This window comes from Azolla caroliniana, unplaced genomic scaffold (genome assembly GCF_043228905.1).
Source record: "Azolla caroliniana isolate FFs.n. ecotype wild unplaced genomic scaffold, voAzoCaro1.0.p SCAF_3, whole genome shotgun sequence".
NCBI lineage: Eukaryota > Viridiplantae > Streptophyta > Polypodiopsida > Salviniales > Salviniaceae > Azolla > Azolla caroliniana.
This window is the reverse complement of record NW_028230438.1, coordinates 10,874,507-10,946,595: the sequence shown is the minus strand read 5'-3', so window position 1 is coordinate 10,946,595 and position 72,089 is coordinate 10,874,507. Positions and strand designations below refer to the sequence as shown.

General features: G+C 42.4%; 3 protein-coding genes and 2 non-coding genes across 8 annotated transcripts; 2 read left to right on the top strand and 3 right to left on the bottom strand.

Moving 5' to 3' along the window:
• Positions 1 to 23,805: 23,805 nt before the first annotated feature.
• On the top strand, positions 23,806 to 26,222 carry LOC147866238 (uncharacterized). Of its 3 annotated transcripts, none has more exons than XM_087316606.1 (4): positions 23,806 to 23,910; positions 24,662 to 24,964; positions 25,716 to 25,766; positions 25,871 to 26,222. In XM_087316606.1, exons 1-4 carry the CDS (start codon positions 23,875 to 23,877, stop codon positions 25,910 to 25,912), a joined length of 432 nt encoding a protein of 143 aa, XP_087172732.1. In that variant the 5' UTR covers positions 23,806 to 23,874; the 3' UTR covers positions 25,913 to 26,222. The 3 variants fall into 3 exon arrangements, with proteins under 3 accessions (XP_087172732.1, XP_087172731.1, XP_087172733.1); XM_087316605.1 differs by lacking the exon at positions 23,806 to 23,910 and adding an exon at positions 24,339 to 24,540; XM_087316607.1 differs by lacking the exon at positions 23,806 to 23,910 and adding an exon at positions 24,339 to 24,562.
• Positions 26,223 to 27,533: 1,311 nt separating this feature from the next.
• LOC147866237 (pentatricopeptide repeat-containing protein At1g11290, chloroplastic-like) lies at positions 27,534 to 32,557 on the bottom strand. Of its 2 annotated transcripts, none has more exons than XM_087316608.1 (2): positions 32,442 to 32,557; positions 27,534 to 30,670 (listed from the first exon to the last, which is right to left on the bottom strand). In XM_087316608.1, exons 1-2 carry the CDS (start codon positions 32,519 to 32,521, stop codon positions 27,904 to 27,906), a joined length of 2,847 nt encoding a protein of 948 aa, XP_087172734.1. In that variant the 5' UTR covers positions 32,522 to 32,557; the 3' UTR covers positions 27,534 to 27,903. The 2 variants fall into 2 exon arrangements, with proteins under 2 accessions (XP_087172734.1, XP_087172735.1); XM_087316609.1 differs by having other exon boundaries at positions 27,534 to 30,891; positions 32,442 to 32,537.
• Positions 32,558 to 35,427: 2,870 nt separating this feature from the next.
• On the top strand, positions 35,428 to 35,498 carry TRNAG-CCC (transfer RNA glycine (anticodon CCC)). Its single transcript has one exon. It is a non-coding gene; the product is annotated as a tRNA-Gly (tRNA).
• A 108-nt stretch (positions 35,499 to 35,606) lies between these two features.
• Positions 35,607 to 35,679, bottom strand: TRNAF-GAA (transfer RNA phenylalanine (anticodon GAA)). The gene has a single exon. It is a non-coding gene; the product is annotated as a tRNA-Phe (tRNA).
• A 2,634-nt stretch (positions 35,680 to 38,313) lies between these two features.
• LOC147866234 (uncharacterized) lies at positions 38,314 to 40,215 on the bottom strand. The gene is made up of 2 exons (XM_087316604.1): positions 39,255 to 40,215; positions 38,314 to 38,671 (listed from the first exon to the last, which is right to left on the bottom strand). The coding sequence occupies exons 1-2, from the start codon at positions 40,170 to 40,172 to the stop codon at positions 38,663 to 38,665; spliced, it is 927 nt and encodes a 308-aa protein (XP_087172730.1). The 5' UTR covers positions 40,173 to 40,215; the 3' UTR covers positions 38,314 to 38,662.
• Positions 40,216 to 72,089: the final 31,874 nt, after the last annotated feature.

Below are 72,089 nucleotides of genomic sequence, written 5' to 3'. Positions count from 1 at the left end.
ATTGAGAAGGTAGTTGAAGAGGATCTAGGCGAAGACCGGATGATTCCAGTCAGTTCAATTATGTTAAGAATTAGGTAATTAACTACAGGTTAATTAGTACCTAATTATGTCATTAAGAAACGGAAGATTATGTGATGTGTGTGTAAGTATATGAGAGTGAGATAGGAAGAGAGAAAGAACACTTATGAAGAACGAGACAAGATGGGGGATGATTAACTATTTTAAAAAGCATCATCAAATACAAAAATACCCACAAAGAGGTATATATACATCTCAATTGCAAAGGTGCACATGTGTGAGTAGAATATAGGTACCACGGTCTAAGTCCTATATTAAATGAACAGGGGAGTGGAGGATCTACAATGTATCCCACTCAAGTACAAAATCCTATTTAAGGCTTTAAGGTCAACTCACTAACTAGATTCTATCTAGGTAACTACTAAGTTACGTGTGTTGACTAGCTACCTAAATCAAGTTGAGCTTGATATCTCAACACGCCCCCTCAAGCTCAAGTGTGAGGCATCCGACGTCCGCTTTGGCTTTCGTCGCCTTCCGTCCGGCCTTTGGCCTTTCTAAGGCAGTCTTAGTTCCTCCCCCTCAAGCCGGTGATAAAGGATTGTAGTGTGAAATGCGCAAAGGCCGACTGCTTCCACCCATCGTGGGTCACGAGCCGCTTCAGTAGAGCTCTCAGGCTCTTGTTCGGCCGCTATCTTCATCGGGAAGGCATAATGATGGGCCATGTACTCATTGTAGCTGAGCCAAGCAACGAGATTCTTCTATCTAGATAAGCGTCAAAGTTTTTTGCTTGCCGATGTGAGTGCCTTCTTTACTCCGGGTGTCCGCATGATGTTTTCACCAAACTCAATGTCTAGTGAGCGAGCTGACAATCCGAATCATTGTCGTAAGGGTGATTGACTTCATATTCAGGAATCTTACTCTTGCTTTTGTCCAAGTTCGGACTTGGCCACGACATGCTTTGGTCGCGTGAAGGCTCATGTTGGCCACTTAGCTCGGTAGAGCTTGGATTGTCCTTTGGTAAAGGACTTGGTTAAATATCGTCCACCAAGTTGACGTTCGGTAGGAGTGTCTGATAGTACTAATAGTACTAATAGCCCAAGTCTATCAAACAAATTTGATGTCCTTAGTTAGTTAGAAAAAGAGTTAAACGATTAAATTCAGCCAAAATAGGAGTCGTTTGGTTGGACAGCCCTAGATCTGTGTAGCCCATTAGTGGTCCCATTCCCTCTAAACAAGTTAGCAATGTGTTCTTAGCTCTAGTAATAGTTAGTAATAAAAGTACCCCTCTAGAACATGTCTTAGCACTCCTAGATTCCGGGGCTAATTCTTGCTTCATGGATAGGAATTTTTCCCAAGCTCATCAGATATCCCTAAGAAAACTCCTTGTCCAGCCTCTGTAGTAGTCATTGACGGTCGTCCCATTGCTTCCGGAAATATCATAGAAGAGTCAGAGCCAATTAATATTGTCTTAGATAATTTAGCGTGTGAAGTATCATTCAATATAATTAGTAGCCGAGAACGTCCCATTGTTTTGGGATTACCATGGTTCAAACTACACAACCCAGACATAAATTGGAGAACAAGAGAAATCCGGTATCGACAGACTCGAGGATCTACTCATAAGATTGCAACCATTTCACTACATCAATTGCATGAGGAATGACGCAAGGAAGCAATGTTTATCTTTGTAGTATCAATAAAACCTTCCAACACCACTAAAGAGGAGTCCATAGTTCAACTTCCAGACAACTATCGTCATTATGCCGATGTGTTCGATAAGGTACAAAGCACATCCAACGGAGGTATCATTGGCTCCGGGAGAGGGTAGAAGAAAGGGAGTTCACTCTAGTGAAGGTCCACACTGCCGAAAATGGATCAAATATATTGACTAAAGTGTTACCAACCGAAAAGCTGAGCACGTGCCAACGGAAGATCGGATTAGTGCAGTACCCCATGCCGGAGTGAAGGGGGAGTTTGTTAGGAAACAGGTCCCTCCGGATGGGAAGCGAAGAGCCGAGTTGATGAGGAACTTGGCCTCGGCCGAAACCGAAATTGTGTAGACAGCCAACTCGGAAGACTATACTTGTAAATAGTCTAAATATGCCCTTATGGGCTACACTTGTAAATAACCCAAAAGGTGTACTAGTATAAGTACTTAGGGCAATCATAATGTGAGGATGATGAGTTATTGTTAAAAAGGTTACTTAGAAGTTCATTGCCTTTGTAATTGTGTAACAGTAAGTGAGTGAGAGTGAGAGCGTGTGTAACTCTGTAGCCGACTATTGACGAAGTAGAAGCTCGAGGTGGTTGCCTCGGAAATTCTAGTTGTACTCCTCCTTCTAGGATAGTGATTCTGTTTCTTGGGGTTTGTGGACCCTTGTGGTTTTTCCCATTTCAGGTTTTCACGTTAAAATCGAGTGTTTCTATCTCTTGTGTTATTTCTGTTTTCGTACTCTGTCTGAGTGCATTCTACTTTACATTCCCTACACTCGAACACCCGAATGAGAAGCCGATTGTGGCCAGTCACGATTCTCGACAGGGAGATACCAATTCGGTGGCACACATGGTGAATGCAATGAACAAGGTGTTGAGGGATTGCATCCCGGACATCACCATGTTGTTTCTGGACGACATCCCAATCAAGGGATGTCCAAAGGACGCGAAGGACGAAACGGTTGGAACGGATGGATGATGGAAATTCATTGCGGACCACATCTCTGATTGCGAGAAGATAATGCAAAGGTTGGAGGGTGCTCAGCTTACCTTCTCTAGGGAGAAGTCGGCATTCGGACAATCAGAAATCATGGTGGTCGGACACCTATCTGGACCATACGGCTGGAAACCATCTCCGGCAAAGGTAGAGGCCATCTTGGCGATGAAGGAACAGTGCAGGTCGGTCACGGAAGTCCAACGGCTCCTGGGAGCATGTGCCTACTACCACATTTGGATTCCCTGTTATGCACATATCGCAGAGGCCCTCTACGGCTTGCTGAAGAGCACTTGGAGGCGATTCGGAGACTAAAGGGGATGTTGACGGCGGCACTGACCCTTTGGGAAGTAGTGTATAAGGACTCTCCAATTTTCGATACAGTTGACACAAGTCCGATCGGAATCGGGTGGATAATTAACGAGGAGGACGAGGCCGGAACGCGGTTCGCCATCTGATACGGTACGAAGGTGTTAAGTGAGCGGCAACGAGGATACGCCCAAGTTAAGCGCGAACTTTGGGGTAACACCGGGTCATTTGAAACAGGTAATATGTCGTATTCTCTTTTGCCATAGTTGGTGAGATGCAGAAAAGTACCCTAATTTAGCATGATTTCGAAAATGTACAATGCATGCATACAATTGAATACTAGGTTGAATATTAAACATCTTTATTTGGTATCCATATTCAAATTGTAGAGTAAAACTACATAAACCCTAAATGTTAATATGTGGTTTAGGGTTGAGGAAAAAAGTAGTCCCCCACTTGTTGGACGGGTATATCGATAGTTTCGTTGTATAATGTCATATAATCCATCACAATTTAATTGGTAAGAGTAACAATTATGTACCACGTTCATTTATACTATTTGAAACCAACAAACTTGGAACGTAGCTAACTGAAAACTTTTTATTATCACGAACATTCACAAGTTCATGTATATAATCATGCTAGGAGAAATGAGAAAGTATAATATCATGTTAATACCCCAAACTGAAGAAGAGCATGGTGACCAATCATATGTATATACAAATTACAGTTCAAAAAATGATTAAAAAGTGAAATTATAAACTCTTATATTTAAGTTCAGATGTTTTCTCTTCCTGGGCCCCACCCTTGTTATTTTTGGTTGTTGCAACAGAAGACTTAGATGCTCCATCCCTCATCGAGTCAAATAGAGTTCTTCTAGAGACATCTTTGTTGGAGTTTGAATCTTTAGTTTAAATGAAGGAACTTTTTGACGAGAGTCACTGAAATTAAGACAACATCCTATTTAGGTTAATTATGAACAAGACCATACTATTTGAACAAAAACGATGGAGAAAGCAGTAAAATAAAGAACAATTAAACGCAAAACACTAAAAATAGTATCAAAATGATGAGAAAACTGTGATGAGGGACATAAATTTTCTATCTGCAAAACCCTATTTTTTCAACGAAAATCCAATGCAGTGCATCAGATTTTCGTTGAAAGGATGACCTTTCAATGAAAATCCATTGCACTGCATCGGATTTTCTTTGAAAGGAGGGATTGTGGTTGAATCAAGGAGGGAGAAGTCATGTCACAATCCTTACCAGTGCATGGGATTGTGGTTGAATCAAGGCCTTCAACCACAATCCGATGCAGTGCATCGGATTTTGGTTGAAAGGAGGGCTATCTTCCACCAAAATCCGATGCACTACATCGGATTTTGGTTGAATGCCTTCATTCAACCACAATCCCATGCACTGCTAAGGATTGTGACATGACTTCTCCTTAACCATCTAGTGAAGTTTAAGTGCATTATAATTTGATGATGTGTTTCCTTAACAAAATATTTGGAGATTATTGCTTATTGTGAAAAGGAATCTTTAAGGGATCTTTTAGAATCTTAAAAAATGTAAAGAATATTGCTAACCTGGCGATCTTCTTTCCCTTGTTCATGATGCCTAGCGGAGGTAGTGCTTCGGAGTGCTTGAAATTAGTCTAAGCTCGATGGATTCTTTGTCGCGATAATGAAAATGAAATTTGAAACTTCATTATATATAAATGTTTTTTTTTTAAATAAAAATTAATTTTTAATTTTAATTTTTTGAAATTTCTCTTCCTAAATAGTGTTATAGTGTAACCAATAAGTCATGGCTAGTTCTAATAGTTATATAGTAAAGATTCAACATTCCTAAATCTTTTCTATAGAGGAGTTCGGTATATAGCCTTTTGATGGTAGTGCCACAGGGTTTGTCTTGATAGTTTTGAGAATGTCTTCTTCTACAAGTAGAACGTCTTTTTTTTCTATTGCCCCCTTTTCTTTGTCCAACAACTCATATTTCTCAATAGAAGAGTACGATTACAAGAGACATTCGAAAGGCTCACGTCAAAAATAGAAAATTGAGGCTCCTAGTAGCTCGAATTCTCTTTTTCCAATTGATCCTGTTGATGGCCCTCTTCATGTAAGCTTAGAAGCGGACAATACTTCTATAGATAACAGTAGTATTAGTAAACCACTTGCATTTAAAAGAATTCCTCGACAAGTTTTTTTTTTCCAAAACAATATTCTTCATTAGTATAAATTCTACATACATGAGAAAATGATTAGTCCGACAACATCATAAAAGATGTGGCCATGATAGTCCAATAAAAACTCAAAGACTCAAAGTAGAAGACTACAAATAACGGTGGACACACATACATGACTCTTTTTCCCATCTCATGTGATAATTGGCTAAGACCCAATGTTCATCCATCTTCTTCCATTCTCACATGTTGATCAACATATAAATAAACGCCCATCACCATGGCTTCACAATATATTTGACCTTTATCTACCATGGTTGTATGACTACAAGCATTTCCAACCGCATTTGCTAAAACTCCATTTCTTCTCATCTGGTCAAATATAGAGACAACATTTTCAATTCCTCCAACTTGGCCATATCCTGCAAATGTGACAGAATTAGAAGAGAGATTCTCTTCTTTTGCATCAGCTCAAAAGCATTAAGAGTCTGCCCTTGAAGCTCCTAGTGCACATAACCTGTAAACAATGTGTTCCATGTCAGTGTATCACCTATAGGAATTTTGTCAAACATTGCCTTTTGGTCATGCCACATTTCCAACACTTTTCACATGATATCTACTAGTGCATTTCCAACAAGTTGGCTTTTTCAGAAAAGCTCTTTCCTCTCAGCATTGAAATGTATCTCCTTGCCCTTGTTTGTGGATGTAATGCACCCACAAGCTTTCAAAATGCATGCAGAAAACTCTGATATTCACATCCATGGACAAATCGTCTCTTTTGATTATTATAAGGGACGAAAAGTGGTGTTTGTGATGTCTCGGTAGTTCTCTAATGTATCGCAATGCATTCTCACTTTGTATATAGCCAAGTTCAGCATCTGTTGGAGTACCCATCAACTCTGTGATTGAGTTGAACTTATGTACACAATCTTTGCCAGGAAAAAGGGGTGCCAACCAAATGTCCACAGTTGCACCGTAAGCTCTCGCATTCAGAAGCAATTCTGGTTATCTGTACCATCTTATTACCACATATTCGAATTATGCCGAAATCAGCAATCTTTAAATCACAGTCTTCATTCACTAATAGATTGTCTGGCTTCAAATGTCGGTGAAGTACATTTGCCGAATGAATGTATTTTAATCCTCTAAGCAATTGGTATAAATTCTCTCACTGCAAGAACATTCTCATGATTCATGTGAGCAAGAATCTTAATTTCCTCAAGCATATGAAAATACTAGTTCTCTACTAAAATCCACTCTCCTCAGACCCTCACTAAAATTTGCTTTTGCCTCCGCCACTATCTTTGCTCATCGTTGTATAAACTAAAAACCAAAAACGTGCTTCAAATATTTCCACATCAGCCATCTCTCCATTTTCCTTGAAATTCTTGCATAGACAACCAAGAAAAAATTAGTTGTCCTCGTCCACTCATGACCTTTTGCTTCAATCCTTGACAACATCCTCGCTCATCCTTTCAAAAATAAACAGCTTCCTTTTCCACAACATCCATCTTGCTAGTCACTGCCCGAGTCGTGTATCTCTCTATTTTCAACAATTTCCTGTACCTACACAAAACAGAATTAATCCACTCTCCTCACCCTCATAAAACCTTGCTTCTACCTCTGACACCATCTTCACTCATCATTCTGAAAACTGAAAATAACTAAAAATGCTTCGAAAACATCCACATCAACTCTCTCTCCATTTTGCATCAAAATCCTCTTGCCATTCATCACCCGAGTCCTATACCTCCACCCTCATGAAATCTTGCTTCTACCTCCACCACCATCTTCACTCATCCTTCCAAAATTAAATTAGCTTCGCTTTCCACTACAAGCATCCTGCTATTCAGCGCCCGAGTCCTTTACGCACAAAAACCTAAATGAATCCACTCTCCTCAACCTCTCATGAAACCTTGCTTCTACCTCCACCACCACCTTCACTCATCCTTTCAAAATAGATCAGCTTCATTTTCCACTACAACCATCTTGCCATTCATCACTCGAGTTCTGTATATATATATTCCTCAGACCATGATGAAAATTTGTATTTGCCTCCGTCGTCGTCTTCATTCATCGTTCTAGAAATTATAATACCTAAATCTGCTTCCACAACCACCCTCTTGCCATTTTCACCAATTCATGTATCGACAACAAACAAAATGAATGAACTGCCCTCATGAATTTTTGCTTTGACCGTCAACAACATCGTCACTCATCCTTGCCATGTTGTATGCACTAAGAACGGCGTTGGTGGCGGAAACAACCAACGAGGTGGAACGTAATTCCACTTTACATCGTCACCTACATCCAACAAAATAGGGATAGTTGCCCAAATTCTACGAATTCTTCTTCTTTTCTGGTTAGCTTTATTTCCATAACCCTTATAACTATCACACTCACCTTTTACTATATGTATCAATAACTCCCAAAAGGTCTTAACTTGATCCACAACATGAATTTGTTCATCGTTGTATAGTTTGGAACATCTCGCTTTCCACAAAACCCATAGGGCCAAAGAGGAAACAATCTACCAAACATAACACCGCGAGAAGAACTTAATTCCCGGTACGGAGGTTGAAATAGAATACACCTGAAAACTTTTTACCTGTAAAGTCAATGAAGAATTATGATAATGATAAAAAGATTTTTGCTGATCCAACGTTCCCCAAAATACTACAGCCCACATGAAAATGGTTGACCTATACTTATGACCTAATAACCTAAGAATTCGAAACCAAAAACTTTTGGCCACAACACATTACCAAAAAACATGATGCAATGTCTCAGCTGCAAACCCACACATAACACATGATCGATCAGCCATTGTTCCCCTCAATAAACCTCCTACTACCAAGGCGTAATGAATCATCAACCAACGAAAATGGAATACCTTATTCATACACTTAAGTGACCAAAATTGTTTCCAGAATTGAGGATGACAAATTACCTTCCTCCAAAAAAAAATTCCCCGCAGGTACCGATTCAATCTGATTCAAAAGAAAATTCCTTCCAAATGCCACAGAATATGTGAAGAATGGGAGGATCTTTGTTTGCGAAGTGTCGGATCTAGACAGCTTCCAACCATAATTAGATGGATCCCAATGTAGATCAACAATTGGCCTAGCTTGTAAAACCCAAATATTAGATGAATATTTAGCAATTAAAGGATTAGGATCTATAAAGATCTTTTTATCTAATCGAGCAATTACTTGCACTGGTAACTGATTTGCAGAAGACATAATTGGAGTCTCCTCCTCCACTAAAAACAGTCTACCTTTATCCAAAAATTCCTCGACAAGTTAGTGAAAAGAGATTTAATTTTTTATGTTCTGATCGTCAACTTCTTTGCAACTTGAACAAAACATGTTGTGCGAATCTCTGCCTTTCAACTTATGGAAAGTTGAGGTTACGTGAAACACGACAAAAATATTTGTCGCTTAATGGGGAAGAGCAGGACACATTTCTTCTTTCGCATATGTAGCTTAAAATGGATCACAACGCAGGGTCTAATTCTATGCAGGTTGAATATTTCCTTGGACTATATACTAAATGTTGTTGAGCCACTTTTTAAATCGCTCATAGCATTGGAAATATGCAGCTGCAACGCGTTCAAGAGCATCTTCTGAAGGGATCGTGGGTACCGTTCGATCGAAATGGTTCTGGATGTAAAGGTCAAATTGGGCAACATGCAATTAGGTGAATGGAAGTATATTTTTCAAAATAGTGCGACATTATGCCTACGACAAGAAGACTTCATTTGTCAGATAACTTTACTCAAAGGGAAGTTTACCAATCATACAAGGACAACATGTCAGTAGATGATGCACCTTACATACAGTATAGACATTTTAATCGATTGTGGAGGTTACAATTTAACAATGTGGTTATCCCACGAAAGGTACGAATGGGAGTCTGCTCAATATGTGCAAGTTTAAAAAGTATGGCCAAGGGTGGAAAATCAGATGTAGAGATAAGGAATTACAAGAACCTATTAAAAGAACATCGTGAAAGTCAAGCATTAGAACGGTCTAAGGCTATGCATCACCGACAAAAAACGCTTCAATCTCCCGAAAAGTATATGTGCATGATTATTGATGGCATGGATCAAAAGAAGACTTGATTGCCGCATTTCCAATGACTCCCAAAAGATATTGCAGATAAGTGCCTCGTGCAAATGCATCTAGTAGGGTGTTTGACATATTGTCAAACAATAAGGCCACAAGTATTCTTAACCTATCCTAATATCCGCAATGACCCTAATCTCACTGTCACCATCATGCACAGAGTATTGCAATCATGGTCAGGCATAGTACCGCCAGTTCTATACGTGCAACTAGACAACACAACAAGAGAGAATAAAAACTCAATTGTCTTCGGTTATCTAAGCATGCTAGTAGAGAGGGGCATATTTAAAAAGATAAAGGTCAACTTCTTATTAGTTGGTCATACCCATGATCACATAGATCAAATGTTTAGTAGGTTCTCAAAGAAACTAGCTCGTTGTAATGCTTTCACGCTTACCACGCTATCAAAATTGATAAGTGAAGCATATACACCAAAGCCTGAAGTACATCACTTGAATGAAGTGTACGACTTTAAACGTTTCTGCATGGATGGTGATGGGACTAAATGTAGGGTGCTTGCACATCTTAATAATATAAGTTTCAACCATATCTTCCTCATAAAACAAACCTCGACCCACCTCAAGATGACGGTGTTGTTTGCAAAACAATACTCATCTAGTACACAATGGGAGCCCCAAGAAGGTTGTAGGCTCCTACTTCATATCCCAGATGCACCACTGCATGGTGCACAACAAATGTCATATGATGATCATAAAAATGTGGCACCCAATAGTTCTATTGATGAACAAAGGGCATATTGGTTGTGATGTCTTGAAGAGAAACAAAAGAATATTGATCGCACCAAGAAGTACGCCGGTGATGAGGATGTTGAATGGTGGGAGATCGTCTTCATCCATCAACGCACCATTTTAGATCATTACATCGCCGGATTTTGGCCAATCCATAACCCATTCACATGGAATATTGGGGTGGCATCAATGATATCGCTGACTCATCATCAACCATCGAATAATATAGAGCTTCATAATTTAGTTTGACCACAACAAAGAGATATTTACTTGGAACCAAGAAAGTCATGTATTATTGAGGCAAGATGGCAAGGTAATTTGCAAGAACTACAAGTTGGAATGTTGGTCACAACATTAGCTGGGGATGATAACTTGGGCCATCCATTTTGGATTGCGAAAATTATTGAATTAATGAAGGATGAAGAAGGCAATCAGACAAAGTCAATTGTGGTCCACTGGTATCAGACAACTTCACCTGATGCATTTACGGGAAAGTATTCTTTAGAGATGGTTAAGGATGTCGGATGTTCAAGCAGAAAGAGAAGAAGAAAGAATATACCAAGCACAACTACTCTCGCACTAGACCGTGTTGACATACTAGTATACGACTTCTCATTGACAAAATCAGGCCATCTAAGACAAGCCACCATCAAGATAATAAAGGAGAAAATCCCAAATATGGTATCAAACAATATACAGAGACTAACCAGAAGCAATTCTCATAACCACAAAGATGTTGGCTTGGAATTGGATGAAGATAATGCATTGATTGCCACTAATGATGAGGATGAGACGTCAGAATGCTCTTCTAGTCCATCAGACATGTCTTAAAATGTTGACTTGGTTCAAGCTCGGGATCGTTTTACTACATGATCTGAAACTTTGTAAATTACTTTCAGATGTTAAATCACGAATATGTATAATTATAGCTGGTAGTCATGTTGTACATTCTTTTGTAATTTTGGCAATGTATATTGTTAGGCATTTTACTTATGTCTCAAAGTGGTAGTCATGTTGAAATTCAATATATTTTGCCACATTTTTTGAAAAGCTTTATGCATGTGTCACGTCTTTTTGTAAACTTCGTGGTTTTGTGCCCTTTTTCGACGTAGTGTTCTTAAAATGCGACATATTACCTGTTTCAAATGACCTGGTGTTGGGGTATCTTTTCGGCCATTAAAGCCGACAAAGATTACCTAATCGGGGGGAAGGTAATAATCGAGATGGACTTCCTACCGATTCTCGATATGGTTTCCGGATGTGTGACTTCGGACCTAGTGATGCTCAGGTGAATCGCATACATAAAATCCCTCAATCCGGAGATACGTCACGTCTCTGGAAAGAAAACACGATGGTTGATATGCTATTAAGAGCACAGTTCGAAGGAGAGGATTGCATGGTATCGGAAGACGAAGAAGTCAGTGTGGACTTCTTCTTGTCGACTCGAATGTCAGCAAATGAACGAAGCACTCCCGCCCTGAACGAGTTCGACAAGAACGAATACAACGGGGAGGGGCTTCTAATCGGAAAGTTCCTAAGCCCAATGGTGTCGGATGTATCATGGACAAAAGAAGAAGCAATATGGATCCGGAAGAAGGTGTATAAGTACTTCCTACGAGATGGGAAGATCTGGTGGCATACGAAGAAGCGGGCCGGCTCACCACTCCAGGTGGTGACAAAGAAGGACGACCAGGGGTAGTAGTGTCAGAGTTCCACGAGAGTACTTGGTCCAGACATCGAGGAACGTGGGCCACATTCGAAAGGTTGAAGGAGAAGTATTGGCAGTCGGGGATGTACAGAGATGTGCACCACTTCGTGTTGAGGTGTTAGAGTTGCTAGCTGCATTCGGCAATCTGGCACCAAGACGAGTTGCACCCGACCTACCCGCCAGCCATTCACTTTAAGTGGATGGTCGACCTGGTAATGATATCGATGGGGGTAGGGTAGATGAGGTACCTAGTGCTGGCAAGAGACGATTTGACGAACCAGGTGGACGACCGACCTTCATAAACAAGACAACTGCAGCTGTATGCTGGTTCTTACTCGAGGACGTCATCCGTCGGGACGATAGTAACCGACCGAGGGGAATTGGATGCACAAGAAGCCGAGGATCTATTCGACCGACTAGGTGTCAAGCTTTCCCTCACAACAACATATAATTCAGAGGTGAATAGAAAGGTCGAACACGGGCACGGGTGGATCGTGAAGGCCATTGTACGAGTGTGCGACGGACGGGTCGACAACTAGTCGAGACTCCTCCCCTATGCATTATGGCCAACCGAATTACGCACAATTCGATGACGGGATACATGCCAACCAAACTCATGTTCGGCCAGAAGCCGATAATATCGATGGAGCGGATGATGTCTTCATGGATGTCGGTCAACTGGTTGGATGAGATGAATCGGGAGGAACTGTTGGCTGCGAGGATTCGGCAACTCGAGAGGTGACGGGAGGATGTAGAACGAGCAAGGTTGTTAGGTACATTAGATACGGTACGGATACCATACATATATAACGTATTAATACTCATATAGTACCTCCCAATTTAAAAATACGTTAAATACGTTTTTTAATATGTTAAATACTTATAAAATATGTACTATACGTATAGTACGTTAAATACTTTTAGAATTTGAAAATTATTTTCCTTTTTAAAAAATATCTGTAATATTGTAAAAAACAACTATGTTTACACAATTTTGTGATGCACAATATAGTTCTACATCCTAAAATGCAGATAAGACATTCAAACATTTCACATCCTAAAATACTTGTAATCATAGTATGAACCATACATACCATACGTGCATTTGCAATCGAGAATGTTTCAATCATTTGATATGGTAAACACCCTCAAAGAATGATAAATACCATACTTTTGGATTTACTATTTACTATTTACTATTTAATATTTTAAAAACAGGAAAAAAACAAAAAAAACACAAGAATGTTTGAATAACATTTGCATTCGTTTTCCAACGTAGGAAAACAAAGGTTATGCTAGGAGAACACAAAATTTACGTACTATGCTTGTAATAATATGGATGTTGACATTCACTTATTCTATAAATTAGTGTGTGTATCATGATGTTTTACTTCAAATTGTAATTATGTAAGATTATGCCTTCATAGATTGAGGAATCATCTACAATTATCACATTCAGGATAGGTTTCTCTCTTCTTCTTCTATCTTCTCCGATTATCACACTCAGAGTCAGGACAAGTTTCTCTCTTCTTTTCTCTCTTCTTCTTCTTTGTTGTCGTCCCATATGTTTTTCTATCTTCCTTCTTTTGGCTTCTTTTTCACTAAAATCTTTTTTTTCTTTTGCTTTTTGTTGGGGTTTTACTTACATTTCTTTTATAAATACGTATTATACCTATTTTTTCAAATGTATGTTAAATACCGTAGTGGACAAATGTACATGATATTTGACTGAACAACATTGAGATATAGTACGTACTATACAAATCATGAGGTACTATACGTATTTAAAAGTTAAATACGGGTACGTAAACCACCATGAGAATGAGCTAAGGAAAAGCTACAAGCGGTGCCACTGAGGAGCAAAGGACAATTCAACCGGACACACTGACTCCGGCCGAAGAAGATTGAGGAAGGCGATTGGGTGCTAGTCTATGGCAGCAGCCTCGACAATCAGCACCGGTCGACCCGACAATTTGTGAGGCCGTGGTTTAGGCCTTACGTGGTGACGAACGCCAACAACAACGTGACATACAATCTAGCCAAGCTTGACGGGACGAGGTTAGCAATGCCAGTTGCGAGGAAGCAGATAAAGGCCTTCAAGACACGACATGACGCAGAATTGGATCTGGAAGTAGAGGTTGAAAGCGCCGACGAGGGCGAGGAGTCAGATGGTTCGGGAGAGGACGAGTGAAGACTGAGTCGGAATCCCCACCGCTTCACTACTTGGCACATGCCGGAGAATGTGCGGTTTGGTGGGGGTGAACGTCGTGAAAGATTCCAGCCATGGGAAGAAAAAGGGCCGGATGCATGTAAATGGGGGTGTGCACAGATGCACACAAAATTGTCTTTATGTACAAAGAAATGTAAATATGAGTAGAGTATTTAAAGTACTAGGTAGAGTAGTTAATGGGTACTTTATGTCCAACACAAATAGGGAGGAATAATAGGGATTGATGAGAGGAAATCAAGGAGAGAATCGGGACCGAAAAACGGCTCTTTTAACAGCCTGATGTAATGGTTTCTCCCTCCTTCAACTATAAAAGGAAGGAGAGAAGACTAAAGGAGGGGGGTATCCATGATTTTGGAGAACTAAGTGTTGTCGGGTCGAACTCTGCAGATTCTTGTTTTCCTATCCTTTGTTTTATGTCGTGTTGTGAGGCCTCCGTTTCACACTGGTAGCCCGTGTGCTCCCGATCAGAGGCTCACTAGTGTCTACATGTATGTGTGTGTGTTTGTGTGTGTGTGTGTGTGTGTGTGTGTGTGTGTAGGGAGCTCAAAGCTCGGTTGTCGGCCGAGTCCGGTTGTAGTTCTCTTCTTTATAGATTAATACACCACCTCGTTGTTCCCGGATTTTCTGGCTTTCTTGTCTTTGCCCGTGTTCTTATCTCTGTTCCTTCTCGTTTGTGTGTGTGTATCCAAATGTGTGAACATGTGAGCTCATCGCTTGCTACCCCACAACGGGTCTGGAATAGTACACGTCTCTGACCCGTGCTCTCACCATTCGGCATCCAAAGACTGGTTCGGATCGGATACGTGTCCGGACCATGCTCCGGCGACGATATCAAGACACTGACCCGGATAATCTCCCTTCCCTTACCGGTTCCTTGGTCCGGGACCCCGGTGGTCCCACCCCGTTCCGACACATCTATGCGAATATCTACGACACCGGATCGGTACATCTTTCCGTATCTGGCACCTCATAATATTTCTTTAATCTATTTTGTATTACAACATTTTGTTTGTTACTAATTACTTCTTTTCCTATAATGTCCTCTGGTTCCTACTTTATCCAGTTCACACTTCTTTCAGACTCTGGTTCTACATCCTCTAACTTCTACTCCGTCATAGCTTCACTAGGCAACAATGTAATGAGTAAGGAATGTTGGATGCGTGTGTCATAGGGGCGACCTCACCTGAAGTGGATCAAGCCCTTATGCTCACAACATCATTGTGGCTATGCTTGTTTTGTTACATTATACATCACGAAATCGAGGTGACCAATAGGTATAACAAAAAAGAAATTGTTATAAAAGGATGGTGACTACATCATTCTCACAAAAATGTGAGGATAGCCACCAAGATCCGTACCTTAAAAGATAGCCATCGATCAATTAACATAACGTAACAAATTTCTAATATACACACATATATGATCATGACATGTATACGATTAAATATGTATACATGTGATTACTTATGTGTGTAAAAAGAATGGTTAAACCAAAACATAACCAACAAATGATGTAATCGAGATACAACTTTTGTTGTTGCGTTTCTAGATCAAGTTCGACCGCACATCAATAGATCACCATCCAAACAAATCACAACAAAAGAAACATTAGAAAAATGCTCTAATACCAAATGTTAGAGTTAATTCCTAATGTAAACATGTCAAGATAAGGAAATATAATATAAATAGAAATAGAAAATAGAGAAAGAAGGGTGTCGATCCACCCGACCACCCCCGAGTGAAGGGATCAAGATGGACTCAAGCCTTGATCAACGTCCCATACCACCGTCGTGGCATTGAGACATATGTGGTATTGGCCCGCTCGCTACAAGAGTTTGATCACTACAAGGTCAGAGTCTCGACGTAGTCAAAAGATGTGTCCAATGAGGATAGTTAGGCCTCATATTTATAGCCAAACCTAAGGCCCCCATGCCAGTTCACACTTAGCCTTAATGGGTTGTCTCAATCCCTAGGATTAAAACTAATCGTGCCTTCTTTACACTCTCGGTTAACCCTCACATGTTATCCTCATGTGTAGAATACTACGGTACAACTTACCACTAGGGATCGGCAACGGCTCGGCTCAAGCCTAAACCAGTTTAAAACAGCTTAGTGACTCGGGTCAAGTTAGGTTTGAGCTTGACTAAACGGTTTGAGCTCGGTTTGGCTTGGCTTGAGCTTTGCCAAACCGGCTCAAACCGGTTAAGACGTTTAGAAACTTAGAGAGAGAGGGGGGGAGGGAGACTACACAGACTGTTACTCCTAAGGGCCGGACAATAGCCTAACACAGGGTGTCTACGGAAGACACTTCACCAAAGGGTGTTACGGTGAGGTAACTTAGACTAACGATTGATCAGACCTTTATCGGCGACTTAAGCAACATATCATGAATCTTAATACACGCGTAAGATAGAAAGTAATTAGCACAGAACGGTAATCAATACACAGAGATAAGACAATAGGCCTTTATTAATTATCCGTCCCGATTTACAATGTAACCAGGCCTTTTTATAGATCACCGGCTCTGCATACAAAACGGTGCCAACCGGCACATTGATATGAGCTAGTCCGGATCCGGATCGGCATACCGATTCCGGTCCATCCATTCAATTCTCAAAATATACTTAATTACTAATTATTCTAATAACAACTTCCGATAATTCCTGCCCTTTCACATTCTAGACTGTCCTCCACTCCTTTCCGACTGGTTAACACATGGCACGCCCATGGGACAATACCTTGTACGTCGAATCCCACTATCCGACCTTCAATCCTCGTCCAAAATATCCAAAATGCTCTGATCGAGGGGCTCTAAGGGTTCTTCGGAAAGCTGATCGGACTTTTGTTGTTGCTCCTGTTGTTGCTGCTCCTCCTGTTGTTGCTTCGGCTGCTGCTCCGTTGGCTGTTGTTGTTGCTCCTGCTGTTGCACGGTCTCCGGCTCTTCTGGGCGTTGCTCCTCCGATAGTTGTTGTCCGGCTCTCGGTGCTAGCGGTTGTTGCGGATATTCCTCCCTTGGCTACTTCTCCTGAGTTAAATTCGGTTGGCTTGTCCCAACCTTGCCTCTGTCCATCCTTTGCTCCGACGATGGCTCTTCATCACTGAGATTGATTGTCGCCGCACTCTGCGTCGCCTCTTGCCATAGCCTCTCCTTTTCGTAACTTTCAAACCGGATTTGGTTATCCAGCCGATCATCGTCCAGTTGTGCCACTAGTTGCCGGACCACTGTTATATGTTCATCAGCCAACACTAAGAAGTCATCTGCCAATTCATCTTTCACGGCAACAAAGTCTTCCTTTTCCAGCTTATAGAACTCATCTCCTTCCCTTTGCCAGTTTTCTGCGTCCGCCCTCAGCAACTGTAGCTCGGTAGCATGCTTCGCCCATTTCGACCACCATAATATTGAGTTGTCTTCAATCAAGCGCTTCGTTCGATTCTTCCATGCTTGTACAATGCACCGGATCCACTCCAGCCCCATCCTTGATTTGTCTTCTCCGGCCTATCATTCATCTTTCAACTGTTTGATCATGTTTGCAATTACCACCCCCTGGTCCTTGTAGCGCACCAATTGATTCTGATAGGTTGTCTCCACTCTTTGTAAGACCATGGTGGCGCTGTCGTGATGTGGCGTGCTCAAGGGTGGGAAAAACCGGTGAAAGGGGGGGGTTTAAAATGTGCATGTGCAATGTGTGTGCACACAAAAGCGATTAATTGTGCATATGCAAAATAAAAAGGAAAAGAAAGGGTGAAATGGGGGTATAGAAGCTCGTGCAAAAAGTAAGAGAGAGGAGAGATAAAAGGTAGAGGGGAGACAGGCTATAAATTTATAGAGATAGAATTACATATTGTATAAGAGAGAGTTAGTGGGCTAGTGGATAGTCACATTGACTACTAGCTAGAGGTGCACGGTTTGAATCTAGTCTTACACTGCAACGTGATTTAAGGAATTTTATTCCTTTTTCATTGAACACAAATTTGGCGACCCCCCCCCATATTTTTTTCCTATAAAAGGAGGTCGAGGGGGGCTCATTTGGGAGGACGTTTTGGGAGGAGGAGACTATCACCAATTTTCCTTCGAAGCTCTTCATCTCCTTATTCACCACTTCTCTTCATCTCATACCACTTCATCCCCCCATCGCCACGTGCTCGTCTTATTTGCGTCAGCACTCGAAGTGCTCGTGAGCCCAAGCTTCGTTGGTTCGACGTTGCTCCGCCTCGTTCGTCGTTACGAGCCCGTGTGCTCGCCGTTCGGGTGGTCGTGGTTCGTTGGGATTGGCATTTTGGTGGTGCTCGTGTGTTCATCTTCGCCGTGTTCGATTTTGCCTTGTCTTTAAGGGCATTTAATATTTATGTTTCTATTAAGATTGTGGTTAACTATAAGCTACCATTGTAAACAAAACCCTATTTTATAAAGGGTTCTCTTGTGTTAGAATCAAACACGTATTTATCTCTTTGGTCAATATCATTCGTGTTTTTTTTCTCTCCTTCTTTCTTTATTCATGTCTTTCTTGTACGTTCGGTCGTCTTGTGACGAGGGGACCGTTCGGGCTGGCCCATGCACCTCTCCTCCTCATAAAGGCGTACGATCATTTGTATGTGTGTTTGTGTCTTCCTTGTACGTTCGGGCGTCTTGTGACGAGGGGACCGTTCGAGCTTGCCCATACACCTCTCCTCCTCATAAAGGCGTACGAGCATTTTGTGCATGTGTTTGTGTCTTCCTTCTACGTTCGGCCGTCTTGTGACGGGGGACCGTTCGGGCTTGCCCATGCACCTCTCCTCCTCATAAAGGCGTATGAGCATTTTGTGCGTGTGTTTGTGTCTTCCTCGTACGTTCGGCCGTCTTGTGACGAGGGGACCGTTCGGGCTTGCCCATGCACCTCTCCTCCTCATAAAGGCATACGAGCATTTTGTGCATGTGTTTTGTGTCTTCCTCGTACGTTCGACGTCTTGTGACGAGGGAGCGTTCGGGCGCGCCCATGCACCTCTCCTCCGCATAAAGACGTACGGACATTCGTGTTTGTGTTATCGTCCCCTTGTGCGTTCATGTTGCATGCTCATCTTGCTTGTACCCGTTTGGTCACTTGGCTCGTACGGTGATCTCGGAAGGTCGACGAGTTGCGATCAACGAGAGCCACTGGCCTCACAAAACAAAGGGCAACGAGACCTTGCTCGGGAAGGGGTCGGGAAGTAGTATTGTCGTAAAGCAAACCTCGGGTCTTCTCTATCCCTTGAGTACTCCCTAGTCCGAGACCCCCGTGGTCCCACCCAAGTAACACACGTGCGCGAAACTTTGCGACAACGCGTTCTGTTTCCACATGATGTTGCATATGGAGTTCCAGGCGTTCTTGCGCCGCTTCAGTTCGTATGTTTGCCTTCTTAGGCCGTTCTTCCGCTAGTGCCGTCTCCGCCCGTTGCACTTCGTTCCGGAGCTCGAACATCTTCTCCTGCTGCCGGTCATTGTCGGTGATGAGCTTCTTGTATTCCGTCTCGACATGTTTATAATCCCGGTGCAGGCGGTCAAAATCGTTTGTTTTCTGCTTCAACTTCTGATTGATTTGGCGGCGAGCTCGGTCTTCCCTATCCTTTTGCTGCCGAAACTCTTCTTTGAGCCTCTCTATCTCTGTTTCTGTCATCCTTCGGAGTTTATCCTTCTCTTGCATCAATTTTTCTTTCTCTTCCTTAAGCCGGTCATAGGCTTGGTGTCCCTTCCGTAGGCTTTCTTCTGCTCAGTGAAGGTTGTCGGCAGTCTACCGTTGTTCCTCCTCCGCCGCCAATTTTAATTCTCTTTCCTTGGCCTGTAATGCTTCCTGTGCGGCCAGGTCTTCTTTGATCATCGGGGTCGTATGATTATGTACAGTTGTCGATGTTTCATTATTTTGTACATGTACCGGAGCCACTGGTTCTTGTTCTTGGGGTCCTGTTATGACCATCTTAGCCAATTCTTGTTCCAAGCTCCGGATCCTTGACCGGGCCTTCTCTAGTTCTCCGGTTGTGGCTAGCAACCGGTCCAATTGCGCTTTCTCTTCTGCCTCCATATAATGGATCACTCCGACTATTTGCTCACCGATCCATCGCAGCCATTGGCTGTCGGTGCCTTGTTGCTGTGTCCACGCGGAGGGTTGGCCGATTTCTGCGCTTGCTAGTGGCTGATCTTGTCTGGTTACGTCAATTGGCAACTCTGGCTCTCGTTGGTTACCACTTGGCAAATCTGGCTCTGGTTGTGCCTCAATTGGCCGTTCTGGCTCTAGTTGGTCCTGGTGTGCCGATGGTGTAGACAACTAAATCACCGGCTCCTGAATCACGGGCCTTGTTATGTCCTGACCCGTTGGCGTAGCCTGTTACATAGGGAATTCTGTGACCGGTTTTGTTCGAACCGGGTCCGATTCCACCCTTGGCTCTGGGCCCTCAGTGTGGGGTATCGGCGTCCTATCCTTCTTTGGACCCGATTGCTCCCCGGCATGGTCTGCAGTGCGCTTCTTCTAGCACCGCTGGAGGTGCTCGTTGGGCTCCTCCGTCGTTTCCTCCTCCTGAGTCCCAAGATTGATTTTCATTGCCAAGGGATCTGGCACTTGTTGACCTGGTCGGCGCAATGTAATCTTTATTGGTCGTGCCGGTGTTTCCTCCTGCGTCTCCGCTTGGTTAGGCCGCTCTTTCGTTGTTTTTCCAATGTCAGCCTCCTTCCCTTTGGTTGCCTTAGCAACCAATAGCTGCTGCCGTTTTGAAGCTGTTTTGGGGGTTCCTTCGGTTGATCTCCCCCGCTTCTTCGCCGTGATGGGCTCCACTAGTGGTGCTAACAGTGTGGGCCATTGCGCCATCGCCGTCCATATTTTCCTGCCATCCTTCCCTCTTACCGAGTCGATGGTGGCGCGTAGTCCGTCAACGATCAGCACCGGGAAGAAAGGGTTGTAAAGATAAAGGGTTATAGTCCGTCGGCGATCAGCTCGTTACTTGGTGGCTTCATGTGATCAAGGCAGGTTGGTGTTCTCGATTAATGCTAAGAACCAAGGTATTTGTTTGGAGAGTTATGATTGGAGCTTTACCATTGGGGGATGCATTAAAAAAAAGAAACATTACTAAAGGATTGTGTTTCTTTTGTTCGGTAGAATTGGAACATAATAGGTATCGATTTATTTCCTGCCCGATGGCAAGGATGGTTTGGAGGTGTATCAATTTAGTGTGGATGTCTCTAACTGGAGTACGTCTATCTTCCTTCAATTTGGTTTTTGCACATATGGAGAACAATGAACCAATGCCTCATTCTTAAATTATTTTTGAGTTCTTGAGGTATTGGGGGCTATGGTTCAATTGGAATATGCAGAATGCCTTCATTTTTTATTTGCAAATGGGGGTGAGAAAATATGTTCTAAAGTTAAAAGGACTTCTTTTGTGGCAATTGACAATGCTAGAGAAGTCATGAAATCTCAACCAGGAAAAGAGAGAACTCTGCCAGGTCACATATCATCATATTCGCCATTTGAATTGGTGTGTAGGGTGGCATTGAGTTTGGTGTCGTAGTTTTCTTTAGATCCCTAGATAGAAGGGGTTCTATAGTTTGTTGTAAGTTAGTCATGGTGGTGTTTTTTCTTTCGTAATGAAAGCCATAATTTACGGAAAAAAAAAGAGAGAGAGAGGGAGAGAGGGAGAGGGAGACTACACAAAGGAGAGAGGGAGAAAGAAAGAGAGGAAGACTACACAGAGGAGAGAGAGAGAGCGAGAGAGAGAGAGAAGGAGGGAGACCACATAGAGGAGAGAGGAAGAGAGAAAGAGAGGGAGACTACATAGAGGAGAGAGGAAGAGAGGAAGAGAGGGAGACTACATAGAGGAGAGAGAGAGAGAGGGAGGGAGGGAGGGAGCTTGTATAGTACATAGTGGATCGAAAGAGAGAGAGAGGGGGGGGGGGGGGGGGGGAAGGTTTCCAAACCGTTTGACAAACGGGTTTTTAAGCCATTTCCCAAACCTGTTTAGGGATCGGTTTAATTCATGTTTGAGAACCCCAAAACGGTTTAAGCTTAACCGGTTTGGCCTTATCCAGGCCAAACCGGCTAAACCTAAACCGAACCGCTAACGATAACTGCTTACCACGGGATATTATATGGTCATGCCCGTAACACTGTCACAAGTGATTACATTTAGTTCTTCAATTTTAACTCTACTCTTCTTAAGTTGACCCTCTTTCATCTCTTCTTTGCTACCATTTGCCTTCTTGCCCTTGCCTTTCTCTTTCTGCCATTTGTATAAGTCAGGTTTAAAGTGATCCAACTTGCTCCAATGATGGCATTCACTATCCTTATTACATGAATTACCACGGCCTTATGTTATGTTATTTGCCTTTGTTGTGAGTTCCCTCTAGCATATAAAGAAGCACTAGAGGACATACTGGATGCATTAATGTTCTAACGAATCATCTCTTCCATGAGTAGAAGTCTCTACATCAACATAGACTTTAACACTTTCAAGAGCTTGATAACGATGAGAAATCACCAACACAACTTTGTTTCCATTAAAAATGCATGCTTAGCATGAATGCAAGTTAGGAGTATACGTATTTAGCAATGTCGAAAACTTTAGCTCCAATGCTTTTAGTTAACCGTGTTGGAAATTATGGCACTTTTGCAATGTTAAGAAACAAAAACTCTAATGTTACTTAAAAAGTGATGGAAAGTCTAACATTATTAGCAAGTCAATAAACAATTCAAGCACTTTGAAGTGCCAAATTTTGTAGTGCTTTAGAGAAATTCTAGAATCTCTAGGAGAAAGAGTTTTTTACTATGGACCGAAAGTGCCTATTAAATGACATTTATAGGGATGACATACATGTGGCTCGTATCCAAAAGTTTCGCAATATTTGTCTTTGGAACAAGGCTTCTAAACCTATCAATTTTATTAACAACCTTTTATTTATGGGTGTATCAATATTTATTGTTTACAAGTCTCAATTCGTAAATTTATGTTTGTAACTTTACTTTTCTTATCTTGTATCTTTTCTCTTTTGTGATGGATGTGCTCTCCTTATGTAGTTAGAAGCCTTCAGTGCCCATGTTATCCACATATTTTTCTCTTTTCATTGTCCTATACGTGATTTGTTAAAGCATACATTGTCGTTGTAAATCCAATGTTGACATTATAAGAAAAGCTTCGATAGAGGGAGTGGGACGAAAGATATTCTCGTAAATGGTGGTAGAGATGAAGAGAATTATCAGGGTAAGATGAGTGGAATATATCCCTCCTCTCCCTAATAAATTTCTTGCAATTATTGACAACACATTATATTTGGAGACAAACTGAGAATGTGTGCGTGGTAGGTCAAGGTTGGTGTTGGTATGAGTAAAGAGACAAAGAAAGGTACCCACTTCCATGAAATGATTACAAATAGAGAGAGAGAGAGAGAGAGACACACACACACACACATAGCGAGAGAGAGTGAGAGATAGATTAGGTAGATAGATTCTATTATCGTCTTCAGAGGTCAAATATGACCTATCAAACCAAAAATATTACACTTCATGTAATACACGTGTAACACATGTGAAAGTGAGTAGCGACTGTTGATCTTCAAGAACTTTACCAATGAATGAGTAGAGAGAGAGAGAGAGAGAGAGAGAGAGAGGAAGTGGATACCTTGAAAATTAGTGTCCACATACAAATACATATGTACACTAATTTTCAACTTATTCTATCTTAGAAAAGTCATATATATTTAGTTGTTACATGTACACACACACACACATATATGTACATGTACATATATGAGCAAGAGAGAGAGAGAGAGAGAGAAAGAAAGAGAGCTTCGGAGAGGGCGTTTTGTTGTGTGGTTTAGGTGGAGACCCTTGGAGGCATCATCATAATGGCCGCACGGGTGATGGAGAAGGCATTAATCCCGGTGAGTGAGTGAGTATGGCATGCCATTCAACCATTCCACCAAAAACTCGTCCTTTTTCATAGTAAATCAATTGGGCATTGGCAACATACGTGTATATTAATTCGATTCTTCATTAACACACACTCCGGAGGTCATATTAGTAGACATTGATCAATATATCATTGTATTTTATTATAATGAGCGCGTATACATACATACATACATACATACTACTTAAGTCCATTCCCTTTCCCCTCCTCCCTGTCTTTCTGTTTGGTGATTGATTGTCTTTGTATGTATTTCAGACTGCACTTTCGGCCAATAATAATAAATAATGAATTAGCCAGTCATGGTCCCCCCCAGAAAAAAAAAAAAAAAGATTCTAAGTGATCCAGATTCCACACACAAGATTACCATAGAAGGAAGCAGGATCCCAGTTCGCGCGTTGCCTCACCTCACTCAATACAAAACCCGTGACACCACCAATCAATCAATCAATCTCTAGGTTTAGGTTTAGGTTTAGGTTTAGGTTTAGGTTTAGGTCGTTGGTTGTGGGCTTCAGATGAATGATTCTGAAGAACGAACCTCTTCTAAATACACATGTTGGTTTTTCTGTTATCTGCAGTGAAAGATCAACGGGCAGACATTTCTGTAAATCCATGGGCAAACAAACGTAAACGTGTTTTATAGAAAAATAGAACATCATAGCATTACGTACATATATATATATATATATATGGTGTATAATTATGTCCATTTTTTGTGTGCTCAGATGACAAGGCGAACGCCCAAATTTGGGGAATGGGATGCAAGCAATCCAACATTTACAATGGTTTTCGAGAACATGCGTGCCGATAAGAGCATGAATCATCAAGGAATCGTCAATCTCAATGATCCCGATGCTCTTGCCAACTATCTACGAAATATAAAAGCAGAGCAAACACAGCAGCAGCAGCAGCAGCAGCAGCACGATGATGATGATGATGATGATGATGATGATGATGATGATGAAGATGATGAAGAAGTGGAGAGGATAAGCCCTCTTCCAAAACCCCCTGCCTGGCGAACCAATAACGTAATCAATCTCTAACCTTACTCACTCAACACCACGTTTCTTCTTCAGATATACTACTGCATTTGGAATAGTGTATAATATAATGTATGTCTGTGTTTGAATTGTCCAAAGTATGTGCTGTTACATGGCTAGCTCATACATGCATACATACATACATACATACATACATACATACACACACACACACACACATACATACATAGTACATGTGCTGTTTACATGAATACCCCAAACAAAGTACATGAGCCAAAGTGAATCACTCATACATACATATTCAACAGGGAAAACAAACCGTTTTCATCAGATGGAGATGGGGAACACATATAGGCAAGATTTTCTCCTACATGTGCTTACAACTCCATCTTAAAGAGCATTTATTTATGTTGGATCCTTCACTCCATAGAATATAAGCTCCATATTAACTGTTTCATATATTATTATGTATATGGAATTTGAAAATGGTAGGTACTAGGTACTCCATCTGGGACTTATAATAGATTAACATATGATTGTGAATACAACGATTCAAAGCCAATAATCTTTGTTGTATTCAGATCAGTCATTATTGGTTTCAGCCTTAAAGGTATTTATTATTTAAGGTAACTCCATCTAAAGTCTCTGATATATATGATACTCAAAATGATTTTAGATTGTGCTTGCGCGCATGATGTTTAATTTCATATTAATTAAAAAATGATGTGTTTTTTATAACATCATTCAATTCTAACTGAACACAATGAATTTAATGTAGCATAATCATTCATATAAAACTTTGAAGCCAGCTACACACAAACATTACTCGGTAAGTTGAACAAATTCAAGAACTACATAATGTGTCAACAATGAATGGTATACATAAGTTTTTAGAGCCATTTGTAGGCTTGATATGCATTCCTTTTTGTTCAGAGGTGGAGTTTATGTTGGGGTATGTCAGCAGTGAAAAATTAAGACATCTTCTCGAATTGAACCCTCCAACTTTTAAATCAATCAATTGTTCCTATTTACCCTTGTTAAAACCTCCTTTCAGTCTCTTTCCTAAAAATGTATGCCCATGACCCTATAAGCAAGCGTTAAAAAATTGTATATATTCTCCATTCATATGGACAAAATGATGCATGTGATTGTAGTATTACCTATTCAATCACGTATATAACTTAATGTTACTTACATGTACCACCTACCCTAGAAATATATGAATTTGAATTGGATGAGTGTGTACTCATGCTTTTTTTTTGTGCATTATTGAGACTTCTTCTTTTTTAAAAGAATGTAAAACCTCTTCACTTTTCAATTTGCCATCCGCAAAATACATTTCATATGTTTACTCATTAATACAAAAAAAAAAACGAAACTTTGCCACATATTGTCTACATTATCAAGTTTATGGATCATCCAATTGTACATCCAAGTCCTTCCTCTTCAATCTCTAATACATCTTTGTCAATCGGATAGAATGGGAGGAGGACTTGGAAATGTAGAGTTGTGAACCATGGACAAAATCTTCTCAATCCACATCTAGTGCTCACCTTCGTTCAATTATAGAATTATCAAACAATTTCCGTTTAGTCTTGCGCTTGCCAGCTTATATTGGTTTATGGATGTACCCAAATTACTACTTCATCATCGAGTTGTCTGGATAACCCTCTACAATTGAACCCGTCTCTCTACATTCATAAGAGTCTACATCGACAGGGTAGTGATATGAGTGATGGAAAAATATATCCAGTCCTACGTACAACACAAGAATGGACCCTTCCTCTAACCAATTGATCAGCTACAACATTTTACCAAAACTTCAATAGCTCTTTGGAAAAAGGCGTTGAACCTTTGATATTTTGCACTCTACAAAATGGAGTTTCCAAGGTTTCCAACAACCTATAACTCACTAAATGTGGTGAACACACAAGACAAACTAGAAACTGCCGAAAATAGGCAACTCGCATCTATGTGTGTGCTTCAAACACATATACTTATGAATATGCAAAAACAAGATCATAGAGTTTTCAATCGGAATATACTATAAAGGATAATTAACACTTTAAACTAACATTATACAAAAAAAAGACTTTCAAGAACAGGAACAAGATGAGTTATCTTGTGTATGAAACACACAATTACATAAAGAGATTTAGGTGATCAACATTCACCATTCATAAGCAATTCTATCAAGTAGTTGCTTACGCCAAGAGGGTGAGCTTAGTAGACCTAGCATATGCACTTCCAATGAGAGACTCCAAATACTCAAAAACTGAGAGAGGATAATACTACTCTCCAATTATTTGCGTATATAATGCTCCAAAACGTTGGTGTGGAAGTCTTTCGTTTAAAAAGTTGAGGAAAAATAGTTGTATACTAACACCAAAAAGTATAGTGATGTGGCTTTTGGCTTAAGTAATGGTTCACACAATTGAGTTTGCTAGATTTCTAACACTCCGCATCACGCTCAACTGCTAGTCTTTGTAAATCTCCTTAAGATTGACGTTGATCTTGACCTTCTCCAAATTTGTTTGCATTCATAAACTTGGTCGTCGTATATGCCAGTTCATCCTTTGTGTTGATGTATTTGTTGTTCACTTCCTTTGCTAAAATCTCTTAAAGTGATAATGGATCTCTATGTGTTGGAAGATGAATGCTTGATATGTTATCTCCAAATAGAGTAAACTCTTTGACCTCAACATCCCAATCTTTGAAGAGCTTGAGCCACATGATCTAACATGTAGCTTAGTGGTTAGAGCTATTCACTAGGAGAAGAGGGCTTAATTCAGTCTCGTGCTTGTATTCATCGCTTGACTAGGAGAAGATGAGTTACCAAATCGATTGCATGCAACCGCATATATAAACAGCAAATGTGATTTATTAACAGTCTTTGCCCAATAGTTAAGGGTTTGAATGTAAATGGTTAATCGAATCTCATGTTTGTCTCATGAACTTTACCACCATTAAAAGAAGTCCCTACATGAGCAATCCCCTCCAAAGAAGCGGTGTATGTGATATGTATCTATAATGAATATCTCACGTTTCTCGATTTTCGATATAACTTTTGCCGCTGCATGACAATCAGAACAAACTCGAAGGTTCTTTGACACACGTATTGACATACCTTTGCATGTGTTAAGAAGTCCAAATGCAATGGCCAATTTCTCTGAATGCCCACATAACGCAGTTTCCCTCTCTCTATCTGAAATCGAATGATGCATCACATCCAAGTTTGGTTCATATCCCGCAGTTTTCATAAGTGGAATAAGATGCTTTAGCTTTTCATGTACATCATTAATCTCTGGGTGACAAGTATCTCCAACAATAAATTCATGTATCTTATTGCCAATCTCGATACAGGCTTTCGCAGGTTTCTTAATAGCACCATCTGTTCTTCTTCTAAGATTTTCCAACCTTTCAGCATCAATCCACATCCCAGACCTAGAGTAAATGCTTGACATTAACACATAACTAGAGGCATTTTGAGGATCCAATGCATTTACATTGCCAAAGCATTGTAAGCCAAGCTCAACATCAACATAGGTTCTACAATGTGTAAGCAAAGACATCCATCCGGCAACATCCGTCTGATGCGGCATTGTATGAAGAAAATCTTCGGCCTCCAGAAGAAATCCATCTCGTCCCATTAGATCAACCATTAAATTGCAATGGTCAACATTTGGGAAAATGCCGTAAACCCATTTCATTAACTTGAAGTAGTAGCATCCTTCCTTCACTAGCCCAGCGTGACTACATGCTGAAAGAAGAGATATAAATGTTACTTCATCTACAAATATATCATCATCTTGCATTTTCTCAAAAAGGAGCAGAGCCTGTTTTGCATATCCACTCTTACCGAAGCCTTCTATCATCACATTCAATGTGACAGTATCATGCATGGAGAGCTTGTTAAACACTAAGCAAGCTTGGTCAAGGTCACCACATTTAATGTACATGTTTATGAGGGCATTACTAACCAATATGTTTGATTGTAAATCACTTTCAAGAGCAAGAGCATGAATGAGGTTTCCATTGTTTAATGCTGACGAAATGGAGCAAACTTTCAGAATGCTAATGAATGTGACAATGTCTGGTCCAATAGATGCTCCAAGCATCTCATGGAAAATAGTTAAAGCTTTGTGGGCATTTTGAGCATGCTCATCAGAAGGTAGTGTTAAGCCTGAAATAAGTGCATTCCATGTCATTGTATTTCTCATTGGCAAGCGGTTGAATAGCAAAGATGCATCCATTATGCTACTGCAAGTCATATACATGGTAATAAGACCATTTCCAACAATCACATCATATTCAAGATTATATTCAAGGGCAAGGGCATGAGCAATATAACCCTGAATTAGCATCTTCGTGTTAGTGCATGCTTTGACAAGGCTTATCATAACACCTTGATCGACAATTACACCCACCTCTTTCAGCTGCTCTAACAACATGAAAGCTTCCATACCAAGACCACATTCGGCATATCCAGAAATAATAACCGCCCATGTTACAACATTTCGATTTGTTAGTTTATCAAACACTGCGCGTGCATCATGAATGGATTCACACTTGGCATACATACTGACCAACGTGCTTCCGATATAAATGTCTGAATCAAAGCCATGCTTTATTGCATTGGCATGAATACACATCGCTTCATTTAACACTGCAAAGTCAGCACATGCTTTGAGGACATTCACAAATGTCACTAGACCTGGATTTGGGCCTTGGTCTTGCATATGATAAAAGAGATGGAGTGCCTCCTTTACACAACCATATTGTGCACATGCCCCAATCATCACATTCCATGTCCCTAAATCTTTTGATTGTACTCTTGCAAATACACTTCTCGCATCATTGAATGATCCACATGAAGCATACATGTCAATGAGGGTGTTAACAAGGTATATATTTGCTTCAAATCCACTACAAACTATATAGGCATGAGTAAGCCGACCTTGGCTTAATGACGGTATGCTTGAACAAGCTTTAAGGACACTTATACATGTGATTTCATTTGGTGTAATCCCTTCTTCTAGCATCTCATAAAACAGTTCAAGACCTTCTTGGCCACAGCCATGTCGTGCATAGCCTGCTAACAATGTAGACCACGTTACTAAATCATGGTCAGGCAAATCTTCAAATACACATCTTGCATCTTCCATGTTACCACATTTCACATACATGTCAACTAGTGTACTACCAGCATAAATATTGGAATCTATGCCGCATTCAACCATGTGAACATGAATAATCCTTCCATCATTAAGTGCATTAGCATTAGCACAAGCCTTTAGAACCACCCTAAAGACATGACCATCCAATGGGATACCAGATTGATACATCTCATAATATGTAGTGATAACATCATTTTGTTTCCCATTGTCCAAAAATGCATTCAGTAAACCATACCAGGAGAAAACATCTGGATGAGACAACTTGGAAAATACTTTGATAGCGTTTAGCAAATCCCCAGTTTTAGAGAACTTCGTGATGAAGCAGTTTGCTACAACGTTATCAGATTCAAGACCATTTTCACAAACAACAGAGTAAGCTTCATTGCATTGTGGAAGGCCAAAGTTCCAGTCATCAAAGGTTACTATTTTTCTAAGGTGCTCTTTTTCTGGAAGTACCTCTATTGACCAATGGTTCTCTTCAAATAATGAGAGTAAAGGTTGAGCTTGTTCTAACATACACACATCTCCAACAGTCCTGTAAATATCACATTGTGGCCTGGAAAATTGGGAATGGATATAATCTTACTTTGCATTTAACGTGAATCAGAGCACTGCACTTAATGAAGATGTTCTTATGCGTATGCTACAATCAGAATATATGGAGAAGCTATAAAGCATCCATGAGATACTTGAAGGACAAAATGCATGACATGTTGAAGCATGAATATATTGCCTCCCTTAAAACATAAATGACAATTTCATACATTTATTGCCTGTCTATACACATTGAGACATAAATGACTATGCAAATAGTTGAAGATCTTGTATATGACAAAAGATGGATCAAACCGGATTGCGTGTACATTAATGACAGTGTACCCAAAACATATCCACTAGGCTATCCTAAGGTCAATATTTACAGATAATATACAATGGAAATGCATTAAGAGCAGAATAATTTGCACGTCATACATTCTGAGAGAGACAAAGTAAAAAGTAAAGAAGCCAAATCTTGTGTACAGCATTTGATCACAAAGATTGTTTTGTAGCAATCCAACTACTTAATTCCCATTTAGAATTTGAAAAGCTTCAAGCGATCTCAACCTTTTCTTGAAGAATGGCTTTTGGAAAAATGAAGTTTGCAGGATTGAAAGATGAAAGCATTTCCTTTTGGGGCTAAAAGCACAATTTTGAAAAAGAAAACCTACATGATAGTAAGGGTAATTCCATATTTCCATAGTTTCACCTAGGGGATTCCCAGATTTGTTGAATACAAATCACAGCAATAAAAGAGATTATATCCTAATTCATCTCTAATTACCTCACGTGGCACTGACAGCTTGCTGCTTATCATGGATATCACTATCGTAGCTAGTGGCGTTTTCATGTATCTCGAATCTTCTTCATAGTGTGGACTTTGTCTCCATTCTGTTCCATACAAGACAGAGGATGTGACTGATCTATTGTACAACTGTCATCTGGCATACAGTTCTTGTAGTTGTATAAACGCACAATGTCTTTAAGTGCCCCCTAAAGCTGCACAGCCTCGAGAGAGTTTATATGCAAATTATCCTTTCAAGGAGAAATGTGACTCCCAAATAAACAGACACAACATTGTGTCAGTTGCACTCGTAATATATATATATATATATATATATATATATATATATATTGATGACCTAACCTATTTACCCATGCATAAAAATAAAAGAGAGGAAATTAAAGAAGAAAAGGCAGAGAAAAAAAAAATCAAAAGCTGTGTACAAACATGAAAACTAAGTACACATGCAATTTTCAGACTTCGAGTGCCCAACACAAGTGCAAAATGATTGGATTATCAATGCGTTAAATGGTATAAGTTCTACGAAGTTGTAGTGACTCATAAAACTTAAAAGCTATGCATCAAACTCGCATTTCTAGTGTTCTTCACATTGTCCATACATACCAAAATCCTAGTCACATATAGTTTTTTTCTTGGCTATTATCAGTATTTTACACTGAAACCTAGGTCCTAGTATCTGAATGTAAAAGATACAATATATGACCCAACATACTCTATCGCAAACACTATAAATCATTTATGTGAATTCTGAGGAAAATATGGGAGAGAGAGAGAGAATTGTTCACAGTAGAAAATACTAATCAGTACAGTCTTTTAAAAGGTACTAGCATCAATTCTACACAGTATTCGACCCCATCCTTTTCCAATTTCAATGATCTTACACCAGTTTTAAAAAAAAAAAACATTTGAGTTATCATCAGCGCTGTCTCTCTCTCTCTCTCTCTGGATATAAAGGCAGCATATACATACATACATACATACATACCTTGCTTGAGAATCTACGAAGAAAGCATGATGTGGAACAGGGGAGCTGTGCAAGGTCATGAAGCTCTCTGATGGCAACATCCTTCCCACCCACACAATGAAGGGTCCAATTGAAAGCGAAAGCGAAAGCGTAAGCGTAAAAGGTGAAGAAGGTGGCTCTTATTTCAAAAGGTAGAGATAGATAGATAGATGGATGGATGGATACATACATACTGATACATACATAGATCCTAGTTACCAAAACAAAAACCAAAAAGAGATATGTGCAGCTCACTGAATTCATTGGAAGAACGAGAAGTGGGTCGCTACATTAGGCACTAAAATGCTCAAAGTGTTACCGAAAGGAAGGAATCTTTGCGAGACTCACATGGTCACAAAAGCAAAAGTAATGGTATGGAGCGCCTCCCCATGTTATGCTAATAGGAATTGACAATTGTTCGGGCGGACGAAATTGTACCTTAACAGCTTAACTTGTTTAGTCACTTCGATTTGGTTTGGTTCAAGTTTGGAAACTTGTAAACAATTTGATTTGGCTTGGGGGCTCAGGAATGTCGTCTGGTTTGGTTTGAGCCTTCATCGAATAGGTTTGAATAGTTTGAATTTAAACAATTCAAGTTGAAAGGTTTCACAGTTTAGTTCAATTTGTTTGAGCTTCATAATAAATTAGCAATTTGGTTTGAAATAGTTTGAGTTTAGATTCTCAAACCAAACCAACCCAAGTGTGCATGCGTGGGATTTGAAATGATACCCAACCACATGTCCAAGCTTATCCATGTAACCACATTGTCTTACTCTACATATTTGTAACAGATGTCATCATGAAACCTTGGACCGATGGATCTGGGAAACATTAGTTCTTGGAAATCTATTTACTGATCACTAGGTTCACAAAGGATGATGACACCTTGTATAATAAGAGGATGGATGGCATCTAGTACCACGACATCTTCCACCACAAGAAAGACTACATGCTTTAGGGCCATGTTCTCATGTGGTCATTATGCCAACTAAGGCACAATCCAAAATATATGGTAGAGTGACGTCTAATGGTCTAGTGGCCCACAATGCAAAAAAGAAATTAGCACATATATCAACACACATGCAAGAAGCACCAACAATTACTGAACCCAATAGCAAAGGCTCAATTGCTTTAAACCATCATCCTCTCATTAGAACCCTTACAAAATTAGGGCTTCAACTTTGTTAGCCCTTTCACTCAAGAACCTACCATGCCATGACCTATTAATATTGTCATCATCATCAAGTACTACATTGAATGGGTGGAGACCAAGGTGTTCTTAGATGGTAACATGGGTGTTTGATTTATCTCATCAACAATTAAGGGTAAACACTTAATCACTTTAATAATAGAGAGCTTCAATACATGATATATTTTCATGCATAAGAAAAGCATGAGTCATTGCCAACAAACAAAGTGCTTGTAATCCATGAACAATTATTGTAATCTGACCTATTATCAACACACTTGTAACGCGAAAATGTTATAAGGAGAAATCTCCAAGGTGTTCAAGATTTGGTCAAGTGGGTAGTTATAGTCAATAGAACAAGATCCAAGAGCTTCAAGAATGTTAGGTCTCTTAAATGGGCTGCAAGTATTCCGTGCTCAATGCACATAGTAGCAATGATACCACCAAGGTGGCGTGACATGAATTCATTATTTGGACCAAATCTATTCATAAGAACTTGATGATACTTGATATTCTCTTCAAGTTCTATAACTTGCTTGAAATAAGGGATCAATCAAACACATAGGGTTGATGTTCCTTCAAGCCATCAACTTAAAGGACCGAAAAGAAGTTTTTATTTGGAGGACACAATCGCCAACAATAAGCTTACTTAGTCATGTGATGAGAATATGTACTAGTTCTTTGGTCATTCCCAAGGTATTGTTGTCTTTTGTCAACGGAGTTGTAGATCATCTACTACAATTGGTGGTACTATTAGTATATTAACCATAGTAGAATGAGGGGATTCAAGAAAACCTAGTAAAAAAAGGCATTCAACTCTTAGATCCTAGAGAATCTACAGAAAGAAATGCAAGTCCTACAATATAAGTGCCTAGGCTAAAAGGAGAACCAAAATGCTACATCCTAGGAAACACCCTATAATACTACATTTGGTGTGCTAGCATCAAACACTAACATCATGCACCAACATAATTAAGGCTATCAAATTAATGTATTAAAGTGACCTTAGTAAGAGAAGACTTGTCTTTAGATATAAGAGGATAACAACCATAATCTCATAAAAATCATTGATATGGATTGCTTTAGAATAAATGTAAACATGTTCACCAACAACTAAGAAAACTTGTTGAAGGAAACCTCAAAAAGGTAAGACCCAAAAAAAATGCACAACTTCTCTTTGTGCCCTCTCCATGTGGATTGTATGCATAAAAAATTTGTACACGCACCATTGCCATCAGGTAGATCTCCTCATCGAGAAATGTTATGCATGTCCTTATTTATATCAATGTGTCCTTTGGCATAGTTGTGTTGTGGCACACATCATGAGCTAGGAAATATGCACATTAGCATAAAGACTTACATCTTTGAATCTCGGAAATGAGTAGCTAGAAATATTCTTGACATGCACACTAGCAAGTTTGAGGATGAGAAGCAAGCCTTACTACGATGTCAAGCATCCACATCTATTTGACAATGCTTTCAACCATCAATTACCACATACACCAACCTCAAAAAACTTCTTCAAGCTAGACACAACAACATGTGTGTTCTCTTTACTAAAGAATACCAGTGACCATATCAGAACACACCGATGGGTTGAATTATTTTTCTGTTTTAGAGACCCAATGTCATTTCTACTGGCCTCCATTTCTTCTCATTCTTAATTGGGAAATACAAGATTGCATCGAGCCGTAATTTCTCCCCGTTTCCCAAGAATGCCCTTCTAGAAGAAAATAGTTTTAGAATCATATTTAAAACTTAAAGGTCATAGTCAACATAGCGCAGCTGGTGTAGTGGTATCATAGTACCCTCCCACGGTACTGACCGGGGTTCGATTCCCCGGCTGTGCAGATGCTTTTTTACTTCCTTTGTTATATTGCATATTAATGAATAGTTTTTGCTTCCTCTAAAAAGAGGAGAGAAATGTAGGAATTTATAAGGCAGTAGATACATTGCTATGCGGTGAGCGTGGATCGAACACGCGACCTTCAGATCTTCAGTCTGACGCTCTCCCGACTGAGCTATCCCCGCATTGTGTTCAAGTCACTGCTATTTTATTGTATTCATTCTTTGGCAAATTTTATTACCAAAGATAGTTTACTTTTAGTTCCCAAACTTAACCATTTGTAATGCAAATCACCCATTCAACTACTCTTAAATCAACCTTACTCCTTTTCGTTCATTTAAAAGAACTCCAATCTTTGAAACCCCGGCCAAGAACTTCCAAATTTCAATACAAGTGCTTTAATTTGTACACTTGCTCTCGGTTTAGGGTTTTAACAAAACTTTGATAGCCGATATTTCAATGATTTATTAAGACTTTGACGTTCAATTTTTATTTGCTTCAAACACAATGTCCATCCTTTGGGATTTTATGTGGATGTTTGCACTTGAAAATGTGTTTCACAACTTCAAACTTGCAATTATTTTGGTTTTAGCTTTCCACATAAGATAGCCAAATTTATGAGAGCCTAGAAAAATATGCATTTTTATATGCTTCCTCACACAAGGTTTCTATATAATATATAAGTATATTGTCATGTGTTTTTAAAAATCAACAACCTATATACAATGTCACATCACTATAGAAAGTCATTAGCACCTTATTTCAAATTCTTGACATACCAATGCAATGTACATGCCTCAATGTACACACGCACACACACACACACATACATACATACATACATACATACATACACACACACACACACACACACACACACACCTATCTCCTAGAAAACTACCATCCCTTGGTGATTCTCGGACATTGACCCCTGACGCCTCCTTTGGAGCTCGAAACCGGGGACAGGTATAAGGTGGTGGAGATTCTTGACTCAAAAAATAGTACGATGGGAAGTAAATCTCCTTGTCTTACAGAAAGGTTACCCACTCACACATGCTACTTGCAAGAAATCCAATAATCACTTGATCAATGCTCTAGAGGTAGTTCATGATTTTCATCTCCGTTATCCACACAAACCGTCAGCAGCAGAGGAGAGGATAATGTTAAAGTCATGCATATGTATACTCGAATCTTGGACATTAGTTTTCATATGTTGTATTGGAGAGTTGAGTATATGGGGAGACTGAGCAAGGGAGAGACTTGGTGTCTAGGAATTGGTGAAAGGGAGACTGATTATGTAAAAACTTGGCAAGCATGCAAGAATGAGCTTCTTGACTACATGTGCATAAATGGTTGATCTCCCTTGTTGAAATCATGTTGCAATGGCTAATCATGGTTGTCATGGTCGCCAATGCTTGTTGTCAGACAACCAGGGGTCAAGCACTATAATCTTTTGTTTGACAAGTGGCAAGCCAAAAGGGAGAGTTGGTTCATAATTAGGAGAGATTAACAATACATAGCTAGCAAGATATGGCTAGGACATATGTTATTTGGATCTTGTTAAGAATGGAATACTTAGTTTCCTACTATCAATAGTTGGAAGCACTTTACACACAAAGTTAAATACCAAAACATATAAGTTGACACAAATTAGATGACAAGTTCAATTAATACTAAGTATTTAATATCCCACTACAACGTTTACAAGCAACAATGCTTGATAAAGAGCGTACCTCCAATAATGGTGAATGCAAGAGGGGTGATGGGAGCTAATACTTTGCTAATTTGCTAACTATTCTATCAATGGTGGATTCATATCTTTGTTGTCCTTTTCCGTGTTGTCTACAGATTCGTCCTTATGATATTAAACCTTTATTGGCAACATAAAATACCTAGTTACAAGGTGATGAAGTACTTGTACTTGCAAATGCACAATAATGGTTACAAGTAATAGTGGATAATTAAGAGCATAGCTTCACTAATGGTGAATGAAAACGGAGTGAGGCATTATGTACTTTGAACCATTGACCCATAGTTTGGGAGGGACAACCCTTGTAATGGGATGATTCATGCATACAATATTAAAGCCCTATTGGCAACATACAATACCTTTTTACATATGATGAAGTTCTTTTCCTAGACTTTAGGTGATAGCTTAACACTATAAGTGACATATAAGCTCATCCTTTAGGTGATACCTTGACGTCTATAAGTGACATGTAAGCTCATCCTTTAGGTGATACCTAAACATCTATAAGTAACATAATAAGCTCATCCTCTACCACTATTGTCAAAGGCAACCAATCATATGTTTGCATCAAGGTTTACTGTTGCAAATCACCAAATTACAAAAAAATTAATTACCACTTGATTAATTATCATTTGTTCTCAACTTAGATTATGCTTTTTCAGTTGATTAAATCAATGAAATTATTTTATTAAAGCAAAATTTCAATTAATTTCTCATTTAAATATGCACATAGTACAGCCAACAATTGTAAACCTATCTTAATACTATGGTCCAATTTAGTTCTAATTTTCAAAATTATTTGATCAATCATTGGTATGCAAAGTTTCTTTTGTTATACAAAGACAATCTTTAAGCTGAGATTTGAGTTCTTGGGACACCTTATTTTTATTTGCAATGATAGCTTGAGTACAAATGGAAACCTGCATTCAAATAGAAAAGCTACAGATACAATCTTCAACAAGCACAAGAAACATACATCAATGCTAAACAAGATAAGAAAAACAAATATTTTAGTGAAGGTAAAACCGCCATCACTATTTGAAATATTGCAAGATTGACACTAACAAAAGATAAAAAATGAATGGAATTTTCATCAAATTATTTGACGATGTAATGGGACACTTGACGACTTTGAAGCTGAAGTGACAAGAAAAAGTACATCCTCTCGAGAAATCTAGAGTGTAACAAAAAATATTCACCACAATTGTTCACTTATATTTCTTCAAATACATTTTCTGTCATTGCTCATGAGGTCTATATATATCTACCCATATACATTTTCCTTGATTGCTCCTCTTATCATATCGCATTGCAAAGCATGTGTATGGATGTCATGAGGCCATCAATAAATCGATATATGCAAGAACCCAAGCCTGTATTCATGACTGACCATCCGAAATATCCATATGTATCAAGCTTCAACTCACCTGTAAAGAGCAAGAATAATGTGAGCCAAGGTGCCTAAACAACCTGCAAGATCCTTTTAATAAACTTAAGGGAACTTTAAAGAGTGCAATTAAAAACTCTTATTGGATTTATGATTGAAATCAGATACTTAAAAAGGAAACATAGAACTTCATTAAAATTTCAAAGAATCATACCATATCATATTTGGTATACTACCTTCTAAATGAAAATCAAATAGCATATCAATTTTCATAAAATCTTGACACAAACAGCAATTGGTTTTTAGACCTTTGAAGATTATAAAACTTTTCATTAGACCTTGGAGGAACGTAATCCTTAAAAATCATACATCTCCCTTAGAACTTTCAAAGATTGTATCACTATTCATACAACCTTCAAAGGCAAGAATTTCCTTCCAAACTTGAAAGATTACAACACTTTTCAGACAACTCAAGACCACAAAACTTTTGATTATATAAAGTTGAGAAACTTGCAGAAGAGATAACAAAGCCACATTTCCAATACCACACAAATTTGTTATGGGAACAAAGAAAAAGACTAATTTACACTCAGTGAGGGTGGTTCTAAGACAACAGCACTAACCTTGACACCACCAGTACTTCTTTGTATCTTCAACACCCGATCAAATAATATCGACATTTCACCCCTTGCTTTCTGATTGATAAGGGTTCGAATTTTACGATGAAAAATAGCTTCAAAGAGCCTTTCATAATCCTCTTTAAGGATAAGACACTCTTCTTTCCTACAACCAATATCATCACAATGCTTCTGAGACCCCGCTCGCATGATACCAAGAGCAATGGCCAACGGGGAAGTATCAAGACCTGATGCCGATATTGATATTCTCTTTCCCATTGCAACTTTCCGACATAAAAAAGCATCAAAATATACAGATTCCCACTCAGGCAAATCAAAACGAACCCCGTTGACACTACCCAAGAGAAGATCATCAAATTCATTTGTTGCTAAATTTGGTATGGAGTTTCTTGTAGTGTGGTAGAGATAGCTCAAGAAGAACCTTCTAAGGTCCCTATACTCTGGCTCTGCCCCTTTATGGAAGAAAACCGTGAGATGTTCCATCTCTTTTTGTATAGCTTCTCTCTCTAGCAACACCTGTTCTCTCTTCTTTTGTATTGATTCAAGGAGCTTTACCTTGTTGATTTCTGGATCATTCGAGGAAAGATTTGATCGATCTATTCTAAGGTCATTACTGAGTAATCGAAAATCGACGATTCGAAGATTGAGACGTCGAATCTTATTATCTACTTGTCTCCACTCAGGATGTAACCCCATGCAAATAACCCCTAAAGAATCCGTTCTTCTTCTTTCTTTTCTTTCGTCTGCGGCTTCTCTTCTTCTTCTGGCTTCTTCTGGTTCTTTCTTTGGATACGATAAAGGTATGAGTAGACAAGTAAACGTATTCTTCCATTCATACATTCTAGTTCGGTTGATGCTGTATGGATATGGGGACGGCAGCTTGGTTATGGACAGAGCTTCCATGGCTCCTTGCAAAAGGAAAAATATCTCCAGAAGAAGAAGAAGAAGAAGAGATGTCTGTCTGTGTATGTATGTAGATTTTATGTTATTTTTTATATCATGTATGTATGTATGTATACATATGGAGATTTACTGTTTTACATACATACATACATTACCCCCTCACATTAACACACGCTCTCCCTCATTGTTTCAAATTCTCTTCTTATCTTTAAAGGGCTACCTACTCCCCCCAAGCATTGGCATTCGTCACATTGACATGGCTTTGCTCACTATACATATATACATACATGTCCGTCTGTCTGTCTATGTGTGTGTGTATAAATGTATGTATATGTATATCATATACATATGTATGTGTGTGTGTGTGTATATTAGGTATATGCATGCATGTGTGTGTGTGTATGTGTGTGCATGTGTGTGTGTATGTATATATGTAGGTCGTGCTTCTCTTCCTCCGTGAGTGGGCACGCCATTTCCAAGATCCCATGATTCATGTCACTGTTAATGATTGTTGAAGCATCAATCAACGACAAAGATGTTGTTAAGAGTCTATTACTAATCAATAGACCAAAGTAAAGTAAAAGAAGGGAAATAGATTGGATAGAAGAACCCGTTCCACCCGACCCCAAGCTATGATCTAGACATAGTCAACCTACCACCGACGTCCCATACCGCCGGATATTAGGATGACTAATACCTTGGAAGAGATAAAACACGATCGTCGAGACGAAAGCCTAGCCCGCACCACTGGTGTCTAAGACAACAACCTTCCGACGTCATGTCCCTATGAGGGTAGCTAAGCCTCATATTTATACCTTTTCCTAGCCCCCTTGAATAGATGTGCCTTTCTAAAAGGCTCTCCATTCATTGGTTGTCCAAATCATGATAGTGCATGCATCTATCATTCCTTCTATCCAATCATTAGTCCCCTTTTTAACATTAGTGAACATACCCTTCACTAATGTAAATATTAGTGACCTACCCTCACCAACGTTATGTGTACATAACATACTCCCCTACTTCAAAAGATTGCACTCTTGCAATATAAAGTGAGGAAATTGTGCCTTAAGAGTATGCTTGCGTTCCCATGTTTTAAGTGCATGTATTACCGCAAACAACTCTTTCTCTTGAACCGAATACCGAGATTGAGCAACATCAAGCTTCTTACCTTCAAAAGCATTAGGGTGACTGCCTTGATAAAGAACGACACCAATAACATAATCACTAGCATCGGTTTCGATTGAGAAAGGCTTAGAAGGGTCCGATAATAGAAGAGTGGGAGCCTGACACACATGCTCTTTGAGTGTCTCAAATGATATTACTGCAAACAACTCTTTCTCTTGAACCGAATACCGAGATTGAGCAGCATCAAGCTTCTTACTTTCAAAAGCAATAGGGTGACCGCCTTGATAAAGAACGACACCAATAACATAATCACTAGCATCGGTTTCGATTGAGAAAGGCTTAGAAGGGTCCGATAATAGAAGAGTGGGAGCCTGACACACATGCTCTTTGAGTGTCTCACATGATTTGTCAAGTTGTTCATTCCATGCAATTGGTTTGACAGACTTATGTGGATGACCTTTTAAAAGGTCAGTTAATGGCATAGTCAATTTGGAATGGTTACGAATTAATTTTCGTAAAAATCCAACAAACCCTAAGAATGATCGTAGTTCACGAATATTACGAGGAATGGGCCAAAGTTTAACCTTTTCAATACGAGAAGGTTCAATTTCAACACCATTTCCCGTAATTAAATGACCTAGGTACACAATAGATTTTTGGAAAAAAATCACGTTTTGAATGTTTTGCATAGAAAGAGTTGTCACGCAACTTTTGCAAAACAAATCGAACATGTTGAACATGATCTTGCAAGGTACGGCTATATATCAAAATATCATCCAAGAAGACGACAACAAAATCACTGAGTTGATCTCGAAAAATGTCATTCATCGCTTGTTGGAATGTGGTTGGAGCATTAGTCAACCTGAAAGGCATGACTAAAAACTCATAATGGCCATAGCGTGTACGAAAAGCGGTTTTAGGAATATCATCCTCGGCAATGCGAATCTGATGATAACCTGTCCGTAAGTCAATTTTTGTAAAATATCGGGCCCCATGCAAACGATCAATCAAATCATCAGCACGAGGTAACATATATGCATTTTTAATTGTCATTTTATTCAAACGGCGATAATTGATACACATTCACCATGAACCTTCTTCTTAACTAATAGAACTGGCGCACCCCAAGGTGATTTACTATACCTAATGTGGCCCATAATCAAGTATTCCTTAAGTTGTTTAGTGATCTCATCCTCTTCTAATCGACTAAGTTGGTAAGGTGGAATGCTCCCAGGAGCAGCACCAGGAATGAGTTCAATTTGATGGTCCACATTACGTTTTGGTGGTAAAGTAAGTGGCAATTTGTTAGGAAACACGTCTTGAAAATCGTCTAAAATAGATTCGAGTAATCGTTGTGCATAATGTGGTAATTGTGTGGTGTCAATATTAGAATAATAAAATTGAAGTGCAGATCAATTACACGAATAAATTAATGAACTTGAATACTCACTTAAAGATTTAGAAGACACAAGTGAACGAGAAGGAAGTTTGGAACATTGAATAAAATGTTTACAATTATTAAGTTCAAATGTGATTGAGTGATTAACCCAATCAATGGACAAAGAAGGGTTTTTATTATAAAACCAAGAGTATCCTAAAATGACATCTGCAGATTGTAGTTTCATAACATGAAAGTCAAGCTTCTCCAAATAGGTATCTATTTGAATTGGCAGCTGACAAACAATGCCACTGATGTATTGAACACTTCCATTTGCCATGTGAACTTGATAGATATGATCACTTGCGTTTATGTGGAGTTCCATTTACTGCACAAAGTGATCATTAAGAAAATTGTGAGAACTACCAGAATCAAACAAGAAATGTGCTTGTGTTCCATTGATATACCCGACTGCTCGGAGTAAATCATTAGGTCCAAGTAAATGTGAAGGAAAAGTGCATTCACTTGAACTTAAGTGGTTGGTATGAACTTCAACAACATCAAAAGACTCACCTGTGTGACTCATATATTTGTATTGAGGAGGGGTGTTCATTGACTTCCTCTCAAGACAACGACATGTATCCTTTGTGTGGCCCTGTTTCTTGCAATATGCACAGAAGAGGTTCGGTTTCTTGGAGTCGCGGTCAAGAGGGTCACTAGATTGCTTATGTTTCCCAATGAACTTGACATTCGGAGTTTTGGTGAACTCAGGTTTATTGTGGTCTTTCTTGGAAGTCCTATGGTACCGAAGTACAATGTTGACGACTTCCTCGAAAGTTGTGGGGTCCTTGTCATGGACAATCCAATGGTAATCCCCATTAGGAATACCATTCTAAAAGCAAGCAACAAACCATTTCTCACCCCGTAAGTCCCGATTTTTGGATCCCGAGCATGATGCACATAATCCTCGGGAGAAGTAAATGGCTTACTTGACAACGTGAGCAAGTGTTGCGCTTGTTCAGTTTGAGAAGGTGGCTGCAAAAACTGTTTCTTAAAAACATCAACGAAACCTTCCCAAGTTGTGGGTAAGTTCTTTGCAATCCTTAGGCTGCGCCACCAAGCAGCAACTCGGCCACCTTACTCACGACTGACGTAACCAATTTTTACAGCATCGGGCTTGGGATGGAGCTCAAAGTGAGACTCCCAATGACCAAGCCAAGTGCTAATGGCCTCCTTGGTTCTTTCTTTCTTATCTCCCTTGAATGACGTTACTACGAAAGAAGGCTCACCTTCTTTCTTGGACTCAATAGTCAATTCTTGGAATTTCTTTTCCAATGCCATATTGGCCTGCCTCATTTCGGCCAATTGATTCAAGGTAGTAGTGAGCAATTGCTCAATAGTGATCTCAGCTTGTGTGCGAGATGCGGATTGGAGTTGAGAGGTCTTGGTCGGAGAGATTGCTCCAACAACATTCAAAACTTGTTCCATGATGCAAGTTGTGGGTATGCAATATAAATAAGGAGGTTTAGAAAATACACAAGCAAAATGAATGCTTGAAATTTTGATTGTAAAAACTTTACCAAGAAAGCATCTCACATCTTTACCCCTCTAGACATATGAGGTGTGATTCGAGATCCGATAACTATGGTAACACTATGGTGTTTTAAAAACCATGGGGGAAAACATAGCTAAGATATCTTTCTCGGATCTCTATCTTGAATAATCATGGCGGCTCCCCGAGGCTCAACCATGGTTCTAACATCAACGTAGTTTCCTAGTTAGCCTTATATTAGAATGTCAACCCAACATGTATTGATATGGTCGAGAAAGTGTATTACGTGAAAAAATAAGTGCACTCACAAGTAATATTCTAGTCTTGCGAGTAACAAGCAAATGTTATGACAAAAACGATAAAATAAGGCACTACCCATAAGAATCAAGTAGTGACGAAAACAACGGTAAAAAACCCATGTGTTACCTACTAAAAAAAATGTCACAAATAAATGGATGGTGCGAGGTATGCACATATACATCCCAATATGGTGCTTGTACTTTGCACAATTGTGACATAAGCCACAAATTGATACAAGTGGTGCTGGTGTTGTGCGCAAAGATGTAGAACTCAAATCTATGAGTAAAACATCAATAGGGGAATTCATGTGGTTTTACTCGAGTTCTAAGGCTCAATAATATGAGTTAAACCTCGATGAACCGTTGGAAAAAATCGTTCAAAAAACGGCATGACGCCCACTCAATATTAAAAAATAGTCTACATGAATCATTACACCATTAAACGTACGTAAATAGTGTAGATGAACATAACATAAGGGCAAGAAAGAGAGTTAATTGTGGGTGGGTAAATGACAATTACTAGAAAATCATACAAAAGTGAAACGAAAATTTGTGTAATTAGAAATTAATTAGAATAATAATCAATTAGGTGTATGAATCATTAATCATGCCTTAAGGTATGAAACCCTAAGGCAGTCAACATACACCTCCTCAAGACCACCACATCTCCCTAGAATCGGCCAATTGATGGCTCAATAAAGAGTAAAGTGGCATAGGTAAGCGACATATACCTCATTAAGGCCACAACATCCCATAGAATCGGCCAAGTGATGGCTCAATAGAGAGTAGAGTGGCATAGGTAGGCGACATACACCTCGTCAAGACCACAACATCCCATAGAATCAACCAAGTGATGGCTCAATAAAGGGAAGAGTGGCATACTCAACATCATATGCAAAAAGGCCATGAGGTGAGCATGTGCAATTAGGGCAAACACGAATGACCTGATGCACAAGAATAATTATTATCGTAAAAGATGGCTCAAGAGAGGGGAGAGTGGGAGATACATCGCAATATGCAAATGGGCCATGAGTTGAGCGTGTGTGCTTAGTGCAAACACGCTCGACCCGATGCATAATTAGAGTACCAATGTATGATGGTAGAAAGAAGAAAGAAAAGAAAATGTAATACCACTTCCATATGACCAAGAAGAAAGCATCATAGAAAAGAAAAGAGAGATCGAGAAAGAAGAATACCGGGTAAAGAATGTTGTTTTGATCATGTGAAGAGCATGACGAGCCTTGTTAGATCCCTATCACTCACACGCAAAAAACATCAAAACAAAAAAAAAAATGTTAGTAAATGCTCTGATACCACTGTTAAGAGTCTATTACTAATCAATAGACCAAAGTAAAGTAAAAGAAGGAAAATAGATTGGATAGAAGAACCCGTTCCACCCGACCACCCCCGAGCTATGATCTAGACATAGTCAACCTACCACCGACGTCCCATACCGCCGGATATTAGGATGACTAATACCTTGGAAGAGATAAAACACGATCGTCGAGACGAAAGCCTAGCCCGCACCACTGGTGTCTAAGACAACAACCTTCCGACGTCATGTCCCTATGAGGGTAGCTAAGCCTCATATTTATACCTTTTCCTAGCCCCCTTGAATAGATGTGCCTTTCCAAAAGGCTCTCCATTCATTGGTTGTCCAAATCATGATAGTGCATGCATCTATCATTCCTTCTATCCAATCATTAGTCCCCTTTTTAACATTAGTGAACATACCCTTCACTAATGTGAATATTAGTGACCTACCCTCACCAACGTTATGTGTACATAACAGATGTAGAGGATGTTTGCATCCAATAAGTCATCCTCAATCCATTGCCCTTCCCTAACCCCACACGTAATAGGCGACATACAATCAATCACACCCTGCGTTTTTGTGCATATCGAAGGTTTCAACGTTTTTGTGCATATCGAAGATTGAAACCACAAACTCTTGCATGATCAATATCCAACAAAGAAACAACAAACACTATATTTGGTACCCTTATAGAGGAGGGCGAGATGGTCAATATGGAAGATTATTTTCAGCCCAACAAGTAGTCTAGTAGAACTTGCTCATTTAGTAGATGATTCCAAATGCTTCTTTCCCCATTATTGCATGACGTAGTTTCTTCTTTTCCCTACCATTGATAGTTGGTGGCTCGCATAGAACATGGTTCAACACCATTTCAAGGCAGGTTGTAGAAAATGGTTCATGGAACTTTTTTTCCTTACCATCTATTTAGGTAAAGGTCATGCCATCAAAAGGGAGTTGCAAAAACTATGAAGTAGCACAATACCAACTAGTTGTGCCATCCTATATTCCTAAGAAACTAGCTAGAGCCTTGGTATTCACAAGAAGAGCATCCAACATTCATTTGCCTTCGTTGAGGTGAAGTTCAATGTCACCTTAGCTAATAATAGGAAATTGGCAAGGTGGACAAAAAACCATGCAGCATGGGACTTCTCTAGGCACTATGCCAATTGTCATAATAGGTACTTATATGTTTAAATAATGCAAAGTTATCCAAGGAAACTTGCAAGAATGTAGGATGAATTTCTTAAAAATCTCCATGATGTTTCATTCGAAGGTCAACATAGTTTTTTCAAGCTAAAGATCATGATTGGCACAACAAAACAAAGCCTACTTGGCGATGAAAGAGTTCTTCTTTTGATATTCTTACACCATGCACACCTACTTATAGTCGATAGAATTATCCAAGAATACTACTATAGAAGGGGCACGTAGTGTCTTGCCATCTATACCATAAAGGCAACATTAAAAATGTGGGAAATAATGCACGGAAGCAAGTGAGGACCTGTCGGTCAATGTGCACAACAAACAACACAGAGAATGTGATAGAGGATATGATTGAACCGTAGACACAGTTCGAGCTCAAATGGAAGCTTTTAAACAAGTTCGCGAGTCTAAGTATCACACTTTGATACATACAATGCTCTGCCTTTGATCATATTTGACCATGCTTTCCACATCTCTTCGACCGAGCCCAATCCTTGCATGAATTCCTCTCATGACCACAATGTGCACTCTTGATTGCAACATTCATTAGTAAAGTTCTTGAACATCGAGAGTCACTACTCACTTCCACACGTATCACATGAAAGTAATATTTTTGGTCTCATAGGTCATATTTGACCTCCGAAGACGATAATATAATCTCTCTCTCTCTCTCTCTCTCTCTCGACTCAATGTATACAAGAATGATCAAGTCGCCACATAGTTACAAAATTTGGTTATAGCTTATATATCTTAAGCCCTAACTCTTTGGACATGTTTACACTAGGATACAAAGTGGAAGGAGTCGGCTCGTTATGCCAACAAACTCCCCCATAACGGGACTACTCTTTCCTACATGTACAAGTGATTGGGGTTATCTCCCATGTAAACCTAGACTCAAAATTAATCTAAATTTATATTACAAGTCAGTCAGCATAAACCCGAGTTGGTGAAGGTGAAGTCAATGTGTAGCCTGATTAGACTAGCCTCAAGGTTCGACTGGTTCAAATTGGTCGAATCAACGTGTTTGAATTGGCCTTCGTTCAAATCGATCTGATTGTTGAAATCGGCTTGTGTCTTATTCTCGATTTCGGCCTTGTGTTGATTGTTCATAGCTTGCTCATTTCTACTCTTGTGCTCCTAACTGGATCCTTGATCTTTATCCGAGTTCGTTCGCCTCTCGATCGTTTCCTTTCTGGTCGGTATCTTTGCTCAATGCTATTTCTTCAGCCCCTTGTGTTTCCGAACGTGTCGATTTCGTTCTTTTTGTGAGTCAGTTCGGATCGGTTTCCGACTTCCCTTCTGCTCCTCGGTTGGCTTTCTTTTGCTCGGTCGCTTTTCGTAGTGTCATCTTTGTCCTCAGTGTTCCTCAGTGTTGATTTGGGAGTGGCTTCGTCAGGAAATCAACGATGTTAACCTCGCTATCGATCTTTCGGATTTCGAACTTCTTTTCGGTTATCAGCTCTCGGATGTGATGATACCGCACCTCAATATGCTTTTTTTTCGTGTGATAGACAGGGTTGTCGATGATGTGTACTGCACTCTGTGAGTCACAATAGATGGTCGGCACTTGTTGATCGATTTGGCTTGTAGCCGAAAAGTTGGCAGCTAGTTAGTGCAACCAGATCGCTTCCTTCGCTGCCTCCGACACTACTATGTACTCGGTCTTTGTGGTAGACAGGTCCGTGCACTCTTGGATCTTTGACCTCCATGATATAGCGCCGCCACCATAGGTGAAGATGTAACCTGATGTCGACTTCCGATTATCTGAATTCCCGGCGTAATCAAAGTCGGTGTAGCCTTCGACTTCGGTCGGGTTTGTCGATTTGAAAGTAAGTTGTGCATCTTCGGTTCCTTTTAGGTACCAGAGAATGTGTTTGAAGGCCTCCCAATGCTTCCGTCCTAGATTTGACATGTATTGGCTGATGACCCCCCAACATATGCAAGATCGGGTCTAGTCGCCACCATCGTCTACATGATACTTCCTACTGCCAATGCGTAGGGTATGTGTTAGAGTTGTGATATAATGTAAGCATATGATAAGGATATAGGATATATGAAATAAGAAAGGAGAGAGAGAAAGAAGGGTGCCGATCCACCCGACCACCCCTGAGCGAAGGGATCGAGACGGACTCGAGCCTTGATCGGCATCCCATACCACCGCCGTGGAGAAGAGTCGTACTTGGTGCTAGCGCGCTCACTACAAGAGTTGACCCTCCACGAAACAGAGTCTCGACGTAGTCAACAGATGATGAAATGAGGGTAGCTAGGCCTCATATTCATAGCAATACCCAAGGCCCCCAGGCAAGTTCACACTTGGCCTAATGGGTTGTCTTAGTCCCGAGGATTAAAAGTAATCCTCCCCTTCTTTACACTCTCATTTAACCCTTACACTTATCCATGTGTATAGAATACTACGGTAAATTCTCAGCATGGGATATTAATATGGTCATGCCCGTAACATAATCCCCCTCTTTAAAAGATTGCACTCTTGAAATGGAAAGTTAGGGAAGTTAGTTCTAAGAGTATTTTCGCGTTCCCATGTGGCATCTTTGATAGATTTATCCATCCATTTAATTTTAAATTCATGAATTATTTTAGTACACAGATTTTTTGTTTTAACATTGAGAATTCTTTCTGGTACATGTGGTTTAGAAGATAATTCCTCAGAAGTAACCAGAGTTTCAGTTGTAGAACCTAGAAGTTCTTTTAGACGACTTACATGAAAAACTGGATGAATTTCAATGCCATTGGGAGGAGCGAGACGATAGGCTGATGAACCAATGCGTTTGAGGACTTGGAAAGGTCCACAAAACCGTGGGGCTAACTTAACGCACTTACCCGTAGACAATGTCTTAGAATTGTGAGGTACACATAAAAATACCTTCTGTCCAGGATTGAATACACGAAGTTTCCTATTATGATCGGCGTAAAAACACACTCTATCTTGAGCTGTTTTTATATTATCTGTGCAATATGCAACATATCTTGCATATCTTGAAGAAAGTTTTGCGTACTTCGCAACTCATCATTATGTATATTAACATCAATCGGGGCTTGTGGCTGAAAACCATACATCAACATAAAAGGACTATATCCCGTCAACGCATGCTTGGAGTTGTTATAAGCAAACTCCAAAATTGGGAGATAACATTCTCATTTTGTTGGTTTTGTACCAACATATGCTCGAAGCATGTCCTCAATAATTTGATTTACTCGTTCTGTCTTTCCATCGGATTGAGGATGATTTGTGGAGCTCATGCTCAACGTAGTTTCTAACTTCTTAAAGACTTGCATCTAGAAGTCACTAGTAAACTTTGGATCTCGATCACTCACGATATCCATCGGTAACGCATAAAAACGAAATAACTTGTCAACAAATTGGTAAGCCAATTCAGGAGTTGTTACCGTGGTTTTAATAGCAATAAATCTGGCCATTTTAGTTAGTCTATCAACCACAACCCAGATGGCATCATGGCCTTTTTGGTGCGAGGAAGGCTAACAATAAAATCCATGGATATACTTTCCCACTTATTATTGGGAATGTCCAAGGGATGTAAAAGTCCTATGGCTTTAAATCGCTCGACTTTGTTAACCCGACATTGGTGAAATTTAGTCACATAACTATGTATGTCGGGACGCATCTTAGGCCAATAGAATTGAGTGGAGATGAGAATGAGTGTACGATGTATTCCAGGGTGCCCTGCGGAGGTGCATCATGGCATTCAAAAAGAATTCTCTTTTTGACCTCTGGCAAATCTAGAACACAAACCTTCCCATTAGGGTAGAGTAGACCGTTAGCAATGTGGAAGTTCCTTCGAGGATGTGGTGGTGTCTAATCCAGACTCAACTCTTGCCCAGTATTTCGCAAAATAACTACCATCAGGATACTTTCCTCGAAGGTGATCATAAAGATCTGAATCTAAGCATGTTAACTTCACGGATGTGACTTAGTGCATAAGCGACAGTGTTCACGGAACCTTTATGATATCGTATGGAAAAATCAAAGTCCTGGATGAGATTAGCCCATTGTGCCTTATGACCTTTCAGGTCTTGTTGATCACAAAAATATTTCAAGGACTGGTGGTTCGTAGTTACCACAAAGCGATTTCCATAAAGATAATGGGGCCATGTTTTGAGCGCATGTATAACTACAAATAATTCCTTTTTTTGAACAGTATACCGACATTGAGTAGAATCAAGTTTCTTACTCTCGAATGCTATAATTGGTTTACCATCTTGATATATGAAAAGAATCGGGTACGATTCTTGTGTAGCGGAATAGATGCGTGTTATGTGCGTATGTGTGTATGAGAGAGAGAGAGAGAGACACACACACACACACAGAGTATACGCAAGGTAGATTGTATTAACAAAGCAGAAAGTCTCAACCGAATACAAGGTGGGAGGAGGGTGCTTTATATAGTCACCCTCTCTCTTCATTAACTACAAGACTCATGGAGCATGGGGAATGTGAAAGCTCATAAATTATGTGTCATAGAATATGATTCTATGACTCATACTAAATGCTAGAATACAAAGTGGTGACTTAATGGTGACACTTGACTGTTGGAGTGTCTATTCATTCTCATTGCGTGGTTGCGTAATCCATGCGTTATTGCGTAGTGTGCGTAGTTTGCGGAATCCACACGTTATTGCGTAGTGTGCGCGGTTTGCGGAATCCACACGTTATTGTGTAGCATCTTTAGTACTCCCCCTCAAGCTTGGCAGGTCAGGGATCGTCAATCCGAGATCGGTCATGAATTGCCACAGCTTGTCGGCTCTTAAGGCTTTAGTGAAGATGTCGACCGTTTAAAGATTGGTGCTACTGTGTTGTAGGTCGACATCACCAACTAGAAGGCGCTCTCGGATTTAGTGATAGTGCACTTCGATGTGCTTTGTCCGCGTGTGGAACACCAGGTTCTGAGCCAGATAGATACTGCTCATGTTGTCGCAGTAAAGGGAAATCGGATCCTTGATGGGTACGCCTAGATGCTTGAGTATCCTTTTGAGCCATACGGCTTCAGATGTGGCCACTGCCACGCCCCTGTATTCCGCCTCTGTGCTCGAAAGAGCGATGGTTGGTTGCTTCTTGCTACTCCAGGATATTGGTCCGCTGCCGAGGGAGAAAACAAATCCGGAGGTTGATCTTCTATCGGCTTTGTAGCCGGCCCAATCGGCGTCGGTGTACCCCTCGAGTCGTATTGGCATCGTGGTCTTGTAGAGGATGCCGCAATCCATTGTGCCGCTCACGTATCTTAGAACTCGCTTAGCGCAATCCAAGTGAGCATCACATGGTGTTTGCATGAATTGGCTAAGGAGACCGACCGGATAACTGAGATCGGGTCGAGTGATCGTGAGGTAGATGAGACTCCCGATGAGTTGCCGATACTGAGTCAGCTCACACGCTTTGGTGCCGGAGTTTGCATCTAGTTTGATATTGCGATCGAGCAGGGTTGCCGCGGATTTGCATTCAGCCATCCCTAACTTGTATAACAAGTTGAGGATGTAGTGCCGTTGAGAGATCATGATTCCAGCCGGAGTCCGAATTACCTCGATGACAAGGAAGTAGTGGAGCTCCATCATGTCCGTCATCTCGAACTTGTCGCAAAGGAGGGATTTGACCTTATTGATTTCGATGAGATGCTCACCTCCAATGACTAGGTCATCCACATATAAGATGATGACGATCGGACTTGCGGAATCGCTTCGTATGTAGAGGGAGTTGTCTGATTTTGACATACGGAAGCCGATTTGATGAAGATATTGCATTATCTTCGAATGCCAAGCACGCGGTGCTTGCTTGAGGCCGTAGAGTGGCTTCTTGAGTCGGCATACAACTTTCGGATGGGTGCTCGAGTTGAAGGTGGGTGGTTGTATCATGTACACCTCCTCTTCTAATTCATCTTTGTAGAAAGGCGTTCTTGACGTCCATTTGATGGAGGTGCCACCCTTTCACTATGGCAAGCGCAATTACGGTCCGCACCGTTGTCATCTTTATCACCAGTGCAAAGGTCTCCTCGTAGTCAACTCCGTGCGTTTGGGCGTATCCTTTCGCTACGAGTCGCGCTTTGTAGCGGTTGACGGAACCGTCGGCGTTCTACTTCACTTTGTAAATCCATCTGCATCTGATCGACTTTTTGTGTGGTGAGGTGGGAATGAGATCCCATGTTCTTGCATAGGGCATGCATCTCCTCGTTCATGGATTCGATCCATCGCGGGTCCTTCGCGGCTTCGGAAAAGGTTTTCGGCTCCCATACTGTCGCTACTTTCATCATAAAGGCGTAATGGTACGCCATATAATCGTTGTAGCCGAATCGGCTTACGGGGTTCTTTTCACGAGTGGATCAGTGGAGCTTTTCATTTGCAGAGATGAGGGCTTTCTTAGCTCCGATTGGTACATCGAAGCCGCCGAAATCACTGTCGAGTGAGTGAGGCAATTCATCGTCGTCGAAGCAATCGTCTTCGTATTCCGCCATTTTCGCCTTGCCTTTGTCCATCTTCGGGCTAGGCTGTGATGTGCTTTGATCGCTCAAAGTCTCTTGTGGTCCGCTCAGTCGGGTCGTGATCGGACTTTCTTCGAACATGCGTGTAAGGCGATCTTCATCCTTGATCTCTTGTTCGGCGGATTCCGGGTCGAGCGGAGTCGGAGTTGTCTCTGGTGCATACCAGGATGCGGACTCGTAAAAAACGACGTCTCGACTTACTCGAGATTTTCGAGTTGAGGGGTTGTAGCACTTGTACCCCTTTTGCTCTAGTGAGTATCCTACGAGGATACATTTCTCCGACTTTGGGTCAAGCTTTTGACGCTTCTCATTGGGGATGTGCACGTACACAATGGAGCCAAATATCTGAACATGTGATAAGTCCGGCTTCTTTCTGAAGTATTTTTCGTGTGGAGTGACCTTGTGCATGCTGGATGTTGTGCACCAATTCATTAGGTAGACGGCCGTATTTGCAGCTTCGGCCCAATATGACTCGTTCATCATGGCCCACGCTACTTCGAGGATGTGCTGATTTTTGCGCTCGGCTACTCTGTTTTGTTGCGGAGTGTGTCGACAAGTGAATTCTCGTCGAATTCCTTCCTTTTGGAGATACGCCGTGAAATCGTTCGAGAAGTACTCCTTGCCACCATTCGATCGAAAACATCGTACATGTCGGCCCGTGGCTTTCTCGACTTCATTCTTGAATGTTTGGAAGTGTCCGAACACTTCGCTCTTTTGCCGCATCGGGTAGATCCAAGTGGGCCTGGAGAAGTCGTCGATGAAGAGCACGTAATATCGGCATCCGCCAAATGTAGTCGTCTGCGCTGGTCCCCACACGTCGGAATGGACTACGTCAAGTAGACCTTTGCTCACGTTCCGCTCTTTCGGGAATGGGTGTCGGTGTTGCTTGCCGAATTGGCATGCTTCGCATACACCTTCAATCTCCTTCTCTTTGAATGTCGAGAGTCTGATGACGACTGCTTTCGATTTCATTGCTTTGAGTTTGTTGAGATTGATGTGGCCGATTCGTTTGTGCCATAGCTCTATGTCGGAGTCGGCTTTCGTGCTTTTCGCGAACATGGCGGATTTCATCTCGCGTGAATCGAGAATGAACATCCGGCCCTCTCTTCTTCTGCGTGCGATGATTTGGCATATGCTTCTTGTTCATCATGGCCCGCGCTACTTCGAGGATGTGCCGATTTTTGCGCTCGGCTACTCTGTTTTGTTGCGGAGTGTGTCGACAAGTGAATTCTCGCTGAATTCCTTCCTTTCGGAGATACGCCGTGAAATCGTTCGAGAAGTACTCCTTGCCACCATCCGATCGAAGACATCGTACATGTCGGCCCGTGGCTTTCTCGACTTCATTCTTGAATGTTTGGAAGTGTCCGAACACTTCACTCTTTTGCTGCATCGGGTAGATCCAAGTGTGCCTGGAGAAGTCGTCGATGAAGAGCACGTAATATCGGCATCCGCCAAATGTAGTCGTCTGCGCCGGTCCCCACACGTCGGAATGGACTACGTTAAGTAGACCTTTGCTCACGTTCCGCTCTTTCGGGAATGGGTGTCGGTGTTGCTTGCCGAATTGGCACGCTTCGCATACACCTTCAATCTCCTTCTCTTTGAATGTCGGGAGTTCGATGACGACTGCTTTCGATTTCATTGCTTTGAGTTTGTTGAGATTGATGTGGCCGATTCGTTTGTGCCATAGCTCTATGTCGGAGTCGGCTTTCGTGCTTTTCGCGAACATGGCGGATTTCATCTCACGTGAATCGAGAATGAACATCCGGCCTTCTCTTCTTCCGCGTGCAATGATTTGGCCTTCTTTTTCGATGAAGTACCCTTCTTGGTCAAATCGTACTTGCATCCCTTGCTCAACCATTTGGCCGATCGAGACCAAATTCTTCGTGATGGTGGGAACATGCAAGACATTTTTAATGTATGTTTGCTTACCTCTTTCACCGAACGGAACATTGCCGATGTGCCGAATTGGGTGCGTAGTGTCATCTCCGGTTTCGACATAACCGGGTCGCTCCGGCTCTCGAAGTTCGAGAAACCATTCTTTGTGGGATGTCATATGGTTTGAGGCTCCAGAGTCAACAAACCATACGTCCTCTGGATTGAGGGCACGAGTTGAGGTAGAGGCCGACATAGAGTTTGCTCTATGTTTCATCATGAACATTCCACCATGGTCGGAGTTGCGTTCATACATTCCGCCACGATCTTCGTAGTCGGAATTGTGCGCGTAATTTGTGAGTTGTCGGCTTGTGGAAGCCGATTCACGCATCTTCTTTCGGCACTCTTCTTCGTGGTGGCCGAGCTTTCCGCAATATCCGCATTTGGTTGCGTTTTGACGGCTCGGGCCGGAGTGGAAGCTCCCCCTTCTTGCGAAGGTTCCTCGTTGGCTTCCGTTTTGCGGCCGAAATTGGGAGTTGTTATCGTAGGTCGGACCTCGTCCGCCTTGTCCTTGGCCGAATTGGTCTCTTGACCGTCCGCGTCCTCTTCCTCCGTTCGAGTGCGTGTAGAGCATGTGGCCTTCCGACTCATTGCTCCTTGTACGCACATGGTTTTGTTCGACCAATACCATTGATTGGAGGTCGAAGAAGGAGGGATATTTCTCTCGTGCTAGAACGGCGGTTCGCATCGCGCCGAACTGTGGTGCGAGGCCGCCGAGGCATATTTGAACCATCTCATCATCATCGATATTTACGCTTATTGAGATGAGCAAATCGCAAAGCTCCTTGATCTTCGAGGTGTATGTCGTGATGGACATGTCCCTTTGTTGAATGTTGTTCAACTCTTGGAGGAGTTGAAGCCTTCTTGCGGTTGTGTTCGCCGCAAAAATCTTTCGTAGATTCTCCCATGCCTCCTTCGGCGTCTTGGCTTCGCGAATGTAGTCGAGCATGTGATCGGGAACACATGTCGCCAAGCAATACATCACGCGGCTTGCGGCTTGCTCCCATGTCGCGTATTCGGGAGCCGCTTCGGCGTGTCGGTCTTCATGCGCTCCTTTGATGTAGCTCCAATAGCCTTGTCCGACAAGGTATTGGTGCATCTTGTACTCCCAAGATGCGAAGTTATTTCGATCCAACTTCTCGGTAGGGAGAGCGCTCCCCATTTGAGTATTCATTTTGTCGATTCTTCTTCTTCTTCTTCTCTCTTCGAATGCGAGCTATGTAGCGAAGCTACGATAGCGATGGGCCGGTTCTTGGTCGTCGGTGTGGAGCACAACACACGATCACGATGAGGCGAATGGGCTTATATCGAACTACCAAATCGCTCTGATACCATGAAAAGAATCGGGTACGATTCTTGTGTAGCGGAATAGATGTGTGTTATGTGCATATGTGTGTATGAGAGAGAGAGAGAGAGAGACACACACACACACACACACACAGAGTATACGCAAGGTAGATTGTATTAACAAAGCAGAAAGTCTCAACCGAATACAAGGTGGGAGGAGGGTGCTTTATATAGTCACCCTCTCTCTTCATTAACTACAAGACTCATGGAGCATGGGGAATGTGAAAGCTCATAAATTATGTGTCATAGAATATGATTCTATGACTCATACTAAATGCTAGAATACAAAGTGTTGACTTAATGGTGACTCTTGACTGTTGGAGTGTCTATTCACTCTCAAGGTGAGTTCACACACTAGATCAAGTTGAGCTTGATTCTCAACAATATAAGACAACACCTATACCATAATCGCTTGCATCGATTTCAACCTCAAAAGGTTTTGAAGGATTAGGTAAAAGAAGGGAAGGAGCCTTGCACACCAGGTCATTGAGTTTCTTAAAGGCGAGGTCTAGTGTAGCATTCCACACAATAGGTTTTGTAGACTTATGCATTTGACCTTTTAGAAGTTCAGGAAACGACGTCGTCAATTGGGAGTAATTAAGAAGGGATTTTTGCAAAAACCTAATAAAATCAAGGAATGATCGAACTTCTCAAATATTCCGAAGAGTGGGCCAAAGTTTGATTTTCTCGATGCGAGAAGGATCAATTTCAACTCCTCGTTCGGTTATGAGATGTGCAAGATAAGTAATTGATTTCTTGAAGAACTCGCATTTTGAGATCTTCGCGTAGAATTGCTTGTCACACAATGTTTGTAAAACAAAGCAAACAGGTTTAGCATGTTTTTCTAATGTATGACTATAAACTAGAATATTATCCAAGAAAATAATGACAAATTTTCCAAGTTGTTCTCGAAAAATGTCATTCATTTCTTGTTGAAATGTGGTCGGAGCATTGGTCAAACCAAAAGGCATAACCAAAAACTCATAATGGCCATAGTGCATACGAAATGCCGTTTTAGGAACATCGTCCTCACTTATACGAATTTGATGGTAGCCCGTACGGAGATCAAGTTTTGTAAAATACCGAGCTCCCTGGAGACGATCAATTAGATCGTCAGCCCGGGGCAATGGATATGAATTCTTAATTGTCACTTTATTCAAGCGTCGGTAATTAATACATATATGCCATGTGCCCTCTTTCATTTTTACCTAGAGAACAGGTGCACCCCATGGAGATTTATTATAACGTATATAACCCATTCGTAAAGAGTCCTTGAGTTTCTTAGATACCTCATCCTCTTCGGATAAACTTAAACGATAAGGAGGTATACTTATTGGTGCAAGGCCAGGTACAATATCTATACGATGGTCTATATTATGTTTAGGAGGTAACCCATGTGGTAGTTCACTCGGAAAAACATCACGAAAATCATTTAAGATTTCATCGAGTTGTTGTTCAAAATATGATAATTGAACTAAGACATTATCAACATTGTAAACGTGAATCTCTGGATCAAATACACAATAAAATAAAGTAGAACAAAACAACTCAGATATTGATGGAGAGGAAACAATCGAAAGAGATTGTTTTTTAACACATTGAATAAAATGAGTACAATCGTTCAATACAAAAGTAATTGAATGATGAACCCAATCAATAGATAAAGAAGAGTTTTTATTAAAAACCAGGGATAACCTAGTATTACATCACTGGTACAAAGATTCATTACATGGAAGTCTACTTCCTCTATATAAGTATCAATAGAAATTCCTAATGAATGAATCACCCCGTTGATGTATTGTACTCTTCCATTAGCCAAGTGCACCCTATAGGTGTGATTACTTATGGTGGGTTGGATGAACCCCATATCTGAACCAAATGATCATTCACAAAATTTTGTGAGCTTCCCGAATCAAATAAAAATTGTACGGGAGATCCATTGATATACTTGTTTGCACGTAGTAAATCATTGGGTCCCAATACATAGTGAGGGAAAGAACATTAACAATTACTTAAATGATGTGTATAGACCTGAAGAACATTAGGAATCTGACATTTATGGTCTACAACTTTTGCTTTGTTTTCGTGCTCTTTCCGTTGGAGCTTTCGACATTGTTCTTTTGTATGACCCTTCTTTTTGCAGAATACGGTTGTTGCTTACAATCGCGATCCATGAATTGGTTGGGGGTCTTGCGTTTCCTAGCGAATTGCAAGTGCTTAGTCCTGGGCGCTTCGTTGGGTTTGTTATGGTCCTTCTTCGAAGTGCGTTGATAGTGAAGAACTATTTCAACGGCCTCTTCGAAGGATTTGATAGTCTGAATTGGGGATGCCATTGACAAAACAAGCTATTAACCAATTGTCCCCTTCTAGATCCAAATTTTGGATTTGGGTTCTAGCATGGTGGACATAGTCTTCTAGCGAACAAAATTTCCGACTAGAGAGGTTCATTAATGCTTGTGCTGCCTCGGTTCGAGAGCGAGGTTGCAGAAATTGGCCCTTGAAAACTGTGACAAAATCTGTCCAAGTATCGGGAAATTTCCCCAAAGTTCGGAGCCCACGCCACCAGGTGGCGGCCTTACCCCCTAGTTCTCGATTGACATATGCAATCTTTGTACTATCTGGCATGGGATAGAGCTCAAAATAGGACTCCCATCGGCCCAACCATGTGTAGATTGCTTCTTCGGTTCTTTCCTTTTTTTCTCCTGTAAATGGCTTTACGACAAATGATGGTTCACCCTAACGCTCATCGGGTCTATTAGTGTCATGTTGTAAACTAATGACACGTGCCTTGAGAGCACTTTGAGATTGCCAAAGTTCGGACATTTGATGCGCGGTTGAACTAAGGAAAGGTTGTATTTGTAAAATATACAACTCAATGGACATTGGTCTAGGAAGATTTCCTTGAGTTCCTTCCGCTTGAGCGCATGACATCGGGTCGTTATTCTGAGCCATTGAATGATTATTTCTGGCAAAGAAATAGGATAAGGTCAGACAAATAGTCATAACATCATGTCGTGATGTAAACATATCATGGGCAAACATTAATCAATATCATGATCTCACGTTAATACCCCTCTAGACGTATGAGATGAGTTTCAAGATCAGGTTACTATGGTAACACAAAGGTGTTTTAAAAACCATGGGGGTGACAAATGAATGTCTTTCCCTGATCTCTATATCGATTTTTTCATGGCGGCTCCACGGGGGCTCCACGAGGCTCAAACATGTATGTTTGCGTTATGAATAGTTTATACACGAAAAAAATGTTAATAATAAACTATGTTTCTGTGCCCACGTATATGGTTTCGGCTCTTTAAGTCCTATTACGAGGACCTCGAAGTGCACTTAGGCCTAATGTCTAAACATGTATTATAGTCATATGCATCAACAATGGTGTATGGTCTTGGTCATATTTGAACTCGAGACCTATGGAACAATTGCATTCAACACTTGAGCTAACCAAATAGGTTGCTCGTGTTGAATGTTTAACATTTTATGCATATAATAGATATGCGAGGCATTTGCCCATATATGTTTTTTTTAAAAGAAACATATATGTCAAGAGTCCTTATTTCCCTGTCTTTTACACAAACTATGTTGGTAAATTACCTAACCTCAAGTCTCATAATTATGATGGCATACGCCAAAATGCAACCTAATGGTCAAGCCAAATGAGCCCTCTTTTTGTAGTAGGCCCACGAGGCCCATCACATGGTTACGTCATTACGAATGCCTTTCGTAAGAATGATCTCATGGTGGCATTGTATCCATGTAATGAGGGAGGGATGTTGGATATGTATGTCATAGGAGCGACCTCACATGCTCCACTACTCGCCGGTTCCTCATCCGACTGGTCATCCCGACTCAGCCGCTCATTCGGTCCACTTAGCCGGAATGAGATCGGACTCTCTTCTAGAGTGCTGAAGTCTTCATCTTCTACCTGAACCTCCTCAGGCTCACTAGCCTCATCTTCTGGAATTGGGTCTTCCTAGGGAGTTGGAGTCGGTAAGGAGTACCATGATGCTGTCTCATTAAACTCGACATCTCGGTTTACTCGGACCTGCTTAGTTCGGGGGTTAGAGCACTTATACCCCTTTTGCTCATGCGAGTAACCGACGAGGATGCACTTCTCCGACTTCGGATTCAGCTTCCTCCGCTTCTCATCCGGTACATGCCCATATGCTATGCTACCGAATATCTGAAGGTGTCTCAAATTCGGCTTGCGCCCGAAATACAGCTCGTGTGCTGACACCTTGTCACTGATCCGGTTTTGGATGTAGACGACCATCTGAACCGCCTAAGCCCAGTAGAAATGGGGCGTGCTCTTCTCCTCTAGCATTGCCCTTGCCGCGTTGACAATCGACTGATTCTTCCTTTCGGCCACACCATTTTGCATCGGTGTGTACCTACAGCTGAATTCTCTCCGAATTCCATTCTACTGCAGATAACTGTTGAATTGGCCTGAAAAGTATTCTTTCCCGCCATCCGACCGCAGGCACTTGATCTTCCTCTCCGTTTCGAGTTCAACCAAGCTTTGAAGGTTCCGGAAACACTCAAAGACATCGCTCTTCCTCTCGATGAGGTAGATCCACGTGTACCGGCTGTAGTCATTGATGAAGAAGACGAAATAGTGACTCCCGCCAAGACTAACGTTTTGTGCCGATCCCCATACATCCAAATGGATTAAATCGAACTTGTTATAGCTCCGGTTTCGATCGGTGGGGAATGGAAGCCGGTGTTGCTTCCCGAGTTGGCAGGCTTCACAAATTTCGGCCTTCCGGCCGCTAAATTTTGGCAAACCGAAAACGACTTGTTTCGATTGCAAGTCTTGAACCCTTCGATAATTAACGTGGTCCATCCGCTTGTACCACAGGTCGATGTCCGATTTGACCTTTTCCCCTTTTGCAAACATAGCGGTGCCGACATCATTAGTGTTGAGGATGAACATCCTCCCGTCTCTGCGCCCTTGCGCAATTATCCGGCCCTTTTCCTCCATGAAGCACCCGAGGTGTGTAAACCGCACCTGCATCCCCTGGTCGACAATTAGTCCAATTGACACTAGGTTCTTTGTGATAGTCGGAACGTGTAATAGGTTCATCAGCTTCCCCTTTTGTCTGATATGGCTTAAAGGGACTTCTCTGACATGCACAATCGGGTGAGGGGTGTTGTCTCTGGTTTCGACAATCCCTGGTTGTTCCGGTTTCTCCAAAAAGAAGAACCACTCTTCATGGCTCCTCATGTGGTTGGACGCTCCGGAATCAACGTACCATACTTCCTCCGATTTGGAAGTAGTCTTCTTCATCAAGTTAGCCTTGTGTTTCATCGCGAAGGCTGGCCCTTTACCGATTTTCCTAGTTCCAGATCCTTCCGATCCTTCTACGTAGTGCGAGCTTTGCCGGTTCTCCCGGCCGGTTTTGCCGGATCTGGATTTGTCCGAATCGGCACACTTCTTCCAGCACTCGCTTTCCCTGTGGCCCCTTTTTGCCACAGTACCAGCATTCCGTTGTCGCGTTGTTACGCGTGTGCGTGTGGAAGGGGCGGGACCACGGGGGTCTTGGACTAGGGAGAAGAGGAGAAAGGTTAAGACAATGAATGGAAGATTAGCTCATAGCTCAAGAGGAGAAGAGAAGGAATATGACATTATGATAGAAGAAGATGAAGAAGATGGAGTCAAGATACTCAACAAGAAGTTCGATTAAGAAAACATAAACGCTTTACAATGGTGGCCGCCATGGCCGCACCAAACGACTATAAGAAAACCCTAAAGGAAAACCCAAGAAGAAAACCCTAACTTAACCCTAACGCTCGACCTATGTGGTATACCTCGCACACTCAAAATAGGCAACCCCTTCACAAAGGGCGTTCCCTTCCTTTTATAGAACAAGGACAGGGATGCGTTACAATGTGGGACAAACCCCGATTTACATGGGACCGTCTGTCCCGACTTGATTACTCTTAGGTTCCATAAAGGCGCCCTCGTTATTCACACTAAATGTACATGGGTGCGTACACACGCTGCACCCCGCCGATGTAGCCAATGTTTCCCGGTTTCCGCTTGTGGACGAAAATCTTCACGACATCCGCCCCCACCTAACCGCACATCCACCGGTATGTGCCAAAACATAGGGGAGAGAACACGAGATTTTCGGCCACGACGACCGGCCGAGTCCTTAGCGTCCTCGTGGGCCCGCCCGGTTTGGTCCTCCACTTCGAGCAAGACCACCCGTCCACATGAACCACCGCCGCCTTCCGGTCCACCATCCTCGCCGAATGGTCTCGAACCGTCGCCGCCATCCGATCCGCCACACTCGACGATGTTCGCCGAGTCGTTGCCTCCACCCGATCCGCCACGTCCATCGTGGGTCCTTGAACAACCGGCTACATCCGACCCGCCGTGTCCGATGCCCGTGCCTTCCTCCCCGTTTGGTCCTCCTGAACGCCGTCGCCGACCCGGTTGCTCTTCCTTTGTCCGCCTCGTATATCCTCCGGATGCGCTCCCGGTCGCATGCCGGATTCCGCCCTTTGCGTGCCGCACACCTTGGCGTGCCGATTCTCTCCGCTCCGCGCTTGCCTTCCGTAGGCTTTCCCTGTTGTTCTCCGTGCTCCCTTGCGGTAGAGCGTGCCATCACCCAGTCCTGCTTCGTGGCTCTTGTTACCGCTTGGCCCGCTTGGCCTCGCATGCCTTCCGGGACGCCGCGCTTCCGTAGCCCGTTGCTCTCTACGCACCTCCTCCGGTTCTCAAGACATAGCCTTCCATGCTCGCTGATCATCCTCGTGCTTGTCATTCGACCCTTATGCGGCCACATCGCACGTCTCGCACTTCGCTCCGCTCTGCGTACCCTTTCGAAAAGGCACGTTGCTTCCCCGACATCCGTGTCGGTGCTCTCGTTTTCGGTGTCCTCCGCAACCTCCGATGTCGCCGCTTCGCCCCGAGGTACACCCTCTTGGTCCGCTTGGCCTTGTATGCCCTCTGGGAAGCCGCCGCACTTTCTCTTCCCGGTGTGTACCCCGTTGTTCTCCGCGCATCTCCTCCGTTTTCCTAGATGCGACTCTCCGCTCATGCCGATCGCGCTCGGCCCATGTCGTCGATCTTGGTGTTTCGCCGCGCCGTCCTTCGTCCCGCGCTTGCCTCTCGAAGGCTTGACCCAATCGTCATCGTCGGTCAATCGTTGTCGCCCATCCGCCATATGCATGCTCGTGTCTTGGCCCTCCACCGGCCGTATTGCATGATTCTCGTGTCGCGCTTCCGCCGTAGACCCGACCTCCGCGTTGGTCTCTTCGTCCTTCCCACACCGGGCATCCGCTCCGGTATCCGATTCCGCTTTGTCTTCCAACTCCTCGCCGCCACCCACCGTCTCTCCGGTCTCACGTTGATCCGCAACCGCCGAAGTCTCTAGAATGGGTGTGGAAGGTTCCTCTTGCTCTCGGCCTCTCACCGACCCGTACTCGTCGTGCCCGGTTAGCCTCCTTCTTGCTCTCACCGGCTCCCACCGTAACCGTACCCGGCCGGCTACGAATTGATCAAACAATCCCGGTCTTGCCGGCTTCCTTCGGTTTGGGCACGGTTGACCGGCCCCCGCTTCACTCTTCTTCCGCGTCGTCTTCCGGTCATGTCGGATTATCGACCGGTTCATCTTCCGGTCGGGTCGGTTCCCGACTCTCTCCTCTTTGCCGCTCCCGACCTCTCCATCGGTCCTCTCGTATATGCCCGTTCCGGGCCTCGCATCCTCATCTCCGTACGTGTTCGCTCCAGGCCATGCCTCCTCACGGCCACCGCCCTTCTCTCCGGTCTTATGTTGGCATTCGAGCGCAACCGCCGTAGTCTCCGGTCTCGGTGTCGAGAGGTCTTGCCTCCATCCGCTATGACCTTCCTCGTCGTCATTTCGATCGTCCGCTTTGCCGCCGCCACCTTCCGTCTCTCCGGTCTCACGTGGGCTCTTGGGGCCAACCGCTGAAGTCTCTAGAATTGGTGTGGGAAAAGTCCCGGTACCGTTACTCACCGATGCCATGTTCATAGCCACCTTCGTTCGGACGCCGTGGTCCGTGGCTATCTCTTCCTCGTTCTCCTTGCCGTCGTCTTGGTTGCCCGCCTTGCCGCCGCCATCGCCCGTCGCTCTAGGTCTCACGCCGGCACTCCGGCCGACCGCCGGAGCCTCTAGGACCGGTGTGGGTAAGGACCCGGCACTGCCGCTTGTCTCCTCCCCACTCGATGTTTCGGGCTGCCATGTCCCGAATTCGTAGTTACCGGCCTCCATGGCCGTCCCTTCACCGCAAGGCAAGAGGGTCGCTTGCTCCGCACCCTCTCCCATGTTGCCGTCGTATGCTCTTTCGGCCTCCGTATAGGCCCCGTCTTCTACGTCTAGGGAGGCTTCTTCGTCCGCATCCTCTGATCGCCTCCGCCCCGACTCCATAACAAGCCCTTCTTCGGCCCCGATTTTCGCCTTCACAAGCTCGCATGCCTCTCGTATTAGCGCTTCTAGGTCGAGCTCCTCCGAACCGTTTTGCGTTGAGCTCTCTTCCGGCGGTAGTGCGTACTCACTCGCCGCTCTCTCTTCTCTGCCGCTCGCGTGCCACGTTGTTGCCGACCGCTCCCCATCGGGTTGCCGGCATACCCACTCCGGTTTCGCGTATCCGTACGCTTCCAATAGGGCTACCTCCGAGGACACCCACGACTCGTGAGCTTCTCGTAGCTCCTTGACCTCCTTGTGCACCGATGCGGCCGCCACTCGAGGAAAATACTCTAGCCGCATCTCCTCGTCCACGCCCCATTTCGCCATCTCGGCCTTGTAGGCTCCCAAAAATTTTGGGACCTCATTCCCATTGAACCGGCTGACTCGATCGACCACCCTTTCGACGGCTTGTTGAGCCGCATCTCGCTTTGCCATCTTCCGTCCGGCTTCCATCACGATTTTTGCCATCATCTCCTCGAAGTCGAAGTCTTCTTCCATCTCCATGCTCCCTTGCCTCCCTTCACGTCGGGTTCACCAAAGATGTCGCGTTGTTACGCGCGTGCTTGTGGAAGGGGCGGGACCACGGGGGTCTTGGACTAGGGAGAAGAGGAGAAAGGTTAAGACAATGAATGGAAGATTAGCTCATAGCTCAAGAGGAGAAGAGAAGGAATATGACATTATGATAGAAGAAGATGAAGAAGATGGAGTCAAGATACTCAACAAGAAGTTCGATTAAGAAAACATAAACGCTTTACAATGGTGGCCGCCATGGCCGCACCAAACAACTATAAGAAAACCCTAAAGGAAAACCCAAGAAGAAAACCCTAACTTAACCCTAACGCTCGACCTATGTGGTATACCTCGCACACTCAAAATAGGCAACCCCTTCACAAAGGGCGTTCCCTTCCTTTTATAGAACAAGGACAGGGATGCGTTACAATGTGGGACAAACCCCAATTTACATGGGACCGTCTGTCCCGACTTGATTACTCTTCGGCACCATAAAGGCGCCCTCGTTATTCACACTAAATGTACATGGGTGCGTACACACGCTGCACCCCGCCGATGTAGCCAATGTTTCCCTGTTTCCGCTTGTGGACGAAAATCTTCACGACACCGTGTCGGCCTTTCCTTGCCGGCTCTTGGCGCCGCTTTGACTCCCCCTGCTTGTGGAGGGTCCAGAACTGTTGTCAGCACATCCTTTGTGCCTCTGGTCCTACTCTTGCCGGCTGCCTCCATTGCGTGCCAACCCACCTCGTCCACCATGTCCATGGGGCCGATCTGTCTCCGTGTACAACATCCGGCCATCCGATTAAGTGGTTCTAGACGCACTCGCGTGGTTTTCTTCGACCATCAGCATTGATAGCAAGTCGAAGAAGGATGGTGGTTTCTCCCGGGTGTAGATCACTATTCGGATTGGTCCGTACCTTTGCGCTAGACCACCGAGGCAGATTTGTACCATCTCGTCTTCATCCACTGTCACGTTGATGGACTCGAGTGCGTTGCAGATCTCCTTTATCTTGGTGGTGTAGTTCGTAACCGACATGTCTCTTTGCCGGATGTTGTTCAACTCTTGCCGGAGCTGCAACTTACGGGCCGTGGTACTCGCGGCGAAAATCTTCCTCAGATTTCCTCAGGCCTCCTTCGACTTCTTTGCATCCTTGATGTAGCCGAGCATCTGATCGTGCACATAGGGCGCGAGTCAGTACAATACTCGGCTCGCTCCTTGCTCCCATACCAGGAAGTCTTTGTGTGACGGCTCTGGTGCTACTTCATTTGTTCCTTCCATGAAGCTCCAATACCCATGCCCCAGTAGGTACTGGTGCATTTTATATGACCAAGACGCGTAGTTGCTCCGGTCAAGCTTCTCTGTTGGAAGTAAACTCCCCATTCCATCTGTCCATATCTTCTCTCTATCTGTCCATATCTTCTCTCTGTCTGTTGTCGTCTACGGAAGCAAGCGTTGGCTGCTGAGGTTCTCAACCCTCGTGCTCTGATACCATGTGAATGTTAATGTACGGAAGCGTTAGACAGAACCGGCTCAGCCGGATAGCAACAGAAAATGAGATGAAGGTTTAATGGAAAAGCTTAAAACACAGAGAGTATATACGGGGGAGACAGAGAGAGCAGAACATAGACTATATTAAAAAATAACTCTAAAACTCTGTGTTCATACAATGTGCTAAACAACACTATTTATACAAGTCCATAAAGGATTGACAGAAGTATAGATAGGTACTTCAAAGCTCACACGTGCGACTGCCACTAACTACGAGACAATGATTACCTAGTAGTCTAGGCTACTACTAGGCTTCCGGTTCCCGCTCGAATCCGGCTCCCCGATCCGGCCGGTTGTTTCCGGATACCGATCCGAATCATCCTTCCGGAAATGAAGGATTTGGGGGACCTTCATTACTTCCTCGGGATCGAAGTGATCCATACCCCCGACGGCATATTGCTCTTAGAGTGACACTATGTGTTGGATATGTTGTACAATTTCAGCATGACGGATTGCCGACCAGTCTCCACACCCCAGAAGCTTCGTCCCGACTCCAGACTGGCTTGCAAAAAGAGATGGTTCTGACAAATCGTTGGAAGCCTTATTTACCTAACATCACCTAACAGGTCGGAGTGATCAGTCAATTCATGTAGGAGTCGACCGTAGAGCACCATTAGTTCACGCATCGACTATTGTGATATGTGAGGGGCACTAAGGATCGGGGACTGTTATATTGGCACAGTATAAACGAAAAGCTCATCGGTTATATAGATGCTGACTAGGGCAGTGATGTGTCGGATCGCCGGTCAACATCCGGTTTTTTGTTTTCTCTGGGTAGCGTGGCTGTTGCGTGGAGCAGCAAAAAGCAATGTACAATGTCTTTGTTGAGCATTGAGGCTGAGTATCGGGATGCCACCGGTGCTACCTATGAAGCCATTTGGCTTCGACAACTGCTGCAAGACCTCCGGATCGAAGTACCGACTCTGATATCGATCTACTGTGACAACATGAGTAGCATGCAATCGGCTAGAAACCCTATGTTCCATGCTTGGACAAAGCACATTGAAGTGCATTACCACTTTGTGTGTGAGTGGGTCCTGAGTGGTGAAGTCGAACTCCAGTATGTTCGATCGGATTAGCAGGTTGTCAACATCTTCACCAAGCCACTTGAATTGGACAAGTTGCAACATTTTTCAGAGATGCTTGGACTTCAACATCTCGACATGCCGCACTTGAGTGGGAGAACCGAAATAGAATATGACAAGATAGGTAAAGGCGGAGAAGCAACTGGTGAATAGAAGGAAATGACCGAAACTAGGGGTGACACAAAGGAAAAAGGAGTCGAGTTGATTGAAGAAATGACACATTCGAAAAAGTCGGAACAAGCGGCGATGACGGTAGAGTCAAGAACGATAGAGCCGACTGGAAGGAGAAGGCCAATACTTGGATGTGGTTCAACATGGTGAAGGGCCTAAGGGTTGAAGACAATTTATGTTAACCAGCCGGCAAGGGAAATCACCGGACGGACCCGGAATCAGTATGCCGATCTGGATCCGGACCGGTTCTTAGCAGGTTGTCAGTTGGCACCGGTTTGTACCTAAAGCCGGAGACCTATAAAAGGGCCCGATTAGATTGTAATCATTAGTGGATAATTAATAGAGTGCTGTTGTTTTGTATCTTAATCATTGTTAATTACCATTCTGTGCTAAGTGTAATTTATCCTACACGTGTATTGTGACTAATGATCTTGCCGCCTAGTAACCAATTAGGGTTCCATTAATAGTCGGTCTAACTTTATCTCACCGTAACACCCCTTTGGTGAAGTGTTTGAAAGGGACACCCTGTGTTAGGCCATTGTCCGGCCCTAGCGATAACACAGTTTTTGGTGACCACGATTCCTGCACAAACGCAACGAACAGTGGCGGGCATGGATGACTAGACCAACAAACAACCCGATTACGGAGCGAGCAAGAAGACTTGCTGAAAAATTGCGAAAGCGAGAGGTTTTCCAACATGCAGTAGAAGAGATCCGTGCGGATCGGTCATTTTCCAAAGTAATCCGACGAGTGGCCGCGGAGTCACTATGTGGGCAGCAGAATTCCCAACCGCATGAAGGAAGCAGCTTGAGCAGTCTCCGGGACGCGGAATCCATTTTGCAGGCACTAGCAACAGGGGGAGGCGATTTGGAACCATTCTCGGCCTTCAAATCGGATTCGGACGGCGAATGCAGCGCGCATTCGAATTACCGTAGCAGCCACGATACCCCAAACGTACTGGAGGACGAGCAATCAGATACCTTGCCGACACCAGAACCAGAGTTAACGGAACTAGAATCATAGACCGGCAAGTGGCGGATCAACTTCTGACACCGCCATGTGAGACACCGAAAGAAGAGGAGGGGAGACCTCTGACACCGGACAACGACATGCCGTTCCAATATTCGAAGTACTGGGATGATCCGGACGCAGAAGCTCATGTCTATGCATTTCTGCAAACGTGGGAAGCAAACCATGTGTCACAACGCTTGAACACCGCCGCAGAAGAACGCTCAAAGATTGTAGCGTTCGGCATGACCTTGGAAGGACCATCTGCGCGATGGCGCTTGACGCACACTCCTAGCACCATCACGACGTTTGAGGACTTAAAAACTAGATTTTTACAGTTCTTCAACAAGGAGGTGGATCAACGGGAGATGGTCGGCCTATTCTACACCATACGGCAGGAACCTATGGAAACCATTCAACAATTTGTAATACGGTTCCAGCGAATGCACAGTCAGCTCAATCGGGCACCATCGGAGGCAGAGGCTAAAGCAATATTCGTAGCAGCACTCTGGGAACCCTTGTGTACGATGTGCGTAGTGATTGATTTCTGCACCAGCACGATCGACGAAGTCATAGAAAGGGTCAGGGAGATGGAGAAAACAAGGTCATGGCTAACAATGGGGGCACTCCAACGTACATTACCGACAGAAGAAGACCTACGTTGTCGGCAAGCTATACAATGTACGCCTTGTCTCAATGCCGAGCACTTGGAAATAGAATGTACCATATGGACACAGTGCATGTTATGCCATTCCAAGACGCACACAATGGACCGATGTGAATATAACTTGCTGAACCGGCAAGCGGTATCGATAAGGCAAATTGAACCCCGAAGCAACCAGGAGGAGGAAGAAGAACGCTGGCGGCGAGATGAGCGTTACCGGCCAGCGCAAGATATCCGAAACAACGATAGAAAGGATGCTCATGACCGAGACTGGCAGGATAGCTACTGGGATTACAACGATGAACGATATGAACGATACAACCGGGATCACTCCCCTGGTTACAACCAACAGAGGGAGGATCAAGACAATTATGAAAATCGGCCCCGACAGGGTTACCGGAACAAAAAACTCTTCAACAGAAAATGGAACACTAGAAAGGAGGACCGCCAGTGATAACCGGACAAGGGCATTCCAAGTACCCAACTGGACCAAGGCCAAACACCCAACTGACCACCAATAGGACCTCAACCAGGTACCAGAGCGAACGCCGAATCCAGCAACACCCGGAAAGCGTACTGCTACTATTGCCGGCAAGAAGGACATTACAGTAATCAATGTCTGGTTAAAAGCAATGAGAAAAGACCAGCCGTAAATATGGTGGTAGCAGAAGTCGTCGACATACAACAAGTCACCACCAAGGCAAAAGGCAAAACGACAGAGTGGGAAACACAGGTGGCAATCCGAAAGCAAGGCACCGAGTTGGTGAAGAAGGCAAATGAGTGGAATGTGGCTGAGCTTGAACAACAAAAGGAAAAACCGGAAGAGGCCACGGACACGATTCAGCCGGAAGACCCAACATGGCAAGCGTTACAAGAATGTCAAATTACGCTGCCATTGGGTCGGTTATTATAGTTAGTTCCCCAGTTACGGAAGGGCTGAAATCAAGAATGACCACATCAATTCCGTTGCCGGCTCCTGCGTTCTTCTCAAATCCGGAAGAAGGGCCAACAGTGGTGGACACGAACAGTCTGGCAATCACCGCCATCGTCAAAGGACGAGAACTACCAGGGAGGATTGTGGACGGAGGATCGGGCGTGAACGTGATCAGTCTACAGACTTGAAATACCCTAGGAATCTAGGAATGGAAGCCTTGCCCATTTTGGCTCCGGATGGCGGATACAAGTTTGGTAAGACCTACCAGTTTGATACGGGATCTAAACGTAACTATCAGAGGACACGCATTCCGCATTTCAGCGGTGGTTCTCCAGCTCAATGCGCAAGGGGCTTACCTGTTGTTTCTGGGCCGCCCATGGCTAAAAACGGCACATATCAAACAAAACTGGCGGAAAAACATGATTACCTTCCGGCGAGGAAAGAGTAAAGTAAGGGTACCTAGCCACCCACCCTCGAGCAAGTACTGGGAAGGAGCTGCCACTGCTATATGCGGAAGGTGTAAACATGCTCGAGGGGCTTGCGGATGAAGAGGTTGACCAATACTTAGAAGAAAACCCAAAAATTGTACCCCTATTTGAAATCGATTTGGCAGAAGTGGTGTTACCATATATAACGCAATCGGATGATGCTGGCGAGGAATTGGACCGGGAAGCTATCAGAGAATTACGGCAAGAACAGGAAGCCCTAGAGAGGGAGATGGCGGTATCGCAACGCGTGAAAGCATCCCAGTTAGAGGAAGTGAACTTAGGAACCGGGGATGACGCAAGAACGGTTCATATTTCTAAGGAAATGTCACCGGACAACAAGACGACGATGATCACTTTATTCTCCTGGTCATATGAAGAAATGCGGGGACTGGATCCTCAGTTGT

Excerpts from the sequence above, each read along its gene's own strand:
- LOC147866234 (XM_087316604.1), bottom strand. The coding sequence starts at position 40,172 with ATGGAAGCTCTGTCCATAACCAAGCTGCCGTCCCCATATCCATACAGC.
- LOC147866238 (XM_087316605.1), top strand. The coding sequence starts at position 24,490 with ATGTTGGTTTTTCTGTTATCTGCAGTGAAAGATCAACGGGCAGACATT. Across the intron at positions 24,541-24,661 it reads ATCAACGGGCAGACATTTCT|ATGACAAGGCGAACGCCCAA; the intron begins GTAAATCCATGG and ends TTGTGTGCTCAG. Across the intron at positions 25,767-25,870 it reads CTACACACAAACATTACTCG|AGGTGGAGTTTATGTTGGGG; the intron begins GTAAGTTGAACA and ends CTTTTTGTTCAG.
- LOC147866237 (XM_087316608.1), bottom strand. The coding sequence starts at position 32,521 with ATGTTGCCATCAGAGAGCTTCATGACCTTGCACAGCTCCCCTGTTCCA. Across the intron at positions 30,671-32,441 it reads TTCGTAGATTCTCAAGCAAG|GCCACAATGTGATATTTACA; the intron begins GTATGTATGTAT and ends CCAATTTTCCAG.